Here is a 72089-nt window from a genome sequence, read left to right as displayed (position 1 = left end):
CCTTTTAACGTCTCATGTCTTCCAAGTTTGAACTCGACTCCAATTCTTTAAATTATGAATGTTTCCCACTCAATAAAATTAATATATAAATTCACCTTTCACGCGAAAGCCAGAAATATGTGAAAACAACGAACAAATTGAGTTTAAAATATATTTGCCTATTATGGGATTGAAGAAGAATTCAAGAAAAAAATATTTTTAGTCATTCAACACTTCTCCGTTATACAACCTGGTCTTGAAAGGAACGACAACCGTTGAGTTGTGTACTTGACAAACATATCAATATATTTTGTTAACGAACACACTCTAAGAAAACAACACCTCCATATAATTAATATTTGCAGTGTCCAAAGTACATATGTATACGTATTTGTATTCAAGTTTCCCAAGGCAAGCAGCAATATACACACTTTGCCTTTATAGTAGTCCCAGAGAGAGGTCGAGTATCTTCTGTCTTTGATTTTCATACAAGATGTGTGAGAAGGACTCTTCCTTGGATGACTGTGCATACAATATCAACCGAAGATATCAACATCATGTATATTATATTTTTATAGCAATATAATTAAGTTAGTGGTAAAACAATAACAAACGAGTCTAAACAATTATGTAGTTGGATTAATGGGAACTACTTTAAAAAAAAATAATTTAAACATCTAAAACAGAGAGCAATAACACAAATATGTAATAACAATTATGGCTCCATCATTGGCTACATATACATAGTAACAATAACTACATATTCAAAATATCAGACTTAAAATAATAACCAACATAAATACTATGTAAATTCATATAAAATATTTAAATATCATGTAACTACATAATTCTATGTATGTAAACATGAGTTATTGAGCGTTATGAAATAAATAATAATATAACAACAACCCAACAACAAAAATTCAACAATAATTGAAATTTTTATCTTGTTTTATGGAATAAAAATTATATGACTAAGTCCCTCCCTATTCCCTACACAACTAGAGAAGTTATTATTAACAAAGTTCTTGTGCATCAAAAATACCCATATCACCGTGAGCAAAAAACAAATATTGACCTATTATTTACTCTAGCCCAGCACTAAGATGACGTTAACAAAAGAATTAGCACACTCTTAATAAATCACATCACTAACAGCCAGCCAAGTGACAGTTTAACTTCATAATTGACGTAAATTTAAACCTGGTAATACCAAGATTACTCCCGCTACCTATACACAATACCCGATATGATGCAAATGGTCAAATCAACAATATTCTAATGATGTTAGTCGTCAGTTAGATGACAAGGTAACAAAAGGAGATTTTGGAGAATCCATGTGGCTTGATAATTATAAATTTGGCTACTGCAAGTTAAACAAAATCAGTCATGAACATTTAAAGTACGGTTGTTTAACTAGAGCATAAATTTGAATCTGGCTTCTGTCACTATCTGGTAGATGTAATACCACAGCAGCGTTGAGTACCTCTCGAGGCGGCTGGACAGGCGCTGCATGAAGGTGGTGGCGTGCTTGTATCGCTCCGTGTTGACGGACATGAGGCAGCACTTGGCCATGACAGTGAAGCCACACATGCGCTGGTGCGTGCCAAGCGCAAACTCGATGCTGCGAATCAGGTCATTGGTCTTCAGCACCAGCAGGGTCTGGCGGTCCATGTTCTCTAGGCACGAGGAGATGTCGTTGATCAGCTTGGGGACCTCGCTCTGGAACTGGTTTTTCTGAAAATATGTTTGTAACATAACAATTTGCATTTGCAATGAATGGTACATAACAAATATTTAAACGACACGGATGTATTTTACAATATTTCAACTTGGCAAACTTCAAATGCCAAATACCTAGTTTATAAATTATTGTGAACAATTTAATACATTGTATGTTACCTGTATTTAGTTAAAAGCCCTCTACACATATAAAATAGATTACCTCAGCCTGGTCGGGCTTGGAGCGGTCAATGCCGTGCAGGATGGTGGCCCACGGCCGGCCGGTGACCATGCAGGCGAACAGGCCGTACAGCTCCCCCGTGATACCCAGCTGCTCCGCGTGGCGCCGCATGGCCGTCTTGTCGCGCCGAATTATGGCGAGCCAGAACTGCGAGTAGTCATAGCGGAACTTGTCTGTCAAATTCTGCAAATTTCATTTTACTTATTGTTATTGTGTCCAAAACGTAAAAGCGTAAACAAGACAAAACGCAGTTTCTCAGTCTGGTTTTGTACAGACATCATCGAAGGCGTATGTGTTTTCTTTTAAAGTGTGTGTTTGAATTCATTCTTTAAAGCTATTAATTATATTATTAAGGGACCTTAGAGCTAGTACATATTAGGCTTATTAAAGAGCGCGCTATGGTAAAGAGGTCTTCAAACCTTTGATTTTGTTTAGAATGTGGATGCACGTTAGCCGAAATGGAGAAAGTCGTCGAAAACCATACTAAGCGCGCTGTATGTACACTAACAATGCGTGTTAAACGCAACGCCCGATGTGTACCTGCTCCTACATTTCCTGGTTTTTATAAAAGAATTTTGTTCCTAGGGATTTGTAGTTGTGTTGACCCAAAGATTTTTTTACTTATCAGAATCAGTAACATATATTTTTTCCTGACATTTGTTGTATTTCTGAATGGTGCAATATTTGAAATATCTTCTTTCAACTCTTATAAAGTTGAGTGGTATAGGAACAGAGTATTTAATTTTCTGACCGTAAATTCTTTAAATGTGAGTTCTGAAGATTATAAAAATGATATCTTTAAAATGATTAGTTTTTGCGCAGTGTCAAGAGATTGTGAACGAGTTTTATAAGTGCTACCCCATCCTATTATACCATATACAATTTCAGTTTTCAGCGGACGAGTAAAAACTTATTATGTGGGAACCTTATTTGTAATTTTGACTGATCATATACTATCAGATGGGGATATTTAAGGAGTAAGGAGTAAGGAGCGGGTACTGACAGCGTACAGGCCGTGATCCAGCAGGTAAACGGTGACCTCCTTGTCTGCGGGATCCTGTCGCACCAGGATGTTGCCGGGGTGTGGGTCGCTGTGCACAAAGCCGTTCACGAAGATCATGTGCGAGTACAGGTCGCCCAGCTTGCGCGAAAGGTCGTACGGGTCAATCTTGTGCTCCTGAAACATCATCATCCATTACTATAACCTCCACAGGGTTGGGAGACTTGCTTCATTAGGCTACTTAAAAGAATGGGTAATTAAAAAGTGTGAAACAACTAAAGAGTAGGTCCTTCAAACACACCTCTCTCTCAACTGTACATAAAAACTAACAGTGTAGGTACCTACAATAATTGAAATGCAGAACATGTTTGACCCGGTAACTACTGCAGATAAAACCGAATGAATTATAATACCTGGATGTAGCTGTAGTCATTGACTTGTCCGCCGTTGACATACTCCATGACGAGAACCCGCGGCGTGGTGTGTTCCCAGTAGATCCTGGGCACCTTGAGCCAGGAGTAGCCGGTGAACATGGAGGCGAGGCGCTCGGCGTTGCGGCCCTCCTGCGTAAAGTCCAGCTCGCGCACAATGTTGCGGCGCGTCTCGTCTACCAGCCACTGCATCTGGAAGTCGGGGAACAGCCAGGACATGAGGTGCACCAGGGCGGCCATGGTGCGCAGGTCAGACTTGACGTTGCCACGCACAAAGTGGTGTTGCACTTTGACGGCCACCACGGAGCCATCGTGCAGCACCGCGCGGTGCACCTGCGCCAGCGAGGCCGTGCCCAGCGGCTTCTCCGAGAATTCTGTAAACAAATCTTTAGGCTGAAAATAAAAAATAAACTTTTTAGCTCACTTGTACTGAATTGGACGGTTCTAGCCCATTTAGCATGCGCTCTCTCTTTCTTACACTGCTTACATGATAGTATATAACCTTTGCATTTGATTTGATTATTTCATAATGATTATGAAACGAATATCTAAATTTAAGGCCTGATCAAACAGAATTTCGGACCACAAAACACACAATTTTTTTGAGTTCTTTTTTGTTTATTCTATGGCATACGAACTTACTCGCTTAGGCAATAGAAAATATGTGGAAACACGCTAAATTCTTCTTCAGACCACAAATAAATGCTTGATAAACAGACAAATAAGTAGATTCAGTGAGCATTGACCGGCTGGAATGTTATGTAAAGCGAAGTCACCTCAGCCTTCAAGTCCTCTCGGATCACCTTGTAGATCATGTCCAGGCTGTTGGAAGGAGCATCCTTGTGCAGCACGCGCATGGTCTGCACGTACTCGGCGGGCAGCAGCAGGTCGAGCGCGCCGATGTGCTGCCCGACCTTGATGTACACCCCCTTGTTGGTCTTGCACAACTCCAGCAGTTGCTCCGCCGCCAGGAGGTGCGCGTGCTTCTTCACATTCTTATATTCGTCCGTGCTCTTGTCCCACTTCTGGGCGTACAGCTCCCTTTTGTAGGTCCGCGCTATGCTGTACGCCGTCAGGACCGATCTGGACAGCCTCACGATCCCGATGGAATCCAACTGATAATCATTATTGTGAAGGCTGGCGACCGTGCCGGCAGAAGCTCCGAGTAGCAAACCGTATTTTAAGTAGCGTCGAAACATATTTCAACTCGCGACACATCCAGTCAAATGGGACACCGCAGGGCACTATTCATTTTCCGTTATTCAATTGCGAAATCACGTTAAATCGACACTACGAACATTTGCGCGTATCAGCTTTGTCAAATCGTAAGTGGTTTATTTATGGTAAATTCGTAGAAATGTCGTTTTAATCCGGGATAACTGAATATAAATCACCGTCATTATAAGTAATATTCTGATTCATATTCATAACTTTCAAAATGTTTCAAAACTTTCACGAGTCTAAACACTCACAAGAAGTGATGCCATATCCTAAAAATAAATACCCACGTTTTCGTAAGTTTTTTATTACACTCTTATGCTTTATTAAAAACAATATTTTTTCTTTAAAAAATAGGTAACAATTTTTTTAACTTTTATCAAGTTTAATTTGTAGAACCCCATATTAAACTATGTAATAATATTCAAATATGAACTTTAAAAAAAGATCCATGATATGAAGAGGAATAAAATCTCCCACAACTCCAATGATTTATTTTTCTTCTCCTTATTCTAGTTAGGATAGGTTAACATTCATTTTCAGGTTTTGTGAAAGTTCTATTCAAGTTCTGTTATTATATCACTATGGGCCAGTTGATTCACAGAACTAAAATAAAATCAGAACGTGAAAATTAACTTTGAAATTCGACGAATTGTTCAAATGTTCACATGTAATTAAGTGCACAAATTTTTAATAATTTCATTTTATTAATGTATTCATATTATTTATTGACATTGACATGTCAATAATGAGGTGCAGAGACATTGTGAACCTGTGCTGAAGTTCAAGAAGTAGAGTTCTGGATTTCCTCCACGCGATCCATGCTAAAAAATCACATCTCATTCAAAAGTACGTATTTTTGGTGACCGGTAAAAAAACCATGCAAACAAGGTAAAAACCATACATCGGCAACACTGGTCTGAAGTATCAGTCAGTAATAATATACAAGAGACCGCACTAATATTTGTACAAATCGTTGACATACTCGCAAAATAAAGCTCTCCCTTTTAGCTCGGTTCCATTAACGTACAAAAAACAGAGACAAACAATTTCTGTTAAAAACATACTGTGTAAACGGTATGAAGCGACTTTTTGGAGCGGGCGAAGTTCACACCAGTGTGATCTGTCATCGTGCGGTAGCTCGAAAGTGCAAACATATTGATATTTTTACGTTAATTGAGCGAAATTTAAAAAAAAAACGCTATGGCTATATGTGCTATGTATGGGTGCTTCAACCGTAGCTCAAAAGGAACAAAAAAATCAGTTTTCACAGGTATTTATTAAAGAATTCATGTTTTTCACTGTATTCAATCTTTGATATCAAATATTTTATATGCTTAACTACAAAACCACAAGTAACTTCCAACATTATTTAAACAATCCTTGCACTATTTGTATCTATATAATAAACATCCGTTTTGTATGCGTTTTAATGCACTTTTAATATGTTTTACTAACAAGAAATCTTGGCTAAATTATAATAATGCAACTTACCTATTTCAGTCGGCATCTGAATGTATCTCTGTCTCTTTCTCTCTCATAATGTGAACGCTCATTAAAATTTGTTGGTAAATGGACAGAGACGGAATAATTTTTGTCTTTGTTTTTTTTTTCGTTATAAAAAAATCAGGGCTGTGCTGAAATTGGTTTAGTATTAAATATTTAACTATTTACAGTTTTCCAAAGGATGAAAAAAGGCTAATGAAATGGATTCGTGCAATAAATAGGGAAAATTGGACTCTCAAATACCACAGTGCAATCTGTTCCGCACATTTTTTAAGTGAGCACTTAGACACAACGAAAACAAAGGTCAGTCTAACGGATTTCGCGGTGCCTCAATCTAATTTAAGAGTACCCTTGGATACACAAAAGGTTTTTATGATTTTTTTTTTTCATCCGTTTTGACACCACCATAAAAAATATTTGGTAATGACTATTGACTAATAAACCACTAACTTACTATTAACTAATACAGAATAATATTTTCAGATTATACCAAACTCAAATGTGTCCTCCCCGCCTGTGTCAGAACAGGCGCTTACATTTAATGCAGGCATAGATGTTGTAAGTATGTTAACACCATACAAAATTTGGTGCAAAATTCACTTCTTACTATCATTTTTTTATGCAATGACTTATGACTAATAAACTACTTACTTACCACTAACTAAAAAATAAAAATATTTTCAGATAATACCAAACTCAAATGTGTCTTCCCCACCTGTGACAGAACAGGCGCTTACATTTAATGCAGGCATAGATGTTGTAAGTATATTGTGTGTAATACAAATAGAAATACAGCATGAAAATAAATAGAAAAAAATAATTATTGATTTCATGTTTACAGATCATGGAGAATTCAGATAGCCTTGAACCCGTAACTCGCGCCCCCATATCTGAAACCCCACGAAAAATAATTTTAAGAAGAATTTTAGATCGGCGTAATACGCGAATTGTCAAATGAACAAAAAAAATCTTGACATTACAACAGTCGAAACGGCGACAATTGCGGAAAATTGATGATTTAACAAAAATTATTCAGGACTTGGATAAAAAGGGCTTTGTTTTAAATGAAGGTATTGAGATTTTATCATCAATGGTCGGGCCCAACAATGATTTTTTAAAACGGCAAATTTCCAAGGCAAGTGGACTTCCTTTAACAAGAAAGTACTCTCCTGAACTAAGGATATTTGCAATTACTTTACATTTTTATTCTCCTAGGGCATACAATTACGTAAGGAAAACTTTCAACACGTGCTTGCCTCATCCCAAAACACTTGCTAATTGGTATAAACAAGTTGATTGTAACCCCGGTGTCACACAAGAATCGTTCGATGCAATCAAACTGAAAGTTCAGTTGAGTGATGAACCAATTCTTTGCTCGCTTCTTTTAGACGAGATGAGTATTCGTGAACATGTGGAAAGAGTTGGTGAAGTTCAATTGGGGCAAGTCAGTTTTGGTACCAATATGGAAGATGAACATATACCCATGGCTCGTCAGATACTTGCTTTTATGATAGTCTGTGTTAATGGATCATGGAAAATACCTGTTGGATATTTTCCGATCACAAGCTTGACAGGGGAACAAAAAAGTATGTTGGTTACCCAATGTTTAACATTGCTAAAGGAAAGCGGTATTCGGACAGTTTCTTTGACATTCGATGGTGCATCTTCAAACGTTCTCATGGCTAAACAGTTGGGTTGTTCTTTTGAAGAGCATAATTTAAAACCATATTTTTATTTTGAAAATCAGATAATTGTGGTGTTTTTTGATCCATGTCATATGCTTAAATTGATTAGAAATACATTAGGAGACAGAATGAAATTTGTAGACAGTAACGGGGGGATAATTGACTTTGGATTGATAGAGAAATTGAATCTTTTACAAGAAAATGAAGGGCTTCATTTAGGTAACAAGTTACGCAGAGCACATGTAGATTATGTGCGACAAAAAATGAAGGTTCGATTGGCAGCCCAGTTGTTAAGCGATTCTGTTGCCGATGCGATAGAATTTTGTGCTCAAGAATTAAAGTTACCACAATTTATCAATAGTGAACCAACAATACTTTTTATAAGATGTATTAACAAGCTGTTTGATATATTTAATTCACGAAGCATTGCTTCACCGAAGTGGAAAAGACCTATTTACCTCGGAAATCATTTAGAGTTTTCTGAGTACCTTCGAAATGTTAGTATATATTTGTCAAATTTAAAGTTTTTAGACGGGGTTAAAATAGTCAAATCTACCAAAAAATTGGGTTCCTGGGTTTTAAAATTTGTATTGAAAGTTTACAATTATTAATAAATAAATACCTAATTTCTGAGTTCCCAATGTTAAAATTTCTAACAATGTATAAATTTAATCAGGACCACATTGAGTTATTTTTTGGAGCGATTCGATCTCACGGTGGTTTTAATAATAACCCATCAGTCATTCAATTTAGATCCGCGTATAGAAAACTCCTTATCCACGCAGAAATCAAAGATGCTAGAACCGGGAACTGCTTACCTTTAGACCAAATAAGTATTTTGAACTGTAGTAGCTCTGGAAATTCCGTAAATATTATTAATGTCACCGCTCCCAAAAGCACAATAATTATAGAGGACAAATTAAACAATATGTATACTAATGATGATGATGATGATGATGATATTCCTGAATTTATGTGTCCTGAATATTTATGTAATAATTATGTTAAAAACTGTGTAATTTATATCGCTGGATTTGTAGTCAGATATTTAAATTTAAAAAATTAATGTGAGAAATGTCTTGCAGCTCTTACAGGATTTAAGTCGTCTTCAGAAAATTCTTTAATTGCACAAAAAAATCGGGGAGGATTAGTTTATCCATCAGATGACGTAATTTTAATTTGTACAAATAGTGAACGGGTTTTCAGAGAGGCGTTTAGCCGATCTGGCGGTAAAATAATGAACCCTCAATTTTCGTTAGATCATTTAGTTAGTAGAGTTTTAAAAATATTAGTTAATACAGATTGTTTTGATATGTTACTTTCTCACATGTTAGACCAGTCACCACTGGAGTCACCAGTCACACTGTCCACCTAATAAGGGCAGTTGCTTCTAAATATTAGTTAATACAGATTGTTTTGATATCTTACTTTCTCACATGTTAGACCAGTCACCACTGGAGTCACCAGTCACACTGTCCACCTAATAAGGGCAGTTGCTTCTAAATATTAGTTAATACAGATTGTTTTGATATCTTACTTTCTCACATGTTAGACCAGTCACCACTGGAGTCACCAGTCACACTGTCCACCTAATAAGGGCAGTTGCTTCTAAATATTAGTTAATACAGATTGTTTTGATATCTTACTTTCTCACATGTTAGACCAGTCACCACTGGAGTCACCAGTCACACTGTCCACCTAATAAGGGCAGTTGCTTCTAAATATTAGTTAATACAGATTGTTTTGATATCTTACTTTCTCACATGTTAGACCAGTCACCACTGGAGTCACCAGTCACACTGTCCACCTAATAAGGGCAGTTGCTTCTAAATATTAGTTAATACAGATTGTTTTGATATCTTACTTTCTCACATGTTAGACCAGTCACCACTGGAGTCACCAGTCACACTGTCCACCTAATAAGGGCAGTTGCTTCTAAATATTAGTTAATACAGATTGTTTTGATATCTTACTTTCTCACATGTTAGACCAGTCACCACTGGAGTCACCAGTCACACTGTCCACCTAATAAGGGCAGTTGCTTCTAAATATTAGTTAATACAGATTGTTTTGATATCTTACTTTCTCACATGTTAGACCAGTCACCACTGGAGTCACCAGTCACACTGTCCACCTAATAAGGGCAGTTGCTTCTAAATATTAGTTAATACAGATTGTTTTGATATCTTACTTTCTCACATGTTAGACCAGTCACCACTGGAGTCACCAGTCACACTGTCCACCTAATAAGGGCAGTTGCTTCTAAATATTAGTTAATACAGATTGTTTTGATATCTTACTTTCTCACATGTTAGACCAGTCACCACTGGAGTCACCAGTCACACTGTCCACCTAATAAGGGCAGTTGCTTCTAAATATTAGTTAATACAGATTGTTTTGATATCTTACTTTCTCACATGTTAGACCAGTCACCACTGGAGTCACCAGTCACACTGTCCACCTAATAAGGGCAGTTGCTTCTAAATATTAGTTAATACAGATTGTTTTGATATCTTACTTTCTCACATGTTAGACCAGTCACCACTGGAGTCACCAGTCACACTGTCCACCTAATAAGGGCAGTTGCTTCTAAATATTAGTTAATACAGATTGTTTTGATATCTTACTTTCTCACATGTTAGACCAGTCACCACTGGAGTCACCAGTCACACTGTCCACCTAATAAGGGCAGTTGCTTCTAAATATTAGTTAATACAGATTGTTTTGATATCTTACTTTCTCACATGTTAGACCAGTCACCACTGGAGTCACCAGTCACACTGTCCACCTAATAAGGGCAGTTGCTTCTAAATATTAGTTAATACAGATTGTTTTGATATCTTACTTTCTCACATGTTAGACCAGTCACCACTGGAGTCACCAGTCACACTGTCCACCTAATAAGGGCAGTTGCTTCTAAATATTAGTTAATACAGATTGTTTTGATATCTTACTTTCTCACATGTTAGACCAGTCACCACTGGAGTCACCAGTCACACTGTCCACCTAATAAGGGCAGTTGCTTCTAAATATTAGTTAATACAGATTGTTTTGATATCTTACTTTCTCACATGTTAGACCAGTCACCACTGGAGTCACCAGTCACACTGTCCACCTAATAAGGGCAGTTGCTTCTAAATATTAGTTAATACAGATTGTTTTGATATCTTACTTTCTCACATGTTAGACCAGTCACCACTGGAGTCACCAGTCACACTGTCCACCTAATAAGGGCAGTTGCTTCTAAATATTAGTTAATACAGATTGTTTTGATATCTTACTTTCTCACATGTTAGACCAGTCACCACTGGAGTCACCAGTCACACTGTCCACCTAATAAGGGCAGTTGCTTCTAAATATTAGTTAATACAGATTGTTTTGATATCTTACTTTCTCACATGTTAGACCAGTCACCACTGGAGTCACCAGTCACACTGTCCACCTAATAAGGGCAGTTGCTTCTAAATATTAGTTAATACAGATTGTTTTGATATCTTACTTTCTCACATGTTAGACCAGTCACCACTGGAGTCACCAGTCACACTGTCCACCTAATAAGGGCAGTTGCTTCTAAATATTAGTTAATACAGATTGTTTTGATATCTTACTTTCTCACATGTTAGACCAGTCACCACTGGAGTCACCAGTCACACTGTCCACCTAATAAGGGCAGTTGCTTCTAAATATTAGTTAATACAGATTGTTTTGATATCTTACTTTCTCACATGTTAGACCAGTCACCACTGGAGTCACCAGTCACACTGTCCACCTAATAAGGGCAGTTGCTTCTAAATATTAGTTAATACAGATTGTTTTGATATCTTACTTTCTCACATGTTAGACCAGTCACCACTGGAGTCACCAGTCACACTGTCCACCTAATAAGGGCAGTTGCTTCTAAATATTAGTTAATACAGATTGTTTTGATATCTTACTTTCTCACATGTTAGACCAGTCACCACTGGAGTCACCAGTCACACTGTCCACCTAATAAGGGCAGTTGCTTCTAAATATTAGTTAATACAGATTGTTTTGATATCTTACTTTCTCACATGTTAGACCAGTCACCACTGGAGTCACCAGTCACACTGTCCACCTAATAAGGGCAGTTGCTTCTAAATATTAGTTAATACAGATTGTTTTGATATCTTACTTTCTCACATGTTAGACCAGTCACCACTGGAGTCACCAGTCACACTGTCCACCTAATAAGGGCAGTTGCTTCTAAATATTAGTTAATACAGATTGTTTTGATATCTTACTTTCTCACATGTTAGACCAGTCACCACTGGAGTCACCAGTCACACTGTCCACCTAATAAGGGCAGTTGCTTCTAAATATTAGTTAATACAGATTGTTTTGATATCTTACTTTCTCACATGTTAGACCAGTCACCACTGGAGTCACCAGTCACACTGTCCACCTAATAAGGGCAGTTGCTTCTAAATATTAGTTAATACAGATTGTTTTGATATCTTACTTTCTCACATGTTAGACCAGTCACCACTGGAGTCACCAGTCACACTGTCCACCTAATAAGGGCAGTTGCTTCTAAATATTAGTTAATACAGATTGTTTTGATATCTTACTTTCTCACATGTTAGACCAGTCACCACTGGAGTCACCAGTCACACTGTCCACCTAATAAGGGCAGTTGCTTCTAAATATTAGTTAATACAGATTGTTTTGATATCTTACTTTCTCACATGTTAGACCAGTCACCACTGGAGTCACCAGTCACACTGTCCACCTAATAAGGGCAGTTGCTTCTAAATATTAGTTAATACAGATTGTTTTGATATCTTACTTTCTCACATGTTAGACCAGTCACCACTGGAGTCACCAGTCACACTGTCCACCTAATAAGGGCAGTTGCTTCTAAATATTAGTTAATACAGATTGTTTTGATATCTTACTTTCTCACATGTTAGACCAGTCACCACTGGAGTCACCAGTCACACTGTCCACCTAATAAGGGCAGTTGCTTCTAAATATTAGTTAATACAGATTGTTTTGATATCTTACTTTCTCACATGTTAGACCAGTCACCACTGGAGTCACCAGTCACACTGTCCACCTAATAAGGGCAGTTGCTTCTAAATATTAGTTAATACAGATTGTTTTGATATCTTACTTTCTCACATGTTAGACCAGTCACCACTGGAGTCACCAGTCACACTGTCCACCTAATAAGGGCAGTTGCTTCTAAATATTAGTTAATACAGATTGTTTTGATATCTTACTTTCTCACATGTTAGACCAGTCACCACTGGAGTCACCAGTCACACTGTCCACCTAATAAGGGCAGTTGCTTCTAAATATTAGTTAATACAGATTGTTTTGATATCTTACTTTCTCACATGTTAGACCAGTCACCACTGGAGTCACCAGTCACACTGTCCACCTAATAAGGGCAGTTGCTTCTAAATATTAGTTAATACAGATTGTTTTGATATCTTACTTTCTCACATGTTAGACCAGTCACCACTGGAGTCACCAGTCACACTGTCCACCTAATAAGGGCAGTTGCTTCTAAATATTAGTTAATACAGATTGTTTTGATATCTTACTTTCTCACATGTTAGACCAGTCACCACTGGAGTCACCAGTCACACTGTCCACCTAATAAGGGCAGTTGCTTCTAAATATTAGTTAATACAGATTGTTTTGATATCTTACTTTCTCACATGTTAGACCAGTCACCACTGGAGTCACCAGTCACACTGTCCACCTAATAAGGGCAGTTGCTTCTAAATATTAGTTAATACAGATTGTTTTGATATCTTACTTTCTCACATGTTAGACCAGTCACCACTGGAGTCACCAGTCACACTGTCCACCTAATAAGGGCAGTTGCTTCTAAATATTAGTTAATACAGATTGTTTTGATATCTTACTTTCTCACATGTTAGACCAGTCACCACTGGAGTCACCAGTCACACTGTCCACCTAATAAGGGTAGTTGCTTCTAAATATTTAAATATCAGACTCCACTTCCTGGCCAAATCGGCTGTGCGGCCGACTACTCTAGTGAGACAGTATTTCAATAAATTAACATTGATTCTCAACCAGTAGGTAAATACTGTTGAGAATAACTTATTACTTTTGTTTGTACATTACTTTTGTTTTTAACCCCTTAAGTCTATTTTTTCGCTTTAAGGAACAACTCATATGGGTCTCGTTCTTTTGATGTGTCTCCCTTACTATCATGGTTAGAAATATAATCTTAACTGTGTTAAGGAGGAAACATCATGCTATTTATTCAAATCTAAAAATTAGCGGCAAAATAAATAAAATGTACACTTTTATGAATCCAAAGTTCATGACAGCAAGTTGAAAAAAAATATTTTTTTTTGAGAATTTTTTACTAATTATTTTTACATGAAACGGTTCAAAATTGAGGTAATTATAACGTTTATAATACATTTGTCTAATAAAAAATGTATGTGTTTTTTTTTTTTTTTTTCATTATCAGTAATTTTAATTAGAAATACTGTGATGTCAGCCATTTTTAAAACTTTTTTATGTTAGCATGCAAAATTTTTATATTAAAAAAAAATTATGTTTATGACATTTGGAAGCGTATTTTATCATCTTTCCAAAACAGTTTTTAGTTTTCGGATACATCCAGAAATATTCTATTTATTTGGATTTTTTTGCTAAACGGAAATATTTTGACTCTCTGAAAAAATACTGTCGAGGCCTGAAGGGTTAAGTTAATTTTCGATGGAACTGAAATTTATTTTATAATTTTATGCACATGATAATTACTTTATAATTGTTCATATTTATAATGTAATATATTAAAATATACAGGGTGTCCGGAAACTCGTAGTACAAGCGGGAAACTGGTGAATCTACATCACATTTGGAGTCGATTTTGTAGTATATTTTTTTTTTATTTGAGCTTTCGTTATCGAGTAAATCGAGTTTGAAGTTGATTTTTTTTTTTTTTTTTTTTTTTAATCAAATTCTTATAAATTATTACTGAAGATCAAAGTACCCAACTAATTAAAACTATTTGAAAGTAAAACAAATGAAGAAACTCGGATTTGAAGCATTATTTTGAAATCACCCTTCATTTAACCCGGTGTAATCATAAAATATTTCTGCTCTGCAGGGTTAAAACATCTGTTATTCAACTCTAAACACCAGAAAAAACTTTAACCCTAAAATAGCCGAAAAATATTTTTTTTTTGGTTTTTTTTTTTTTGAAAATGCTCAAATCAAAAAACTTTATGTTTTTTTGGGTTCCCCATGTGGTGTAGATTCTCCAGTTTCCCGCTTGTACTACGAGTTTCCGGACACCGTGTATATACTAGAAATTGCATTTGATTATTTACGACCTCACGACAAAATACCTAATTGTTTTAACTTTTGACAACCCTGCATCAGTTTGTAGACCATATGCGCTTTGGTCATCTTTGGTCCAAAACCACTTACAACATTTCGCATAGCACGGTCTCTTGTATATTATTACTCGAAAGCGGCCGCTACACTACTCGCTTCGACGAAGTCCTCAACGAAGTTAGCCGAAGTTCGAAGTGCGTGCCCACACACTCGTGCAACTTCGCGAGTAACTCAGTCCAACCAGTCAGTGATTGGTTTATTTATGCCGTGACGCTTCGAGTCCTTTGACTCGGGCGCATTTACCGACAACAATCGGAAGTCGGGCGAAGCGAAGCGAAGTTGCCCGAAGCGAAGCGAAGTTCGTACCCACACTATCGTATTCGGTCAACTTCGATCAACTTCGCGAGTAGTGTAGCTGGGCTATAAGGTATCAGCTATGGCAAGCTATGGTATCAGCACTGCCGTCTCTATAGAGATGGCAGATTGAGATGCGTTAGAGATCCGAAAGAGGCCCCGGGTAGGTGTCAAAATGGTACACGTTGAAGACACAGGATTTGGAAAGAAATATTTCAACAAATTTCCTAGTACGAACATATTAATTTTTGAACATACTAGTTTCGAACATATTAATTTAAAATTTTGAAATAGTTCGTCTATGGTAAAATTTCATTTCAACACTAATGTATTATTAAAACCATTTCATGCGGGTGAAAACAAGGGTCCCTTCGAGAAAATGGAACTTGTTTGAAACAGCCTTCGAAAATAATACATATATTATAATTATAATGAAACTATAAAATTAATACTTTTGTAATACTACTTTATAAACTGAAGTTAAAGTCAGTGGTGGGCCATTTAGTGATTTGTTTGTAAAAAATGTGCGTATTTTTATCATATTACAAAAAAAAAATTAATCGTTTTCTATTCGTTTATTTTAATAAAATATTCTTCCACACAAAAGACAAGAATTAGAAGATGGAGAAGACTTGGTTCGCATTTTTAAATACATACACATATAGTTGGGACCCTTACAAAGAGATTGATATTAAATTATTGGACAGTAATGCCTTTTCCGCCATTCAAGTAGGACCCGCGTAAAAGGTAGAACTACCTTCCCGCCCGAAATAAGTGAAACAAAATTATACAGCTATTTTTTGGTAAATTATTCATCCAGGTACAGTAGATTCAGGGCCGGTCCTATGCGGGCGCAACCCTGATAATGCCTAACACCTAACAGTCCTAACATATCGCCCTTGAGATTATTTTTCGCAAACATGGCGCTACACAAACATACAAATTATCCAAATATTATTGATTACAGTAATCACCCACCTCTAGGCATCTACTGGTTTTTAAAAATAGTAGTTCAAAATGGTTTGTAATATAACATCTGCCACAATCCCTACCCCGCAGTAGTCCTACGATACGGTACAACTTGTACGCTTGTACTTACCTTGTTTCCGCCTGCCTAGTTATTAGGGTAGAGCAGTGTTTTTCAATCTGTGGGTCGCCGGCAAAAGGAAAAGGGCGAGGTTCTAACTACAATAAAAAACACTATTTCAGTGAGAAGGATGGGCTTGTTTATTTTTTAAAAATATTTCATAATCGTGGTGTTATTTTTGATATGTTAATAATCAAATCATTGAAGAGAATGTCAGTTCACATAAGTATGAAGTGGAAAATGGCACTAATAACTTTAGAGCTTCCCTTGCCAGCTCTGGATACTCTTCTTTCCCTTTCATCCAAAACACGTTAACACAACGAGAATGAAATGCCATTTAGCTAAATCTATAAGATTTTCTTTCTTATTTGTGGTGAGTTCAGCCAGTTCTATTGATTTATCCAAGAAAGGGTTTAAAATCCATTGTCAGCTTCAGAGTGCAAGTCTGGAAAGTATATTATGTAATAGTTTCTCTTGAAAATTATGCAAGCTCTGTATCATGCAAGGAATGTGAGCCCTTACCACAAGTGATTGGTCTGTTGCATTTTCTTCAACAGTCTTCTGAACACATGGAAAAGACTGAAATATATTATTTTGTTGAAAAGTTGACCAAAAATGAAGTTTCGCATAAAATGCTTTGATTTTATCTTTGGCTGTTAAAATATTTTCTTCTCTACCTTGGAGGTTCTTGTTTAAATTATTAAGGTGGCTAAAAAGATCTACCAGAAACGCTAATTTCAGTAGCCAAACAGGGTCAGAAAAATGATGAGCATATTCAGATTTGGAGTCTTCTAAGAACATCAACAATTCAGCGTTGAGTTCTAGAACTCTTGTCAATACCTTTTCTTTGGATACTCTGCGTGATGAAGGAGATTGTGATGAAGTGAACCCATGTTCACCGACGAGACGATTCTGAATAACCGGGTTTGCAAAGCTTCACATTTGATAGAATTCACAATTTTTATTACCACCATAAGCACGTCATTTAAATCAGAAGGTAAAACCTTAGCTGCTAGACCTTGTCGATGAAGAAAACAATATATCCTTGATACGTTTGGCATTATTGATTTTAATTTTGCAACAAATAGCTATTTTTTCTAGTCATAGCTTTAGCGCCATCGCTACAAATAACGATACATTTTTTCAAATCAATGTCGTAGTCGCAAGTGCTTTCTAAAAACATATTTTACAAACACTGGCCTGTAGTGTTTGCAGGAAGTGCTTTGCAAAATAAAATTTCTTCCATTATGCTGTCATCTGCTTCAAAGCGCACAAATACTACAAACTGACACTTGCACAATCGGAAACATCTGTAGATTCGTCAAACTGCAAAGCAAAATGTGGGCTCTTCTTTAATTTTTCGACTACTTGCTCTCGAATATCATTGGCCATATTGTGTATTCTGCGTGAAATAGTATTATCAAAAAGTGGTATGGTTTTTTACTTGTTTGCCTCTTCCTTGCTGACCATAATTTCAAACATATCTAGAGCTGCTGGCAAAATAAGATTTTCGGTTATTGTGTGCAACTTCCCTGCTTTAGCGATTCGATATGCGACTTTGTAGCTAGCTAATAATGCTGAATTGTTGACACTGAATACCTAAAAACAATTAAAAATGAACAAATGATTGACCGTTAAAAAATAAGCGCGCGGAAGCACACCAAAATTAATTTTAATTAAGTTATGTGGCAACCATCAACACTATATGGAGACTAGGACAACACTTTTTTAAAATTTAATATAAATCAAATTTTATAATTAAGTTCTGCAAGTATTTTTGGTTTTTGTTATTGTTACAGCTGTTTCGGCTTTCAGGGCCATTTTCAAACTGTGGTTGAAACCACTTTTAGACGACTTATTTATATGATTCTATTTTACCCCCTCCTAATTTAAAATGATTTATTACCCGTTAAATCGATTTACTAATAAAATAATTGCGACAATAGATTTCATATTTTGTTTTCCCCACATTAATGTTATTTTAATTTTTGTTATTTGTTTTTGGAGTGTTATGCTTTAATGATGTGGCTACTATTAAATTATAAATAATGATGTGGCTACTATTAAATTATTTAAATGTGTTATAGTGTTTAGGTTTTGTGAACATACTTAGAAGCGGGGAATAAATAACTTTTCTTACTTTATTAATTAATGTAATATTAAGGTCATTGGTTTTTTTGATTTCTAATTGTTCAAGTAAATTTAATCTAAGGCCCTTTCTTTCTATATGTAAGGGTTTAAGTTCATTGTTGTCAGGCAGAAAGTGATTATTTACTAAGAGATGTTATGGGAATTTTGAAAAAGTGCTTTTATTATTATAAGGTCTTATATGTTCTTTGAATCTATACTCGGTCCAACATTAGAACAACCCGTGGACGCGCATGTCTCCGCCCCTTCGCCCCACTCCTAAAAGGACGAGCGTTAACACATTTAGACCCACTTTTTTAACAAATTAATTATTTAATTTATTTTCCTACCGATAAATAAAATAAAAAATTAAAACATTTTAATACATTCAAATAATGATGATGATAGTATTACAATACATATTGTACTTTATTAGGCATCAGATTTATCAAATCGGCTAAGAAATCAATCCAAAGTTGAAAATATCATCATTGCCATTAAAAAAAAAAAAAAAATTTTCCTCAGATGATTCATTTGAAATTTCAAAAGCTAACGAATTATCATTATTGTCCTCTAGTTCATCAACAATGTGATCGATATTCCGAATTTTTTTTTCGATACATATTTATTATCATTGTCCGTTGAGGTTTGTGCACCACCTATAAACATAAAAAAAACCGATCAACACCAACATTCACAAATTTTATACATATATTACCTATCTATATCCTTGAATTATAAAAATGCATTGTTGTAAATCGAATAGTCATACAAATAACACATAAATAATGTTTACCTGTCCTTTTTTGTTTTTCGTAATTGGTGATAATGAATTCGGACATATCGGCTGAACATCCATTTTATAGCAGGGTCTGAATGGGTTAATTTCTCTAAGCGCGGGCACTAACGACTAACGAATTGTCAGCGAAGATTGCCGGAGATAGCCGAGCGATGGTGAAGGAAAGGAGCGGGGGGGTGGTATGCGCAGAACGAACCTAATTTGGTACTCCAACAGGTCGTTCTTATCGTGGACAGAGAATAGTTGATTTAGTCCTTCCCGTTTGTCTGATATAAGTAGCGTTGCAGTCGGCGTGCGAACCTTTTAATTCATATTTGCCACTATTATTAAGTTTAGATTTTCTACTTTTACAGTTTTTAAGGTTTGATTTTTGATTGATTTTGAAAGCTATGTTTAACAGCTGTGACAATAATAAAAACCAAAAAATTCTTGCAAAACTTAATAATAATAATATTATTAAATTTAATTTATATTAAATTTAAAAAAAAATTAAATGGAGTTCTACGAATTAAACACAAAAACAATAAATATATAGGACAACACTGTTTTATTACCCGAATCGTAGTATTTTGCTGCTGGCTAACAGCTTTCAACTTTCGTTCAAAGAAATCCAACGGCTTATCAGCTTCTTTTTGATGCTTGGTTGTGAAATGTCGCGTGAGCTTTGACGGTTTCATACTCTCACGTGATAGAACATCGCCGCAAATTACACATTGAGGTATGACTGTAAACCCGCGCAAGCTGGGGCGTCCAAATCAAAGTCGCACGCAGCCTTACCAACTTACCTCGTACTTACTTTCAAAGCTCTCGCGGCTTCCTTGCAGAGTGTAGGCCGTAATGATGGATATTGGTACCAAAATAGAGAAAATAATTAACGGATTTAAATGACTAACCTTTTATCTCTATCTATGGCCAAAGGGGGTCGCCAGAATTTTTCAACCTTTAAAGGGGTCGCGTATTCAAAAGATTGAAAAAACTGGGGTAGAGTATCTCCCCTGGAAACCAAGTTGTCAGAGACACATGACCGTATAAGATCACTCCATCACTTGGAGTCGATTTTACATTGTAACTTTTTTGTTTTGACTTTTCATTTTTGAATAACCTGAGTCTTTCAAAAAAATTGCTAGTGGGGTAATCCAGAGACGTGGTGAACAAAGCTTACATAAGTGACATTGTGGGCCCGGGAGACCGACATTTTTTAAAACTACTTAAAGTAAAAGTTGTAAATACGTTTTTTTTTTAATGTTAAATTATCAATCATAAATTTTTACAACAAATCAGAGTTTAAACAAAAACAGTAGTATTTTCATAGTTTAACTTAAGACAGCAAGATTCCTTCCACAAAAACTTTCCCATAAACAAAAATATAACATTTTCGTCTTCATCACTGAAAATTATGTTTCCTTATTGTTCATTCCAGAATGCGACAATACCAATTTTAAATAGACTTAAGATTAATTTTCCCACCATTTTTAATTTTAACATTAGCACAACTGAATATTTCTTTCCCACATCTGATACGTAAAATCCCATAAAACAGCCTGGTATTTTATAATCACAATGTCCTTCTAGGATTAAAAATTATTTCTATGTAATATGTTTTTATTGTCGGTTCGTTTTACTTTAAGTATCTTTCTGAAGCCCTTAAAATTTTTGTTTAAAATCTCTCAAAGCTTATTGCCCTCAGCTTCAAAACCCGACTTTATTGCCCTTTGAATGTAATAATTGCAAGGATGCCGCTGGCCTATAATAAAATAAGAGCTTGCGAATTGCAAAAAGGCAACCCTAAGATAATCTTAATACATTCCTTTAAAATTATTGTTTTAGGCTAAGAAAAAAATGTACCCCATACGAGAACCAAGACATGGGAAAAAAAGTCCTTAGCAAGGTCAAATTTTTATTGTGTTTATGTAATTTATTTAAAAGGCAGTTAGCCTGAGTATTGGGACTCAGTCATGTACAGGCAGTGATGTAGAGTCAGTCATCGAGAGGCAGTCTTGACGGTCAGTCTCGAAGAATATTGTACAGTTACTGATTAAGGGAACTTAATCTGAGAGTAGGCTGTGACAGTCGTCTTATCAGAAGTGGTAGGTAGTGGAATTCCACTACTGATTAAGGGAAATTAATCTGGTACCTACCAGTAAACTTCAGCTGTGGCTGATAGAGTTGGTAATATTTGTGTTTGTATTGTATAAAAATAAAACTGATGTGCTGAAAAGATGAAGAAGAAAGTGTTTTCCTGCCTACCATAGGGTGATAGTAGAAACACTTATAATAAATAAGAAACTTTTAAAATTTGTGTGTAAAATACAACAATAACTTTGAACATAAAAATAATGACAATTAATAGGTAAAGTTACGCGAATTTTTGCACTCAATGCAACACATCTTACACGATCTGTGATTGAATCTTCGATTTATACTTGGTTTGTGGTAGTCAAAGTACTCGGTCTGGGAGGCAGAAGAGGATAGAAGTAGACCTGGCTCCAGTTACGAAATGCTCTGATCAGTTTCTCGCTTGAACTTTGAGTTTGCCAACAACGCGTATAGAGTGAGGGAACCTTTTTATAGTATAGGTAGACGTGTAACTTGAGAAGGGCTGTTTAAATTAATCAGCGCTCGAACGTTCAAGAAGACGTCACCGGGCTGTCTGGAAATGGTTATGCTGCGTAGGTGTTTCCTAGTAGGTAACTGCGTCATCAGTGGCGTATCGCCACACTTTAATAAATTTGATACTCAATGACGATTATAGGACATCCTACATTTATTCTTTAAAAAACATTAGGTACATAACGTTATATAAAAATAGTATCACTTTATATAAAGCAGTCATATTTTTTTAATAGCTAAGCAATTTCGCTTTTCAAATTTAACTGCAATAAACAACGGTGTTATAGCAAATTTATTTACATAAAATATAATTCTACCTTCAACTACCTTCTTAAATATGGTATTCACAAGGGACACTAATGTTTCATACATAATACGCAACCTCGCACAATTGCATCTAACTGTCATTGGAAGTACACTCGAGGTTTGTATTTATACATTTGCACAGATAGACCACGGTACACTGACAGAATCTGTCGCTACGGACATTATAATGTTGAACTAAGAACAGGTGGTTTAAAGCTGTTTTTAGCATACAACACATTAAAACCGTAGACAAAGAACCGTGTAGGTTTGAGATTCGGCAATAGAGTTGTGTTACTAAAGAGAAGAGTGCTAGAAGCGCTGCTGGAAGGAGTTCTGCTGGTTGGAGTTGTTCTGCTGTGAGCCGTACATGATTTGCTGCTGGTGAAAGTCCTGCTGCGGGGGCGCCCCACCCGAGGAGCCCCCGGGCCCTGCAGTACGCGCGCGCTTGGCCGACCCCCCGCCCATCTCCATCTGCGCCTGCGCTTGTGCCTGTGCCTGCGCCTGCATGCTCGCCTGACACACACAAACAAACATGTCACATTCACATGTATATTATAGTACAAATGAATTGTGATAATGGATTCGCTCTCTATAAACATGGTTATGTGGTTAATATCCCAACAATAATTGTATTAAACGTGAACAAGAGATGCCGTGGGAAAGATTAATAAATAAAATTAAAAGACTACATTTTGCTGTTGCTGCTGCTGCCGCGCCTTGGACTCGGACTTGTCTTCCTGGTCATCATCAGTGAGGAACTCCCTCTTGGGATACGGGATGGGGCAGCCCGCAAACACGTCCTGCAACACGGGAACATTGGCATCGTATAATGGACAGTTGCATGAGAGACACTAGAGTTAGAGCACGTGTATTGGTTCCCTGCTGTCGGACCTACCTGTGTGGGGAGAGGATCCTCGGTGAAGTAGGGGTCGTGCATGGCCTGCTCCGAGGTGATGCGGTGCGCCGGGTCCATGAGCAGCAGCTTCTGCAGAAGGTGGAAGGCGCGGCTGTCGGGCTTTATCTTGTGGCGGTCCATGTACTTGCTCAGGGAACAGTTCTGGTAGCTGCAGGTGACATTGAGAAATGCATTATCACATGTTAAACCAGTGATTTCGAGAAGAGAGCATTAACGGGCAGGTGGATAACATTCTTACACTCATTACGATGGAATTCCACCAACTAAGTAATCGAGGCTTACATTTATAATACAAAACGCTGTTTACGAAATTCAAATGGGATGGAGATATACGGTGTCAAACGAATGCAAGTAAGACAGAGCGTTGGGCTATTGGGCTAAACGGAACATTTGTTTCCATTTGTATGGAAGGCACTTGTTGCAAAAAACCCAATTGTTGGCCATTCATCTCCCTTTTCGTTTTTTGGACATTTGAAAGGTCCCCGTTAAACAACGATTTTAGGTTCATTTCATCATATTGTAATAAGCTGACAAGCTAACAACATGATACATACTTGTCCTCTTCTGCTGATCACAATTTGTTCAAAAGCTGAAATCAAAATTTAACTTGATATATTACTTTTAGCATTTCCTCTGTAAATCAGCCATCTTTGGACTGTTAGATTGTGTGCAGAGGCGAGTGGAAGGTCATTCGAAAAAAAAATTAATATGAAGTGTTATTATATTGCTAAAGAGAAGTGAATTTTATAAAAACGCCAATGTATGTAATTAATTTGCCAGTACCTATCTACTCTGAAACCGATAGTACAATATTATTTAATTTAAGATTATTTATCACATTATTTACACATATAAGTAATTAATGTTTTTTTTTTTTTTTTTAAAGATCATTTTCTATTAATTTTTTTTTAATCAGTAACTCCAATCTCGGTTCATTGTTTTTCTTCATACTCATAGACTTAAAAAGTAAACAATGAGGGCAAAAGTACATATATGTTAATTTTATTGCACCCGCAAATCCACAACTTTTCGTTTCCAACCTCTTTATTTTTCTCTCTTGTAACATAAACTAATTGTCAGTTTATTTGAATACGTTTGTCATGATTCAATGAATTATTTGATAAATAACGAATATAAATACGATATCCACAGAATTTGACATTTTAAATTATCAAATCACGTCCACAAAGATAAACGTAATTTCGCAAACTAATATTCATGTTCAAGATGGCTATCGTTTATCACACAAAAAACTTTTGACTGACATTTTTTCACATCTCCCTCTAATACCTTAATAATCTTAGGTCGTAGATATCTCTATCTCACCGCTGTCATGTGCGAAAACCCCTTTAAAATAAATTTCGTATGATACTAAGCACAATAGCTTCTCATTTGAACGCTAGAATGCACGGGAACCCGCTATTACCGAATGACCTTCATAGAAGAGACGCCGCTGTTTGTGTGCAGGAGTGTAATTGTCAACCTTTGGAAAGAGTCGACAATATCAAATATCTTGGCTTAATAATTAATAGAAATCTAAAATGGGACAATCATATTACTATATTGACAAAGAAAACAAGAAAGCTGGCCTACATTTTCAAGACTCGGAAATATATCGGACATAGTTACATTAAAAACTGTATATTATGCGCTCGTTCAATCAACGCGTTCATATAATGTTGTCTGTTGGGGTTCTTGTTACAAGACTACCCTAGAGCCTTTAAATGTTGCACAAAAATTAATTTAAAAAATAATGTATAGGAAAGTTTTTTGTATTTGTCACAGTTATTAAAATGTGAAAGTAAAATGATGTCATTAAGGCAGTTGTTCATAATACTGGCTCTCTATAAATTTTTCAACAACATTGTTACTGCCAAAATTGTTCTTCTTTCATGTATCAGCCGGTGAATACCAGAACGTCCTTTGGACAAAGGAGTTTTTCTTATAAAGCTCCGTTGCTTTATAATATACTTAGTGAAAATATAAAAACCATAGGTTCGTCAAATCTATTCAAGAAAATAGTCAAAAATTCCATATTCCATACCATGAGAGTGGTGATATTGGATTACTCATCGTATAAACCCCATATTCGAAATCTATGTATATATTTGTATTATGTACTTCACTTATTATTTAATTGTGTTGGTGCTCATCTCGACAGAGGAATTCCCTCGTGTGATTGAGACGAGCGGGGAGATGATTTTATTGTTATGTACCATTATATGAATGCATAAATAAATGAAATGAAATGGACTTGAATCTGCATTTAACGGGAACCTTTCAACAATCAAAAAAACAAAATGGCACTCAGGGCTGGCCTCAAGCCAAACCCTCGGCGCTGAATGGCCATTTGATGACTTTGTCACAAGTGGTTTCTGACAAACAACTGGGCCTAATTATTTCAAAAGTACAAATTTTAAAAACTCACATTATCACGAGAATTGTATTATGTTGATATTTTGTTAAAGAAAGCCAAATATTCCCGGGTTACAAATAACCAGACAATATTTGAATTCCTCCGACTTCCATCATTAAAAATACTAGCAGAGGATGAAACTTGCGATGCCTGACCGGTTAGCCAGGTGGGAACCTGACGCTTCAGACCACTCGGCCACTAATGTAACTAACACCATACTTGGATCTCTTGAAGTCCTTGATGAGCGTGGGGTGCTCGGGCATCTTCCTGATGTCCTCCCAGTCCTTGTCCTGTGGGAAGCCCATGACATTGAAGATGCGGTCAAGTTGGTCATGGTGATACGGGTTGCTGGTCTTGATGTCTTCCTGGCGGCAGTGGAAGATGGGCTCTGACGTCAGCAGCTCTGCGAAGATGCAGCCGATGGCCCAGATGTCTGCAACAGGTTGTACGTGGTTATTAGACTGAAGGTGCACTGATGAGGCTAGCAGTAACAGAAGACTGCGGGCTGTTACCAATCGCCTTGGTGTAGTGGCGAGCACCCAGCAGCAGCTCGGGGGCGCGGTACCAAAAGGTGACCACCACGGGATCCAGGTCCGCCAAGGGCTTGAGGGGCGCGTTGAACAGCCGCGCAAAACCCATGTCCGCTATTTTCACACGCCCGCGCTCGATGCCCTCGCCCATCACCAGGATGTTGGCAGGTTTCTAAAATGGATGTAAGAATAAATCAGCAGTTGATTCAATGAGGAATGTATGTATTGATAAGTCACGAATGAGATCTCACCAAGTCCCGGTGCAGAACCCAGTTGGAGTGCAGGTAGTGGATGCCGTCCAGGATCTGGTACAGCAGACTCTTGACCATACCCTTGGGCACCATGACGGGCTTCTTGTTGGCCTTGGCGGCGCGATGGAACTTGATGATGTGCCACAGGTCGTGCTCCGCGTAGTCAAACAGCAGCCACACCTTGCGGTCCATGTGTGACAGGAACACGCGGATCAGGTTGATTACGTTGGAGTGCTTCAGCTCCCTCAGCAGCTGTACAGCACAGATAATGTGTCAAATCAGATTTAACAAAGATTTAATTAACCTAATATTTTATATAATAGTCTTACGGCTATTTCTCGGCAGGCGGACATGGACAGCCCCGTCCCTTCGATCTGCTTGAGGGCGTAGTCCCGGGTGTCCGAGCCGTCCTTCCTGCGCCCCTTGTACACATGCCCGTAAGTTCCCCGGCCAACTTTGCAGCCTTCGTAATCAAACAGGTCTTCTACTTTCGTTCTTTCATTTTGTGTTTTGATTTTGAACTCATAATCCATCATTACCGCTGCCATTTTTCAGTCGAATTTATTATGATCTAAATGTAAAATAAGATATTTCTTTTCTAGAAACCAGATCCCGGCAAATTTAAACCAAAATTTGATTGCTTGGTCTACAAATGTCTAAACAAAACGTCAAACGTCAAAATTTTATGGCGTTTTTTTATGCTATTTGCATTTCAATATTTTTGTGGGTAAGAACTTTTTAACGGGGTTCAAAGTAACCAAAAAAATGCTTGATAATATTTTTATCGTAACGTTTTGTGTTGCACTTTGGTACAATGCAATAACAATAGTGACGAGATGCTGACACTATTTCCAACTTTCCACGCCACAGGAGTGTTTTAGCCAATGTTCAAAGTTGTTTTGCCAATATTGTTTACCCCTATTACCATTTTATGTAGATGTTTATAAAAACATCTACATAAAATGGAACCTGTTTGTGTCCGATACTTTTTTCGATCATAAAGGTATCCACCAATATACATGGGAAAGAGGAAATGAGAGGTCAATTATTATCGATTTTGTAGTAATTGACTCTAGGTTGAGAGCCGTTATCGAGGACACGAGAGTTTTCAGAGGGGCTGAGGTTGAAACTTGAAACTGACCACTTTTTGGTGGTGTCGAGAGTAAACCTCTTTCGCGGTTGGCGCTCTAAAGTGAAAACGGTACTAACTCCAACAAGAGTCAAAATAGAAAAATTGCAAAACGATAATGTGAGAAGTAAGTATATGAATTATGCAGAGATGAGATTGAATGAGAAAAAAATGGACGGTCTAAGCATAGACGAAACATGGAGCCACATAAAGGTGAGTCTTTGTGAATCTGCTAGAGAGGTTTGTGGAATAAGTACGCAAGGTAGGAAGAAAGGTGATGCATGGTGGGATGGTGAGATTAAAGCACTGGTCTCAGAGAAGAAGACAGTATGGTTATGTCTGGTTGCGGCTGGCAGTGCTTCCATAAGGAATGTAAGAAAAAAGTAAGAGTTGGAGTGAAAGAACGAAAGAAATGCCTGGAAGAGGAAGAAGGAATGAAAATGACAAACCATTTCCAAGAAAACATTAAGTTGTTTTGGAAGGAAGTCAAAAGGTCCCGGTGTGACCCAGAAAACGGAAGCATGGAAGTAATAAAATCACGGAGGACGGAAGAGAGTAGAGCTGGCATTAGGGCAACCAGGCCCAGAGCATCAAACAAGATGAACCAAGCCCAAATGGGCGTGGCGTGGGCGCGGCTTACCGGGCTTACTAGGCCAGTACGCTCGGCGTGAGCAGACGTTTCCTTTATAATCTGTAAAGTGCTTTTGTTACTTTTCGCACGCTTCTGTCACAGGTAGCCGACTTGACGGAATAGATGATGGCAAAGTTATGCGATACTGGGCTTTGAAGAAACTTACTTTAGAGCTTACAATCGCACAGCATTGATTTGTGAGATGGGACGTTCTTATTCCAAAGAGTAGGTATGATTACCAGTTATGGCCATTTTTTACTGCAGGTATATTATTGATATTTTGTGTCTTAAATTATACAAAAAACATAATGAACTCTCGGAACAAATAAATTATAGAAACTACATAATGGGAAATCCCGCTTCTCCTGAATGACAACTTTGTCAAATTTGTCGTAGGTCAGTTATGAGAAATCAAAATTGACAAAAGACCGAATTCGTTAGTAAGTCGATGCTCTAAAAAATGTTTAGTGCCATGGATTATGGAATTTGTTGAAGACTTGGTTTTGATTTTTTTTTGTTTTGTAGGAACCACTTTCGTTAGAACAGCAAGATACCCCAAGAAAACAAAAACTGAGGAAAGAAATTTTGCGTTTAAAATTTAATGACAAAAAAAAGTCTTTGACAATAAGGAATTTACAGACTAAAGTAAGGTGTTTGAAACTGAAGGTATGGTATATTCTTTATTACAACCGTGTTTTGTATAGCATTCACGTTATAAACTTTTTTAGTTTTATGTTTTATCTGAGTGATGATCAAATAACACCAGAAACGTTTCTGATACACTTTATCTGTGACTTCGTGGTAGTTTAGAAACAATATTTAATACTTAATGATAATATTAATTGTGTTCTCAGCAGTAAAGAAGTAATCTGATTTAATCATTCTTTCCAGATATCCACCATTCAGTCACTACTGAATACTCTTTAAAATAAAAGTTTGTTTTTGGAATCGGATGGGGATACATTATCATCAGTGAATATTAAGGCTAAGGAACTCATTTTACGCCAGGTGGCTAAATCTCAGGGCAGAGCGATGGAAAAAAATACTCCCCCGAACTCCGTTCGTTTGCTTTGACGTTAAACTTTTACTCTTCGAAAGCATACGAGTACGTGAGAGACACATTCGATGGGGAAGCTGGGTTTACTTCTGAGGCGTTCCAAGCCCTGAAAATAAAATCCGAAATTGTTAACAATTATACCTACCGTGTGAAAAATCAATAAATAAAAAATGGGTATTATTAGGTACAGCATTGAATACCATTACGAATTGTTACTTTGACTGACTATTATTAGGTACAGCATTGAATACCATTAGGTACGAATTGTTACTTTGACTGACTATTTTTTTGTAATAATTTTTCATGTGGGTTTTGCTTATTTTTGTTGTTGTGTATTTTACCAATAAGATATCTAATAAAAGAAAGTTTATTAATATGTGATATTATATATATTTATATATATATATATATTGTCATTAAAAACCATTGTAATTTACAAAAATTAAATAATACAAGGAATAATAGTGTTAAGTGGTTAAAACTGGGTATTTTACCCCATTCTGGCTAGATGGATGGGTGTTTCCATTTTAAATCCAACCCATACTTCCGCGCGCACCTTACTTCTTACCGCAAACTGGCGACAAAATTGTCGTAGAAAATGTTTCTATGACCACCTCCTCTGTTCCTTCCTCCGTGGATAAAATCGAAAGATGGAAAAATGTTGACGAATGAGGAAAAAATAAAAGAGAGATGGATGAAGTATTTCGAAGAAGTCTTCGAAAACGAAGTGAGTGACAGTGATTCCAGCGGCGAATCAGATATGAATGATGATGGAGTGAATGTTACCGAGATTAGCATGGATGAGATAGAAAGATCAATTAAGTGTATGAAGAATGGTAAGGCTGTCGGTTTCGACAATATTGCTGCTGAATATTTTAAAGGAGGTAGCCGTATAACTCAGGCAATTGCGTCTCTGTATGAGGGAAGCGTTACATGTGTTAGGGTGAACGGTGGTTTTACAGGGTGGTTTGATATCACGAAAGGTGTTAAACAAGGCTGCGTAATGTCACCGTGGTTATTCAATCTATAAGAATTGAAAGAGGTGGGATTGGGCACGAATTTGAGTAATCTGAAAGTATGTTGCCTGTTGTATGCTGATGATGCGGTGCTGATTGCTAATAGTATGAATGATCTGCAGTCTCTCGTGTCTAGGATGAACGAAGTATGCGTGAAGAATGAGTTAATGATGAATGTAAGTAAGTCTAAAGTAATGGTGTTTGAAAGAGAGAGTACGAAAACAGTGTGCAATATAGCTGTGAATGAGGAATACTTGGAGCAGGTGGATGAGTTTGTGTATTTAGGAAGCATGTTCTAGAGAGATGGGAAGGCTGACAGAGATATTGAAAGAAGAGTAGGTAAATGCAGGTAACTCCATTAATGGAGGACTGAACGCAGTTGGCGCTAACAAAAAATTGTCCAAAGAAGCGAAATTAGCAGTCCACAATGGAGTGCTGGTATCTACCCTGATGTATGGAAGTGAGGCATGGAACTGGCAAAGAAAGGATGAAAGTAGATTGAATAATAATAATAATAATGATTTATTGTCTTCTTTTCTTATTAACACATAGATATAATGATATCCTCACTGGGATCTCCCGTGCTGAGGATGTCATTTACATATTATAATTTAATTATAAGAAATTAATATTACAACAAAGTATAATGTAGTATATATATATTTTTTAAGTAATTTTAAAATAAGTAAGGTACTGTTTTTTGGTATAGTTCAGTTGATTCTGTTTTAGTCTGTGTTTGATTTCAGTAAATTTTCTATTTCAGATCTTCCTATGTTAAGTATCCAGCTTTTTATTTCAGATTTAAATGTTAAAGTGTTGAGGTTTTTGAGTGAGAGTGGTATTTTGTTGTAGAGTTTAATACTGTGATATAAGAAGCTTTTTTGCCCAAAAGTTGTATTTGTAATTATTTGTTGGATAAGTTTTTGATCATGAGATCTAGTGTTTCTATTGTACGTGTTTGTTGTTATTTCTCGTGTTTTGTGTTTATGAATGTAAATGAGTATAGTTTTAGAATATAGTTGTTTAATAGACATGATGTTAAGATTGGTGAAGATTTCGTTAGTGCTAGTTCTTACAGGAACTTTCAGTATAATTTTCATTATGGCTTTTTGAGATTTAATAAGTGGATTTAGTATGTTTTTATTTGCACTGCCCCATCCGATAATACCGTATTCTAACAGTGATTGGCAGAGAGCCATGTAGATTTTGATTAAGTCTTTTTTAATGAGCACATTCCTGATAGTTTTGAAAAAATAACTAAGTTTTTTAATTTTATTATCTAAATAGCTAATGTGATTGGTCCATTTTAAATTTCCATCTATTTTTAGACCTAGATACGTTATATGGTCAACATTTTCTAATGAGGGACAATTACAATGCTCATTTAAGTGATGCGGGCTATGAATTTTCAAGTTATGGTTTTCTTCAGAGTTTTTTGTATTTTTTATTTTGAAAGTGATGAATTTGGTTTTATTAGCATTTAGTGTAAGTGAATAGTAGTCTAATGCTGTTGAAATGAGATCCCTGAGGCGTATGTGTAGTAAAACCATGTATGATCGTGTGAGGAATGTGGAGATCCGCAGAGAGTGCAAGGCTGATGTAAGCGTAATGAGATCAAGAAAGGGACGCTTAGATGGTTTGTGCATGTAGAGCGAATGAGCGAAGAAAGGAGTGTAAGGAGAATATACGATTCCAATGTGAATAGTAGCAGAAGTCGGGGACGCCCGAGGAAGACATCGCACGACCAAGTGAATCAGATACTTGAGTCGGGCCATGTCAAGAGTCAGAACAATAGAAGAGTACCTATGTATGAGACGATGTATGAATGTGAATGAGGCAAGGAGTGTGTGCCAATACTGAGTTGTTTGGCGGTCCGTCCTCTCTGCCTACCTCTGCGGGAAAACGGCGTGATGGTTAGTTAGTTACATAAAATGAATAAGGATTAAAATATTTAGTTGAAAACTTCCCTCTTCCCGACAGGAAAAAAGATTTTTATAGAAATGAAATAGAAAGTAGACGGAACGCCGAGCTCGTTATATTATTTCATCAAAAGACATAATTATTTTATTGAAATAAAAGTAGGTAACTGGAAGTACCTGACTATTCAGATCTGACCACCAAACACGGCCAAAGCCATTGGTGGTCCTACACCAGTGGAACGTGCCTGCATGGAGTCATTTTACTCACTAGCTTTGTAAATGTCATTTTGCAAATACAATATTGAGGCACTTTTATATTTTATATTATATTTTAGACAGAGGTTATTTCGGATTTTATTATTGACAGTTTAATCAGCTATATGAATATCGATGGATTTTGCTTAATTTGTAAAAGAAATAAACTTTCAAAGAGTGAATGTTTAGAAAATTGCATAATAAAATAATTACCGGCTCTTGGAAACAACACGCATCCTGTCATTCCAGGCTGTGATCTCATCTGCGTCATCATTAGAGACATGGAAATTTCACGTTTTTGTGATAATACCACAGACATATGTCTATGATGGTAGGCCTTTTTAGGATATGCAATTCTGTAGTACATTATTTTGATGCTCATAAGGTTTAGACCGCGCTAGCAATGTAAGCGGCCAAAAATAATCCTTTTGTCGACTTTTCTCTGCTTTCTACCAACATAATATGCATGTATTATATATCTAAACCTTCCGGAAGAAATTCTCTAAATGATTGTGAAAACCCTATCAAAATCCGTCACATAGTTTAGAAGAACTAAGCGCACAAACAGACAGACGCGGATGTCACTATATTTTATACTATTTAGAGATGGAATTCCACCACGAATTGTCAGTATCAAAAATAGAAATATTAAATACGTGTTCTTAACTTTCATTTTATAATATCCTTTGTTGTTTTACAAACTATATTTCTTTTCAAGCTTTAATTACATACACGATTTTTATTTCTTATATTATGGTTTATGTCTTAAATTATACCATGTAAAAGTCCAAAGGTGTTACTATTGTTGTTCGTCAGGTGCGGGCCCTGGGCCACATGGCGCAAGTAAAATTTTAGCGCTTCTTGTCAAAACCAGTAGACGTCTAGGCCCGAGGTAGTAGATAGGTGATCACTGTTTAGGTATTATCGGCCCGGAGCGGACTGCTCCAATTGCACCCGCATAGGGCCGGCTCTGCATTTTATTATTTTTTTTATTACATTACAACATACTATATTATTATTATTATATATGGCATGAACCTGAAATACCATTGAAGAAAGAGACGCATCGATATGACATATATATAAAAAGAGAATTACTATAATGTATCTGGAACTGAAAGGTTGTAATTCCATCAGAATTCAGCCCACAGCCTCCAATACTGTTACGTAAGTCTACACGCGAGCCCTCCCCTCGAGCCTGTCTAGGAAATAAACCAGAGCTCTACTTAATTTATCTTCTCTTTGATAAATTAAAATAATTGATCGAGATCATTATGGGAACATTGAAGGTGGGAAAATTGGAATAAATTAAGTATTATTTACGGTGAGGTGCAGTTTATTTGGGTTTTAAATAACTTAATGGACACAAAACAATAGAAGTTATTTAGATTTGTTACAAACATCTTGTCACTTGGCTTCGTCTACAATTCACACATTTACAGGTTTAATCTGCAATATCCACCCAGTGACAACTTCTCTATATAATAGATCTTATTTTGGATAAACCTCATTTGGAAAACATTGGGTTTTGATGCCCGTAACATACACAGTACATATTGGTGACGGAGCAACTTTACTGCTACAACTACTAGGAATTTGATTATCAAACAGATTACAGCGCACCAATCAGGTACTTGATAGTAGGACAATGTAAATCCCCAGTAACAATAGAGTGTCGAGCACTTACGGAGATATAAGGCCATCACGCAATCGCAGAGATGCCTCGTTTGACACAAACAATACTCATCATGCATGAGAAAAGTTTAAAATACATATTATTAAGAAATCACTGTGAAAGTGCTAATTATCCCGGGCATAATGTCTTAACGTAACTTAACGAGCAGTCACAGTCCCATTCTGCGTTTGGCAACAGTGCAACAGCTTTTCTTTGGAATCATTGATCTGTTTGTTGACACGAGTTACAAGTTGCCGTTGCCAAACAGTTGCTGATGTGTTGTACATCATCATCAGGCATGTAGTAGGAACGGGCACGACCGTATACAGGTGTTTCAGTTAGAGTTTGTTGGTACTAACTTCCGCATAACTGATATGCAGCAGGTTTGGGTTTACTCCGTGATTCATTTCATAATTTTAGTGCAGCCGACAGAGCGGCCGTTTGCCCAGGAAAGGACAGAACATTAAATCATAATGAAAATTATTGTCGTGAAAACTTGTGTTATCATTTATAAATGAGAATATTTTATATAACAGTAATTGAAACAGCCTGTATAATATGTATTATTATTTAAAAATAAATAGAATAATCTAGATACAATGGTAATTAGGAAATATCTACAATAAACATGTTGTACTTCATGCAATGTACATAATTATAATGAAGGCAATATTTACACGTTGAGAGACCCCCACAATTATTATAACATTGGCTATTGACTCCTTTCTCCGTACCATCACCCTATTATGGTGTTCCTTTGTGTGTGCCAGTCACCCCATCAATAGCTGGAGAGCTTGGCTGGTGACTGCAGTACGGAGCGTCACATCATTGTGTCGGAAACAGCGCAGACGGAACACTTTACATAAACGGACACACCACACCTCTGAACAACTCGGCTTTGGACATTTGGATAATTTTGGAATTTGACACAGTATTCATGATCTCATGATGTGAACATTTTACAAGGAAAAAGAATTGCATAAATACTACAGAGATATGACTTGACAATATCAACTTTATAGTGTACTTTTCCAGTTAATCGCAACACAGCTAAAGTCCACAATAATCTTTGTTGCTTCTAGCTACTAGCTACAGCGATGAATAAACCGAGTGATAAGGACAGGATAACAACCACAAAAGCCACAAAAATAATAGACAGAAATAAAGAAAGATAATAAATGCCTCCACAGTGGTGTACAAAAATAGCAATTAGTAATATTAAACATGATGCAGCGCGCCTCGTCTCAGGGAACATCCTGGTACTTGTTGCAACGGACACACGGTGGCTGAAGGTCCACCACTCGGGATTATCATCATGCTACTCTATTCTATTCTAGTCTAGTAGCACAGATCAGAAATGCATTTTTCTAGACTGGTAGTCCACACATTAAATTTATGACATCGATATATAGAAATGCATATTACAAAAGAATAAATAAGAATACGACGCATTTGATACCCCCTCCTAGTGTTTCAGTCCATCCCGTCTCCGTCTCCTGAGAGTTTAATCAATGTTGAGCAATCCATTCTGCTGAGGGTGTCATCACCATATTCCATTGGGCAGACCGCCACACTTGAGTAAGTGTGTACTGCACCTGCAAAAGCAAGTTCTTTGTATCAGCTGTTCAAAGTCTAGGTTACAGATACCACATTAAGTCGTTCAGGTCGGCAGTCCACACAATTATTCATCCTCTTCATTTGCAAACCCTTATACATGACCAGGAAGTGCTTTCACACCGTCCAGCCGTTTTACGTCTCCCAACAATCATTCAACGAGTTTCAAATCATTATACGAGTTTAGGATGAAATGGTGGATTCCTTCTCAATCCTGAGATTCTCACGTTATTTGCTCGACATGATACTGTCACCATCGAATGCACAATACATTGGTCTAATCACTGTACCTTTGGGAACTCCCATCCCTCCATAGATGGAGGTTCCTCGGCTTCCACATTGTCTCTCTTTGACAGATGTTCTCTCTCCTGTTCTTAATCGTCTTCTCGTCTCGTGTTGGAACATCTACTTCCAATCTTGCGGCTGTTTCGTTCAGCCTCTCGGAGCAAAGTGCAGTCTCATTCGAGGCATCAGCTCGGATCCAAGATTTCATCAAGATCGGCAGTAAGTGTGTTTGACTGGTTATTTTAATTTTTTACATTTAATGATGTGAGAGATACATACATCCCTCCATATTTAGATGAGTTTTTAATTATGTGAATAATTCCAGATCTCCTGATCGGTACCAGAGTTTATGTTAAATGTACATAGCGGGAAAAAATATTATTATCTGCACAATATATTATATTTATAGGTATTTTTCACGTCTTCAGAAATATATTCACTTTTTGAGTCAGACACTTGGATCCCGTGGTGGAATTTCAATTTCACTCGGGGTATTGTTCACAGGAGTTACGAATAGAAGAGCTTGACCAGACTGCTGTAGGGCTGGCGGCACATGGGACACGAGGTGACGGACATGGCGCACTTCATGCAAGCCACCACATGGCCGCACGGCACGAAGCACACGTTGTAGTCGTTGCTGTAGCAGATTTTGCACAGTTTGTCCGCGTCGGGCTTGCTGGCATCCTGCTGAGCGGGCAGGGCGGGCGCGGGGGCGGGCACGGCAGGAGCCAGGGCCAGAGGCTCCGAGGCCGAGGACTCGCCGGCGTTCACCTTGTCGATGAAGGCCTGCCCCTTGATGGCGCGCAGGTACGGGCAGCGGTTGAACCACAGCGCGTGCTGCTCCCAAGGGTCGTCCTCGTCCTCCCAGTCCTTGAGGCCGCCCCCACACTGGTAGCACAGCGTCTGGTCACCCTGGCCCGTATAGTAGAAGCCGGCGTCCGCCAGCTGCGCGGGGGTCTGGCGCATGCGCAGCGGCCAGCCCGCAAACGAGTCGAGCCGCGCCGCCTCCACCATGTAGGAGGGGTGTGCGGGGCGCGCTGCGAGCGCCAAGGAGCCGCACTCGTCGCGACCCAGGGGCACGTTGCCCACGGCCTTGCGCAGCAGGAAGGGGCACTGCGCGGACCAGCGGCCGTGGTCGGCCTCCACGTCATCTCCCTCGGTCCACTGCGACAGCTCCACTTTGCAGAAGTGGCAGACCAGCGTGTCGCCCACTCCGTTGTAGTAGAGGCCGTTGCGTGCGGCCCGCTCGGCGCTGAGGAACTTGGCTGGCCAGGCGCGCAACGTGTGCAGGCGGTGTTCCTCGCGGCGCAGGTCCTGGGACCCCTGGCCGTGCGGAGGCAGGGCGGGCGGAGAGTCCTGGCGCCCATCGGGGCTGTCTACCAGGGGTTCCTCGCTTTTCACCGCCACCTTGGGCGAAGACTTGGGCAATGACAGCTCATGGGAGAGCCTCAAGATGCAGTCAAGCTGGGTGGCCATCAGTTAGCAGCGGGCAGCGAGGAGTACTGCAATCAACATGAAATACTGATAATTTATATCGCCATACGCCATAATGTATTTCTTATCACATTTCTAATTTTTTTCAATTCTACGAAATTCATATTATTATTTTAACATGTAAAACATTTAGTCATATTACTGAAAGAACATTCTTCGGCATCCCTCTCATCCACAATTCAACCGTGTTCTCTGTCACAGTGCCAATATATACATAATATTATATTGTCGACTAAATTATTGAGAAAACACAATAAACTAGATGACGTCATATCTGGCACCGGTACGAAAGCATCGCGAGTGCACCAGCGTAAGAAGAAGAAGAAGAAGAATAATAATATTGTTATTGTATTAAATAAATTGTACATCCGCGTGAGTGCGTCGGATGACGGCATTCCCGAACATGGCGGCTGACGTCAGCCGGGCGGGCTGCGCGGGCGGGCTGCGCGGGCGGCGGGCGACAAGGGCAGGACCGGCTGGAGTTTATTATTATCACAAGGGGCCGGCTGGTAATCCAGTTCAAGAACTTAATCCACTACCACAATACTAATATTACACTACCAATATTACGCAAAACCAAACGCCGCTTGGGTTTAATTTAAGTCCCCCACATCAATCAGCATGGTGCCATATTGGTGTCATAATATATTATATATAAGCGGTTTTTGTTTTGCTGGAGGGCTTTATTAAGAAATTATGATGAACTATACAGTCCAGAATCCAAAATTACAATGTTCTCTCATTCAATATTTTCAAATTTCACACTCTAATTGTGCAAATTAGAGTGTTTGCAAGTAAGATTGAGCGTGTAGACCGGGGAGAAATTTCACCACATTTCAGAAGGGATTTCTCTAGAACTATTCCATATGAAACTGAAAATGTGGCCTAAAATTGACCTAAATGTGATCCACTCTTGTGAACCTCCATTTAGGGAATTATTATTAAAAGATCGAACCGTATTTACAAAAGAGGGAATCGTGATAATATTATGTACCAGAAAAAAGAAATGTCATTCGTTATAAAACGTGAATGGAAAATACTATTAGTTATTTGTCAATTAAAAGTGTGTCACAATAAAATTCTAGAAAATAAATACATACGTAGTTATATAATAATATTCATGAAAAGTTGCACAACATCGGCTTGTAAACAAAATAACACGCAGAATATTCGAATGCAAGCAAGTTTCTATCGGCTTCACGTGGCATTGGAGTACCTGCAAGACGTAATGTCGGACTGTGGCTGTCTGCACTCAACAACAGATACCCACGGTCATCTTTGTTTGCTGCCTGCTTATCGAAAACTAGTGGTTAAAGTCTCGGGCGTCTCCGACTTCTTCCTCCATTCACATTGCAACTACATTACATCGACTTTACTCCCCGATTTGTTTCATTCATCATTCAAACAACTCTCTAATGTTTAGAGTCTAAACACTCCTGGCACTCTACGATATCGGACCACCACTATTCGAGTTTTGCAAGCACAAACCAGTGAGGTCAAGTTCTTTTTAACAACTATTGTAAACAAATAGATCAAGGGGTTGGCATGGAATGTGAAGACAAGATATTCAATAAATCTTATTGCATAGGAAAAGAAGCACAAAGTGAAGGAATGTGAAGACAAGATATTCAATAAATTCAACAATTTATTCTCATTACATTATACATGTTGTATTGCATTGGAAAAGAAGCACAAAGTGAAGGGGTTGGCATGGGATGTGAAGACGAGATATTCAATAAATTCAACAATTCTCATAGCATACATATTGATTTAATGTAACGGAAATGAGAACAGATACTGATCTACTTTATAATATCCATCTTATTATATTATTTAGTGTGATTACGTACAAGGCAGTGTTTACTGCCCCCAAATAATTCTATCGAAGACAAACACGGGGGAGGGAGGAGGCAAAAGCGAACGCCCTACATTTCCCGTGACGCGCGAGATATTTGACATTCTAAAGCCCCAAGCCCACGTTGGCACCTATACTGCTCTTGGCCTATCGCCTATCGTATATTTTCACAAACTATGAATAGCGTTAAAAATGTGTGGAAGATTTAATTTTTTTTTTTCTGAATACGTACCTACTAATTAACTAAAAATGAAAATAATAAAAATACGTAATTTTCATTTTTAATTATTGATTTCAAAAATAATCTGTAACCACTGGCTGGCAGTGGCGGCTTCTACTCACAAAAATGGGTGGTGCGCTAAAAAGATTGCCAGTCCCTCCCTACATTCCCTACGTCAGGTCAGGTAAAGGGTAGCAACAGTGCTGGTATGCCCGAATTTCCCTAGATTTCGGAATGAGTTTGTATTCTCCATTGCTCAGTACTGGATTCCCCACCATATTTTCAAATCCATATGGGAGAAGGGGGTGGCTAGAGAATTTTAAGGAAATGTAATTCCCTACAATATTTTCAATACATTGGGGGAGGGCCGTGGCTAGGGATTTGGAGAATAATTAAAAATAATTATCCACATTATTTTGGTACTAAAACTTGATTTTTTGAAATTTGTAGTAAATTCTCACAATTAATGTGAATATATTTCTTCAAAATGGTAGGATAACCAAGAAACATCCAGAATCCCGCATTTTCCCCACAAAATACCCAACTCTTAAAATCTTATAAATTCCACGCAATTTTTACCCTGATGACTAGAAAACTAGCAAATTTTAAGCTTATACCAACTTAATTATTATTTTGTTGGTAAACTAATGTTTAAGACAAGATTTTTTTTGCATAGCACAAAGGGTAACAATTATTTTACAAGCAATAATTATTCGCCTGAAACACTCATCCACATTGAAAAATCTCCTGATAAAAGATACATTCAGCTGAAAACAACCAACTCTATTTTATAAAAAAAAATGTAACAAGCAGTAATTGTTGAATGAAACACTAGTATATATATAGAATTATTTCGCGGATAAGAGATAAGCCGCCATAGCTCAGTGGTCAGAGCTGTCGACCGGAAATCGAAGGGACACGGGTTCGAGTCCCGTTGGCGTCATGTATCTTTTATCAGGAGATTTTTCAATGGGGATGAGTGTTTCAGGCGAATAATTATTGCTTGTAAAATAATTGTTATACCGACTTGTTGGAATTATCGGTAAGCGAATTGAGAACTAAAGTGGTGCCATCTCGCTGAAGAGGCTTTGGTGAGCGCCGTTTATGTTTCGGAGAAATTTCAATACTACGATCAACATCCACACTTTGCGCGTTTAGATTATTGATGCTCCCAGATGACGTTTCTCGATGAGCAAAATATAGACTTTGCTTGCACCATGCGATTTTGAAATTAACTTAATACTTTTACGGTATTACATTTATTACTGCTGTTTGCTTTGATTTTTGGTGTTATTATTATCGGTTGATAATTATTATTTTTAGATTGATTGAAATTTTTGGAATGCGTTGCTCCTACACTCTTCAGCGCTAGCCGCCAGCAGTGGCTGGTAAGACGGCTGTCACCAACGTCGACCGGCTACGTCAACGCCGCCGAATTCACGATTAAAAACGATCATGTCGTTTAAGCCGCAAATCGAAAATGCCACATTTAAAATCATTATAAAAATTTATTCGTCAACATATAAAAATAACAACACCGTCGTATTATTGAACAAAAAAAAATTAAAACACCCTATTCTGCGTTGGCCATTTGATCTAGATGGACGTGGAAAACTATCGCAGCCGCGGCAATTTATTTCTACAGCCCGTTTATTTACTAATCATCGAATCTCGTAAACGTACATAATCATTCACGCCATAATCAACCCTATTGCCTCCACTGAACGCGTACTACCGACTGAAGACGGGGCCAACGTGTGAACGCTCTTGGCTGATTGGTGCCAAGATCATTTGATGTGTGCACGAAAACCGACAATAATCGGGTTGGCAGGCCAGCGTTGGCGGCCAAAGCGTGCATACGCCAAATGGTCGTGTCCACGTTGGGCCAACGTGTACTGGGCGCATTACAGTTAGGCTCTAAGATAACCTTCCGGCTGTATTTTCCTACTTCCCACTTGATGACTCCCACAAGACCAGGAATGAAATTGACTGTAGACTGGAAATCTCTAGCTTAGGTGACACTCCAGCAAACTGTACTTGTCTTTACTCTGCGTTAATCGAATACGCTCCGGGTTATTCTATCCGGTTTTCTACATTCTGTATGAAAATCCCAGATTTAAAACATATACACATTATCAGACTATTATCAATTCATATAATTTGCATGCTTATCTTCCAAGATAATATACGAGGACGCAAAGTTTGTTTACAGTTAGCTTGTTTCTTTCGAGACAAGTATATATAATTATTTGTATTGGTTTCAGTCACATTACCTTAGTTGTTGTTCACGAATTAGCTTTGGTTGTATTGGATTGTTTGTTTTTAAAGTATCGTTAATCAGTCAACCGTACGTCTGCGGTACATCAACCGTACGACTGCGGTACAAACGGGAAACGGGGCCCGCACTCGTCCTGGGAGAGATAACAGGCCATCTGTCAGCCCTACTAACGCCCCACACCACACATCTAGCACAAAGCACAACACACAACACTTCAACACAAGACAGGAAATTATTTAAAAACGCGCATTTCATTTCTTTTAACTTTCGTTATATTTATGTTATTGTTTTCGTAAGCGTCAAATAATATCAATCAAATGTTGGAAATTTAGTCTGGAACACAGATTCTATTCATACTAATACAATATGCTGGTACTTACTGATAGATATGGAATGGAAATATAAATCTGCGTACAATTTCCTGGAATCAACTACGCCTCTGACGCGTCACTATCACATTCCATTCCCGCGCGCCTACCGCCCCTCGTCTCCCCTTGCACTCAGTTGATCAACATTCCTAACTAATCGTACCAAGAAAGGCCTTCGAAACGCTTTGGCAAATAGCGTGATTTATTGTTTACACAGAACATAAAATATCCAAGTACACCAAATTTTCACGACTTCGACCCGAACTATAGCGTAATATCAGGGACTTTGCTGAAATTATTGAATGAAAATAACAAAGACGCCATTATGAACATTGAACAGCATTCCGTCAACAGCTGCTATTTGGGCACAATGGATATGAAGCGTTTCAGGGAAATAAATCGATAAAATTTAAAGTCAAACTCACGTGAAGGGTTATGGTGATGTTTAGATATATAAAGAACTGCTAGAAACATGTGTTAAACAATAAATAAATACTTATATTTAAAACTTAGCATTACACTACTTGCTCTTTGAGATGGCCTGTTCCATAGACAATCTGACAAGCTGAAAACAGTGAAAACGTGACAACCATAAATGAACCTACACCGTGACAACTAAACGCTCGCTAGTCTATGAATGATGATATTCCAAGAAAAAATATTACGAGAATTCGGGGTCAGTTTGAATATAATGAATACAAATTATTAGAAAAGTATCCACTTTTGCGAATAATAGTTATTAGATTTGAACTAAGTTATCATATTTTATACATAAATAAAGAAAAACGGATCGGTGTAACCAAAATATAAAATAATTTAATTCGTATTTTCTTTGCTTGCAGAGAAAAGGGTACACTGTTGTACTTTTGGTTTAAAAACCCTCTCAAACCTTATATCAATAAACAGCTTCTAAATGTAGTCCTATTGTCAACACTTTAGATAGATATATCGCCGTTTCACCAATAATAAAATTGATTATGTGAAAATAGTGAATATTTTTAATTTATAGTCACTAGTCGTTAGATGTACACAAATTCACTTATTATACTGCAAAGGTTCCCAAGTTAACAAGGTAGCACCCACATAAATGATCTAATCTTCAATAATTTTATATATGTTTCTGAAGTAGCGTTATCTACAATATTGGTAACATCATCTAAAAATATGTTTTGTTATCGATACCTATAAAAAAATAATAGTGATTTGATGTCTAAAAATATGTTTTGTTATCGATACCTACAAAAAAATAAAAGTGAGATGATGTCTAAAAATATGTTTTGTTATAGACACCTACCAAAAAAAATCCTAATCAGCATATGTAAAAGCCCAGCCGTGCGTGAATTTATAAATAAATACCATAAGTCACATAATTTTTTTTTACGACTTATCAAAGAAAAAATTAACTACACCTTTTTGTAAACTACCTTAAAGATACACCAAGATACACACACTTGAGGATCGGCGTAGGATAACGAACCTATGCTTCTTTTTCAAAATTGTAAATTCAGAGCTCTACTGTTGCGAACTTTTGAGTCTGGTCAATTTAAGAGTACTTACTCGATTCATTATGTAGCAAATTCGAAGTAAAAAAAAAAAAACAATTTTTTATGTAAAAATATTATTTCTGATAATGAATGTCAGCTTAAAATAATATTTTTATTTTATGCAATTGTAAACCACTAAAATGTAAGAAAAATAATTTTTATAAACATTGCCCTCGTGGTCGAAGGGTAAGGCTTTTGACCAGCAATATTCCAACGGTGGCGGGTTGGAATTTCAGCATGCGCAAGTAAATTTTATTTGATTAATTTGTGTAATGTCACAAATTACTCATTAAAAAATTATATTTAGTATATGTGCAGCACGTTCCAGAGTGGAATATACTCTCAGTATCGCCCTGCTGTAAGACGACCATTCAGAATTGATACGTTGCTTGAAATGCTTTGACCGAATAATGACCAGATCTGAATAGCCAAGTACATCCCAACCATCCGCTTCCCCATCTGCTTTTGCACAAAATTTTAAACATTTCAATGTACAAAATGTAAAATATAGGCAGCAAAGTTATACACCGTTATAGAAGTAATTGGAAGAAAGAGTAACTGAACCATCATGAAGAATAGGAGGTACCATTCTATGGAGTCTGGACTGCTGCGCGTGTTGTCAGATTTGATGCTTTCAAATGAGTCAGGTAAGCTAGCTTTGCTATCATTATTAGATTTGAGTGCAGCATTTGACACCATTGATCACGATTTACTGATGGACAGACTGGAAAAAACTTTTGACCCCGACTTCTGGAGTCCCCCAGGGTTCAGTGCTGGGGCCCCTACTTTTTATTTTGATCATCAACGATATTGACAAAATAATAGAATCATTCAGACTTCTTTTCCATTGCTATGCTGACGATCAGCAAATCTATTTCTACTGTGCGCCGAATGAGAAAGACAAATTGAAAGATGTCACAATGCAATAACAGAGTGGATATCTTCGAACAAGCCAAGACCAAATCCATCTAAAACAGAATTTCTCTGGACAGCAACAAAAAAGCGCACGTCAATATTAGACAAATCTCCTCTCATTACTTCTGGCTGCAACATCAACCCTAAAAATGGCATTAAACTCCTAGTTGTTCATCTATATGAAGATCTTTCACTCAAATCCCAAATTAACGCGCAATTAAGCGCAGGTTTCTTTCACTCTCTCACTAGATGGTGTCGAGACAAATTGTCTATATTTTTGGTGAAAAATATTAGCTAAAAAAAGTTAGTACTTACAATGCCTTTCCAATATAAAATAAAGTTGGTTGTTTCAGGTGAAAAAAATGTAACAAGCAGTAATTGTTAAATGAAACACTGGTATATATTGAATTATTTCGCGGATAAGAGATAAGCCGCCATAGCTCAGTGGTCAGAGCTGTCGACCGGAAATCGAAAGGACACGGGTTCAAGTCCCGTTGGCGTCATGTATCTTTTATCAGGAGATTTTTCAATCTGGATGAGTGTTTCAGGCGAATAATTATTGCTTATAAAAATATAGTACTTACTCGCATGCACGCAGTACATGGCAAGAGCCAACATCATTTTAAGATCACAAGCAAAGCATTAATGTAAACTGAATTAAGAATATTGTGTTTACACTAGAATTAATTCATACTGACATAATAAAACACCAACTCTTTACCACAATGTTTTCATCCGTGTAAACGGGTTTGAAAAATTGGACATTTTTAAAAGAAAGACAAAAATTCCCGGGTTACGAATAATCTGAAAATAATTTTAAAATGTCATAATGGAGGACTTCGCCAGCCGAGGAATCGAACTCACAATGTTTGAGTGGTACCCAGACCAGATGCCTTCTCAGCCGCTATTGTGTGAGTAGAAATATTTATTCTAAACAGTCAAAGAGTATGTTTGCATAATCACAATCACACACACTCTGGCTAAATAACAACAAAACAATGGAGGAAGACTGAAGAATGGAAGAACTTAAATATGTATTATGGAATATTATTACATATTATGTATAGAGCCTATATCTATGCCTTGTTCCCAACAGAGCGGGAATTGGAGTCTCTTCACATTTCCTGCATCCGTGACTAACTTCACACTCAAACAGACTACAGCTTGAAACATTAAGGACGGGTTATTTAGGAGAATTTGAACAATTCATCAAATTTCAACGTTCATTTCTGGGTAATGTGAAAGTCTTATTCAAGTTCTGTTATTATATCATCATAGGCTAGTTTCATGACAGAACTGAAATAATAACAGGACTTGAAAAAATCTTTCACAGAACTGGAACTTTAACTTTGAAATTTGAAGAATTGTTCAACTTTTCCGAAACAACCCGTCCTTAACTTTGCCAGGAAGTGAAGGGGGAAAAACTGTTCTATTTCCATACATTTGTTTGTATGCAAAATAACCAAAGTGACGCAATCCAATGCAAAGTTTCCATGTAAAGCAGCGCATCATCCATGTACATTGACAGTTTTAAAACAATAATGCAGAATTATATATATAGAAACAGTCAATTATACAAAAGTGATTTCAGGATGGACTCAAAGAAAGAAATAAGTGTTGAGACACTATTATGTGGAAAAACCAAAATGAAAAGTGTCAGTGTTTTCACACATACATTTGATTCCGGCCATTGAATTCCCCACGGACGCAATGCGTACATACATTTTTTATGAAAATAGATACACTCTTGTCCCACGCAATGCCGATCTGCGCTGCCCAGATCAGCCTAGGATGTGTATGTGTAAAAGTGGAGGGTACAGCCGTCACGCCTTCCAACGCACGTGACCAGTGTGTTTTTAAATATTACATAATAATATTTGTCTAATTTATATAGCGCCGTTTTCGTGAGAAATCACCTCAAGGGCGCTGAAAATAATATGCAAGATGTCAGTTTATTTGACATTTCATGATTTGATAGTGTATTTACGAAAAAATTCATTTAAAAACAATAATCTTAGTAAGTCGTCCTCAAATTCACTTTCGGAATCATAAGACGTGACAAAATATGTGCATTGGTCACATGCGTTGGAAGGTGCATACCTAATTTGCGTTCCATATTTAGGGCAAGTGTGCACGTCGGCCTGCGAATGTGCCAAGTGTGTCCTTACCTAAATCCAAACTGACAAGCTTGTGTATGTTGACCACAATCACAGAATTTAATACCAAGTTTAACTAAATATTAAAATTGCAAGGATAATCCCATGACCAACTATCATTATGTATTAGTTATATATTTATTTATCAATAATAAAAAATATATTACACTTTATTAACATTCAACTATTATTTGTCGTGTATGAGCAATCAAAGTTGAATTTGAAATTGTCGCAAATAAATAAAAAAATTCTCACAAACACAAAAAGATGAAATTCATGAAAATATTCAATACTATAACGAAGGTCAGTAGACAGAAGAGAAAATTTCAATAACCGCAAGTACTAAGTCTATGGTTTTGTAATTTTATTCAACCGATTTTCCAAAAAGAATAAGTTCTTGATGGAATTCTAAAATATTATGCTTCTGCGTTCGTCCCTTTCTCCCACACCCCTAAAAACAAAAGAGATTCATTAAGAAAGTCACTTGTTTTTCACTTGTCAACAGCTTTCTTTGCATATTCAATTTTCTATTATGAACTGCATTCTGATTTCCTTATTGTTGGGGTGAGCCATTTGCGTGCGAGGTTTGCCCTCAGTGTGTGTGGAGGCTAGGAGAGGTAGGTGCGCACAATGCCCTTGACCTTGGAGCGACAGAGCGGGCAGGCGGAGAGGCAGGGCGCGCACTGCACGCAGCTCAGCAGGTGGCCACACGGCAGGAACACTACACCCACCTGGAATCATTTCATAAACATAAGCTTTGTAAAGAATTTGGAAGTCTAAATTCATGCAGAAGATTCAGTCTACTAAACTGGCGCACAATAAGGAATTTGAGTCCATTTAGTAAAATATATATTATCAATGTCCACATTCAAACATAAATACCAGTATTTTTTTTAAGTTCTTTTTCATAGTTAAATTAATTCTCCAAGAATTTTTGATATCTTTTAAGCCCGCCAAAATGACGATAACCCGAGCGGTAAGAGGTAAATGGGTGCGTGATGTCATCTGTGCTCTGCACGTCTACTGTGGATAGTACTGGGTAGGCATTTTGTATGGAGATTTTCTTTATTTTTCATTAAGGAATTCCAGCAATTTTTTTATCAATGTTAACCGTCTAAATAAATTTAGGGTATTTTTTTTTTTAATATCAAAATTTCATACTAAAATTCATTTTTAATGTTAGAATTTGATATCCTCGTCGAAAAATCGCAGGATATTGGGGCTCACACGGTATTATCCTTATATCTACGTAGCTCACAGGCTAAAACGTTGCTGCAGTTTGAGGTGTACTTGCCAGCGGGGTTAAACCATCGCTCTTATGTTAATTTGAAATGAGTTTTTACTTATTAATTTAAAATTAATTATATTTCCTTTTTATCTTGTACATCTGATATAAAGGAAAGTCTGGCAGTAAAAGAAAAGGACATATACCGCACCGCCGACACACTGCGGCCGGATTTTTCATTTCACAATAGCTACTACGATGATTTCTCCAAAAACATCACAATTATATTTCCTTTATATCTTGTACATCTCCCCCTTTATATAATTAAAATAAAAACTATTTGGGATACATGCCAATGGGGAGGTTTTAAACTCTTATAATTTTTTACAAATTTTCTAATTTTCTCTTATTTTTTTGACAACAAAAAATTTAGTGGACAAATGTAATGTAATCAAACACTGTATATATTATAGAGGTGAGCCCATAGACTAATATTAGACTAGACAAGGCTAATCTAGTATAATACATCAATGGGTGAGCCTGTATAATTATTCTTGTAAAACCATTTTAAGCGACTGCCTTCATCGAGTACACTGACAAAATGACAAAGCATCATTCGGCCAACATAAAGGCCGATATGCAAATGTGGTTCTCGCGTCAGCCAGATCACATAATAAGCAGCACATTTTTACAAAATAAATCAGTTGAACTTTACCACTCAACAAAGTCTTTTACTTTCCTACAAAGTAACTCCTGACCATCAGCTGCCTCACCTCGCCCCGTGTCTGCTTGGAACCATCTGGTGCTTACCTCATCAAGACCAGAAGCAAGCAGAGGCAAAGCAGAGACAGATGCAATGAGCATGGACTGACTTGATAACTGAGTGGGTTGCTGCTTGCACTAAAGCCTTTAGTTGCGGGTAAATGGGTGTGTTACCTCAGCATCCATGCACACCTTGCACAGGCGGGCCTCCTTCAGTCTCCTGTTCTCCTCCTCCACGGACACCTCCTGCTCTGTCCCCTGTGCTCCCCCGACGTCCCCTGCCCTGTGTGCACGGGGGGCGCTCTCAGCGGGTAGCGTGGGAGGACTTGTCGTGGCAGTGGCTGATCTGAGTACGTTACAAAGGGGATATTATAATGATGAAGTAATATAGAATGTATGCATTACATCATGTATATAACTCACTGAGAGTGGGGCGATGCCGTGGGAGAAACAGTGCCCTCCTCGTTCAGCGCCGCATTGATCAGTGCCTCACTGCTCTGGAATGGGGTTCCTATAACACATATACTTAATAATATCTACATTCAATATTCACTTCTGTGAGACGTCATAGGAGCCGCACAATATTAAAGAAACCAAAATAAAATATGATTATAATATTATTACGTCTTCATAAAAAGAATTTGGCATTCTCAGACTGTAAAATATTACCATTTGTTATTTCGGCTAATGGCATTATACCTAGCTCTCTCATTAAAAATTTAGGCATATTAGATCTATCTAAAAATTTATATATAAAAATGCAAAAATCAGTCATTTTAAATACATGTAGGATAATGAAAGATTTTTTAAATATTTATGCTGAGGGATCAGTAGGATAAATAAGCCTTGTTAGGAGTTCTACCGAGCCGAACCCTCTGATATGAAAATATCTGGAGTCGGTGAATTATTTTCCCATTTGATCTCTGGTGAGTTGACGTGTTGTTCTTGTATTGTTTTGTATTTATTTTGCTTATATAATGCACTTGCATAATGTTGATTGACTAGATGATAATTTGTGGAAAAGTGTGTGGAAGGGTTTAGTTTTTCCTATGGGGAAGATTTAACCCGGACATAAAGTCGGAAATTAAAAAAAATATGGTTGCTTTTTCAGAGCCAGCCAAAAAGATCTAAATCTGGCAGGGTACCCGTGACATCATACGTAAGACCAATCCCACTCGGGTTAGTATGAAATCAACAAATCCTAATTTAAATATTTAACAAGATATCTATTTATAATTAACGGCACAAGCGCCATTTACATACATGATAGTTATTGACAGTCATAGTACAAATTATATAAGTAAACAAAACAAAGTGAATGAAAGAAATGAAGAAGAAACAACACAAAAAACTTGTTACGCAGTGACCTCTTAAAACATGCACTGCTAAAATTCTATACTTTAACAGAGGCATATTAAAAACATTAGCTAACTAGCATAAGAGTTACCAATTGGTGTGTAATCTATTTATAACAGAATTGTAGCCTGAAACCGTATACGAGTGTCCGCATTCTTAATTCCTGGCCAACCGACCCGTGATGTAGCGATGTAAGTTCTGTCAGAACCCGCCGACCAATCACAGGGCGTTTAAGTCTCCTACGGTTTTAATCGTTCCCACAATACACTACAGGTCACATTTGATGTATTATATACCTGTGTCCCGGAGACGTTTGCGGTAGGCCTTCTTGAGGGTGTCGGGCAGCAGCCCACAACTCAGCGCCACGGCGGCCACAGAGCCCCGCATGCAGCGCTCCACCGCTTCCCCCACCTCCTCACTCGCTTCCACCTCCTTGTGGGCGTTGATGAAGGCCTGGCCCTTGGCGAGGAGCAGGAAGCCGCAGTGGGGGAACCAGCGGGCGTGCTCTATCCAAGGCTCGTCCTCTTTCTGCCAACCACGCAGGGATCCGCAGCAGTGGAAGCAGCGAACCTGGTCGTCCCCGCCCACGTAGTAGAATCCGGCGGCAGCCAGGGCTGGCGGCTGTTGCGGTCGCTCGGGGGGCCACGTGGGGGGGAAGGAGCGCATCCGGGCCTCTTGCGAGTGCAGTCCCGCCTCCCCTGCTCCCGCCCCGCCCGCCACTATGCCCAGCTCTTTTGAGATCTCGCTGTCCACCAGCGCAGAGTTGCTATCTGGTGACGATAAACTGGAACAAAAAGTTAGAACTGCGTAAGTAATAAAGAACTCAGAGCGTGTAAAACAGCAAAGTATAGTAAATAGAATATGTGTAAATAACAAAGCAAAATGAGATCCTGTAATTAATACAATATATAATATATGTAACTAAATCAATATAAAGATGAGGTACATAGGAAATGCTTAATGGGTAGGATATTACAAAACAATTATGAATAACATTACCGATGACGATCAGAATACTATTTCCCCCTGACAGATTACTAGCGAGAGGAACACTTGCCAAAATTAATATACATATATTAATCATCCAAGCAAATGACAAATCAAACTTATTTATAATTATGTATTACCAATGGTAATTAACAAAGTTGATTGACTCTAAACTTTTATTTGCACTTGACTTTTTATGTAAACCGATTGAGTTATAAATTGCGCCTGCTCTCTATACAGTATACTCTCTATAATAGCGGGACAGGCACTTCATAATGGGTACATAACCCATTTAATAGTATTATTTATAATTTCATATAATCCAATGTGTGAAAATGGTCTCACATTTGCCTATTTTGAGCGTAGGTACAGTGGGGGAAGTGACGCAAGTGCTCGGAGAGGGGCCGGTCCTCGGGCAGCCAGTTCTGCAGCTCTCCGGTGCACCACGCACAGCGCACACGGTCACCACCGCCCCCGCCCCCCACGTAATAGAACCCCGCCAACGCCAGAGATTCGGCAGAGATGAAGCTCACCTGCAACATGGCCAAATGGAGGCAGATTGTTACTTTGCTGTAGGTACAATAATACTTTAAGGAGAGTTTATTCCAAACCTACTATACTGTAGTTATTCAGTGGGTAAAATGTTTCTCACGGGCCAGTTGCTGAAAGACAGGAGTCTCAACATATCTGATTTAAAGATTGTGTCTTTGGTGAGGTCCTCCTCCGGCTCCTGCGCCCCTGAGGTCGGAGGTGGCTCGCTGGACAGACTGCTGGACTGATCGCTGGTCTGATTGCTGGGCTGATTGCTGGGCTGATTGCTGGACTGATTACTGGGCTGATTGCTGAGCTGATTGCCGGGCTGATTGCTGGTCTGATTGCTGGGCTGATTGCTGGACTGATCGCTGGTCTGATTACTGGGCTGATTGCTGGTCTGATTGCTTGGCTGATTGCTGGGTAGACTACGACTGCCGGTTTGATCTTGCGGTCTTTCCTGAACCTGCTGTCCCGCTGGTATGTTCCCGGAGCCCAGCGGGTCTAGCACAAAGGGGCAGAGGGGGTTCAGCAGGCGGTGGCGCGCCATGACCTGATCCCCGAAGGCCCAGCTGCTGATGCGGCCCGCGCAGGAGAAGCACTCCACCTCCTGGCCGCGCCCCGTGCAGAAGAAGCCCCCCCGCGCCACTCGCAATGAGTCCACGGGAGCCCCCACCGGCCAGTCACTGAACGTGGACAGCCTACTCTTTTCATCATTCATTCTGAACAATAAATTCGACTGTGTCACCGCCCTGCAATTATCACTTCACTAACTACAGGTTCTTTACTCATTCATTTCTGTAACGAGTTCATGTCTATGTCTGTTATTTGGTTGGTGACTAGTACAACGAAATAATTTTCAAAATAATATCAAGCTCCGTCAGAAAAGTTATCGCAAATTGATATAACAATCTAATCCATTTGATTTGTAATGTTCAATGCCAATCACGACGTTCAAAATTATTTTTTTATTTATAAACACGGGAAGATCTGTCAAAGTCATAAATAAACCACTCACGTCAAACGTCAAAGTAAAAGGTAGGTACATAAATTGATAAATATGTTGGGTAGGTAGTTCTTGGTAGCAGTGATGGTATTCCGAAAAAATAAATCTCCCCAGCTTTTTCGCCAAAATCCCCAGATTCGAAAAATTCGGTACCATGCTAATAAAATATGGGGCTAAAACAGGCGCAACAGGTATCGAAGAGTGGGGGGAGGGGGTTAATATTTTTTTCTGTTATAAATAATGTTTAATTTTCTCATATTTTGGCAAATAGACACTAATTACCCACGCACACGCTGCGCCTTAGTGGGTTCCCATTATTCGTATTGATTTATATAATATTGTATGTAGTTGATGTAAAAATTGGGAAAAAATAAAGGAAAATTAAAATACTTCTCACAAAAATTTTGATTGTGTAATACCTTTGTCGTGATAAATTAAAACTTTTATACACAAAAATTCAATGCAACAGGAGCAAAGAAAAATAATGACCTGAACTCATTAAAGTAAGAGCCGGTTTGCTCTGATGGTTTCACTAGACTTTTCTATCTTGCCATGGCCCCTATCAGAAAAACTTGACATACGTAAATATCTCCCAAGCCAAGCTTAAAAAGAAACTGACCTACCGGTTCATTTCGTGTTCGCTATGAGAGAGATTCAAGCCTTTGATAGACCACGCTGTATTTTTATGGTTTGGCTTATTTCAGCATATTGCTCGCCATACATTCTCATTGGGATTGTGACATATAATTTATTTATTGCATCTCACCACACATAAATCACGTTTTTTCTCATAAAAATCAATCTCACTAGGACTAAGCCTGTATCGAGGTTAAAAATAGTAATAGTAAAATAGAGTAACCACAAATATAAAGTAATGCTACATACAAACACAAAATATTTCAAAATGAAAAAAAGTTATAGTAAGTTACTAGACGGGTAACTTGACGGTATATTGTAACAATATTTGAACAATAACTATTTATAAATCATTATTCCCCAGAAGAAACAACTAGATAATAAAGACAGCTAGGGTGACATCCAGTTTTCAGCAAATGGGACTGTAAAATCTTATTATTTAAGAACGGATAAGGATGAACAAGACAAGACAATATTTCATAAACACAAACCATTCCAGACAAACTATGTTCCTTAACATTAGCCTTTAACACATCGCTCAGAGATGGCCACTGTAAAAAATGCATGATTACACAAAATCCTCATACTCAAAATCCCCCAGATTTCTTACTTTTTCCAAAAAAACTCTCTTTCTCTCTTTGAAATTCAAAATCCCCCAGATATGGGGACTTCTCCCCGGAGATACCATCACTGCTTGGTTTACTCATGTAGTACCTAAATAAACCACTCTCTAGATCGATATCTTCGGGCTTTTTGTATGGCCCCATTTTGTCACCCCCTTAAACGACCACAGATAAAACGGTCGTTTGGTCCAGACAGGTAAATATATCGTGGACCATAAAGAAATCTCAAGGCCATTTAAAAAAGTGCATACATAGATAATATAACTGCACCCAGCTAACGTCGTACATTCACTAGCCGAAAAAAAAATATTTTAACAATAAAAATATTGGAATGCAGGAAAAGGAAAATAAAAAAAACCCACAGCTATGCACACATAAAAATACTTTTTATTTTCAAAAAGACAATGGACAGTAATACAAAACAGGGTCAGTACAACCGATGTATTGAGCATTGATTTATCATTGAAGTAGAAGATTTATTTATTTATTGTTTGAAACATTTACAGAGTGTTAACAATTATTACATTTATATTATTTCGGTGGGAATGTGCACAGATATTAACACCCCAATTAAAAATGTTCACAGCATGCGTAAACAAAGTTTAGTTGATATTAGGCGGAGATGCTAGTAGTGAAAGAAAAAAAATACAAATATAATAATAATTAAAAAGAAATATAAAACATGAATAACAAGTATGAAATATAAAATATAGTAAATGTACAGAGAAAGGATAAGGAAGAAAAGTAAAGAAAATAATAAAGCAATTATATCTCTTAACTGTTCTCCATAACATATGGTAGAAGATGGTTGATTTGTTTTTTAAAATATGCGAGACTATGATTTAAGATTTTCACGGCCAGAAGTATTTTTGTTATTTGTTTTTGGGGTATTATGCCGTGTTGCGCTAACTCCTTCTTTAGCCAACGTTTCGGACAGCATTGCAGTGTCCATCATCAGGGCAGATGTATTATTGGAAACGTTGGCTAAAGAAGGAGTTAGCGCAACACGGCATAATACCCCAAAAACTAATAACAAAAAAAAAAAAAAAATATGCGAGACTGTTTGCGAATATATCTATAAGGTCGCATTCAACTGTATTGTACAGACGACACATTCTAGATAGTGGATTGAAATATGCAATATTGTTATTAAATATATCAATATGGAATATATTTTGGCTCCTTAAATTATGTCTATTAGGGACTTTAATATGAATATTGCTCAGACAATTAGTGGTAAGAAGTTTATCGTGAATAATTTTATATAAACATATTAAGTCTGCAAATTGTCTTCTTTTTTCCAATGTCGTAAATTTGAAGTTTAGTAGACGTTCTTCATAAGATTTGAGTGAGGCATTTAATCCAAGTTTATATGATAACAGTCTTAGGAATTTTTTTTGCACAGATTCAATACTTTTAGAATATTTTATATAATGTGGGTTCCAGATAACACTCCCATATTCCATTTTGCTTCTGACCAACGAGTTGTATAATGTTATAATGGATTGGGGGTATTTAAATGGTTTCGATATTCTATGAATGAATCCAATCATTTTCATTGATTTACTTATAATATCATTTATGTGTACATCAAACATAAACTTTGAATCAAGAGTGATTCCTAGATCTCTTATAGTTATGACTGCATTTAATCGTACATTATTAATGGAATATGCAAAATCCTTTCGTTTTCTGTTACGAGTAAAAGTAATAATGTAACATTTTTCAATATTTAAAAGCATATCGTTTTGAATGCACCAGCTATTTAGTGTGCAAAGGTCTTCTTGAAGCTTAACATGATCAGAATCAGTGGAAATTTTGCGGTAAATCTTGAGATCATCGGCAAATAGAACAAAATCACAGCGTAACATGGGGCCAAGGTCGTTAATAAAGATTAATAAAAGCAGTGGGCCAAGATTGGACCCCTGGGGTACGCCTGATTTTACAATTATGATTCGTACCCATTAATAAGTACTAATTGTGTTCTATTTTCTAAGTAAGACTTAAGCCATCTAAAAAGATCACCGTGAATACCTATTCGATCAAGCTTCTGTAGTAGAATAGAATGGTTAACTTTATCAAATGCCTTTTGAAAATCTGTGTAAATGGCATCTACTTGAGTTCTTTCATTGAAAGCATTACAAACATAATCACAAAAGTCAAGAAGATTTGAATTTGTAGATCTGTTGGGAACAAACCCATGTTGATTGATGCATAATTGCGGTTTAAAGTGTGAAAATACAGAAACATATATTATAGATTCAAAGACTTTCGCAAAACAAGATAAAATGCTAATTGGTCGGTAATTTTTCACAAAAGATTTATCACCAGATTTATGTATTGGAACAATATGTGCATTTTTCCACAAGTCTGGGAAAGTTCCTGAAGATAATGATTCATTATATATTAAAAGAAGTGGGTTAATCAACGCGCTGGAACAACATCTTACAAACAAGGGAGGTATTTTATCAGGTCCTGGGCCTTTGGATGTATCGATTTTTTCTAAACAAGATTTAATGGTTTCCATGCTAACATTGATTTTTCCAAGATTAAAATGGTTGTTTTGTGAAACTTTTGGCATGGCAGTATATAACAAGGGATTAGATTGAGTATAAACGGATGCGAAATAATTAGAGAAAAGATTGGCAATGTGTTGTCCATTATCTGCAGATATAGAATCCAGGTGCATTAATTTAGGAATGCAATTGGTAGTACGCAACGATTTTGAGTATGCCCAGAAAGTTTTTACATTTACTTTTATGCCTTGTTCAACAGAATTTATATATGATAAATAGCATTCTTTTTGCATTTTTTCGATCTTTTTCTTAGAATACCAAACTCAGCATAATTTAGTGGGTTTTTTATATTTATTGGCCCGCAGTCTTACTTTATTTTTCTCTTTGAGGAGCTTAATAAGAGACTGACTAAACCATTTGGGGTAGTGATTTCTTATTTGTGTTTTTTTTTTCGGGATATGTTTATCAATAATATCCCACAAAGTATCGTAGAATAATTGTACCTTATTGTTGACATTCGAGTTACTGAAAAGTGAGATCCAATTAACATTTGACAGATCTAGACGACAAGCTTCATAATTTCCTTTCTTAAAATTGTATTTAATGGGGCAATGATTATCTTTTAAGTATTTCAGTTTTTCAAATTTTAAAATCATTTCGAAAGGGGGATGATGACTGTCAACTTTTGATAACCCTGTTGTTCTAGACAGATTAATATTAGTTTCATCACAAAAAAGTAGGTCAAGAATATTAGAATTTCCATTAAGAATATAATTGAATTGGTGAAGGTTACACATTGAGGCCAAGTTGACAACACAGTGAGCTTTATGACTAGTGTAGTTGGACGGAGCTAGTGTTTTGTTGTTATATGCTATGTCAGGTGTCCATTTAATCTCAGGTAAATTAAAGTCGCCGATAATTATAAATTTAGATTTCGGATTACTATGTTGTAGATAAATATCCTGAATATTCTTGATTCTATTACAGTAATCATCAACAGATAAATTGGGAGGAATATATAATACACAAATGTAGATAAGTGAGTTAGAATATTCGTGTGGTTTTATGGATAGCCATAAATCTTCTACATCACTTTCCCAAGATGATTTGCGTGTTGTTATTAATTTTTTATCGACTGCTGCTAAAACTCCACCGCCTTCTCTGGATGCTGAACTAGTGGATTCGCGATCTCTTCGAAAAACTAGGTAACGCTCGTCAAACAATTCATTACTAAATATTGATGAATTTAACCATGTTTCAGTGAAGCAGATTATATCGTAATTGTTGATTGAAATTTCATTTTTTATGTCATTTGTTTTAGTTTTGACTCCTCTAACGTTTCGATAAAAAAAATTCAGTTCCATTTTGTTTTGTTAAGATTTTGACAGATTATACATTCTACAGATAAATTAAATTGGGAAATTTAGGTGAGAGAAACCAAGGAGTCATGATTGCGGATCAACAGTACGTGAGCAGAGTTTTCATTTTTTCGTACAAAGATCCGTCCATTTCGGATCCATACGAATTTATGATGTATTTCTTTGGCTTTCATCCTAGTAGCTGCATACAGGGCCTTATTTGCGGGAGAGAGATGTTCACTGACGTAAATTGGTGATTTCGTGCCATCGATGCCTAAGTGTGTAGAATTTAGTTTGTTCGTCTTGTTTTTTTTTTATTGAAGTTGGCAACTGCAGCCAGTACTTAATTCTTTACCCTCACGCTTGGAAGCTTCACTATTATTGACTTGGGTCGGCTGGATTCAGGATGGACCTTGGGGACCCGATGTAAGTGAAGTATTTCAGATTCAGCAATGGGACGGGAAATTACGCTTCCAAGTTGTTTGATGATGGATACTAAGTTCTCAGATCTATTTTCAGGAACACACTGAATCTCTACATTGTGTAACGTCAAAGAATTGTGCAAGTTTGGATTGCCACGGTAGTGCCTGATTATTGTTTTGTTGAGAGTTTTTCGGGTGGCTGCCCTGCGATCGGTTTGAGGGGCGAGCAAAAATTACGCGGGTAGGTAGATTGGGAACAATACGCGGGAGACGATTCCGCGGTGCGCGTGGCGTTAGGCGAGAAAAAATGGCGATTGAAATTTTGAGAAAAAGATCGCGCGGATACCTTGAACTTATCCTTTGGAGACTTTCCGTTTAAATTTACAAAACACATAACCAACGTTTCGACTCCTGTGTGAGATCGGCCTGTGCTTGTTCGAGTGTTGTGGCTTAAAGAGATGAAAATATACAATCGGTTATTTGGATTAAAAAATGGTTTTATTTGTGAAGCGTAATTCCTTGGAGACTACACTGGATTACCAAGCATGCTGTCGAGGTGACACAAAGATGAATCATCATTGTTCCGTTAAACGTTCAATGGATGCTGTTTAATTGAGGATGGCCTCGCGCACTCCATCCGACGAATCTCTACCCGGCGCAACCTGCTCACCGCTGGCGGACTCTCAAAACACCTTCAGACGTGACAACATGATCAAGGTTCTTCAATGCTTTTACACATTATGTCTTCTTGCCTTAGCCCCATAATAGCCCTGGTGATTGACAAGAGTCCATGCTCATCAGACGCTCATCAGACGCTCATCAGACGCTCATCAGACGCTCATCAGACGCTCATCAGACGTGACATCAGACGTGACAATTGGTTTCTCTGGCCATCTGTTCAATTTGGGATACGCGCGTGTTAAGATTACGCATTTCTGGGTGAAGACTCGTATTTTCGGCCTGTAAGCTTTTGATGGTGGCTAGTGATTCCGAGAACATTTTTTTTAGGTCCTCGTATTCAGCGGAGATGAAGTTTACGGACTTTTTTAACTCCGGTAGAATGTTGAGTTTGTCGTGAAAAGATTCGAACTCTGATGCAATACATCGTCGAACTATAAGCATTATCTGCTCGACATCCGGGTTCTGAGGCGACTTCATACCGCACGCAGGAGAAGCAGTAGACACTCTGTTCCCGCTCGAAGATTGGTTGACTTTAAGATCATCTTTGCAGTCAATACAGGTCCAGGTATCACGCTTAACACCCATCTTCCTAAAGTTAGTTTCTTTCATGTTCACATAGAAGAAATGGTAGTTAAGCAGACATGTAGAGCATTTAATGCCATCACCGGAGAGTATTTAGCTCTTACAGTGTTGACAAGACATATTTATATAAAATAATTTATTGACACGGGATGTTTGATTTTTTAGCGCCTGTTGGTTGGCAAACTCCGCAGCACCTTTGATAACTGATACCGACGCCTGTTGGCGGGCAAGCTGATGGCAAGTTTATTAAAAAAAAAAATTCGCCGGTGTAAGGATCGAACCCCGAGCGCTGGGGAGTACAGTATCGGCAATGGTGCATTAACCCTCGTTGCTATGGGCCTCTTATACGGAGTGGCGAATTTTGCTCTTATATTCTTCGGTGTTGGTTTTAGCGAACTTGTAATTATTACGCTATTTCAAATTAATTATTGTGGCATTTGTAAATATATATTTTTATAACACAATATTGCACTTAAATAATGTTATTTATACACCGTTAAACGGATAGGATGGTTTAGTTCTTTTACACTGCACAAAATAGTGTTTTTTTTTTTTAAATATAATAGTGTACAAGATATCGTTTGACGTTTGACGTGCGTGTTTCACTTGTGAGACTTTTTAAATTGTTTTTTTTTTATAGCTTGTCGGTAGAGAACCGGAAAAATATTATGGGGCGGAAACCCTCGCAAAACACTATCCGCGAACTTAACTCTTCGTACTTAACTTGTAATAAAAATGTATAAACAAACTGAAATATGCAGAGTGAGAAATAACGCAGCCTATGTATCAACTGACGAACTATCTATGACTGACGAACTGAAACTGACGAACTATCTATAATACTAATATATCTAAACAAAACATGAAACAGAACAAGACACAGAAAAATAAAAAGTAACGGTCTCAACTAGGAATCGAACCCAGGATTTTTGTCTTACTGCAACAACTCAATAGGATTTAATTTGACCTTGCACAAAAATACAAGAATATATACACAAAATACATATTCAACGTGTTGAAAGATATTCACTATGTCAAGTAATAGTAACGCCTTTTGACTTTTACATGGTATAATTTAAATCATAATACATAAACCATATTATAAGAAATAAAAATCGTGTACATAATAAAAGGTTTAAACGACCTTGTTTGATGTAATCGTGGCTTTGTTTAGCAGTTTTAGCATCCTAATACGTGGTATAGTATCGCGTCAGAATACGGATAGGTCTGAAAAGGAAAATTAATTAAATTATTAGCCAATGAAGTACATTCAGGAATCAGGAACATTGTAACAAAGAACGAAAGGTTAGTACCTGTATTTAACAACGGGTTCGGGTCCTTCTTTCAATTGGTGAAGATAGACCGGATAACACACTTTAACACAACATAGCATTAATTTATCACCTTGAAGAATTCTAGCAAGCAACATTATTTTTAAATGGTTGAAAGAAAATTCTAAATATTTACGCTAAAAACTTCAACTGACTTCATGCTTCAACTTTCGAAATGACGTCTTGGAAATTACCGTTAATTTTTATCGCAGCATAACCCATGCTTAGCTTCTCTTTCTGTTACATAAGTCGCTATGGTAGAGAGCGAGAGATCAAACTACAATTTTTGCTCTGAGCCAATGAGATCTGTGCTTTCAGCCACAACAGCTTTGTCTATAAGAATTTGAGTTAGGAATAACTCCTCCCATCAGGGTTACAAGGTCAGACGGGAGTTGTACGCCCCTGGATACTATCATACTATCCTAGTTCCATGTGTAGTACTCATAGATGTGACGATGTGAGTGGTTTATTTATGTCATAGATATTATGGATGTTAGATAAGAGAGACGTGAAATTTAGGCTAGTGCAGGCTAGTGATAGGCACAATCGATGAATCCTCGATGATTTACTCGATCTTTTTAATCATCGAAATATTTCGATCATAATTTAAGGAATCGATTCTGTCAAAAATCATCAGACAGTCCGAGACAATCGTTTCGAAACGTCATCGAACAAGGAATCGATTCGATCAAAATAATCACACAGTCCGAGACAATCGTTTTGAAAATCATTCGAAACCACACTCGTCACGTCATTGATCAGAATTCACTCCGAGAAACGTCAAAAATATCTCGGATTGCTTGACTAACGAGATCATAGAACGAGATATTATTTCCGTGGTACATTGTGTTACGTACTACCATGGTACTACCTATAGTATTACCTAATCCCAAACTGGGATTACGCTATTATTATTTGCTAATTGTCAAATGTTTAATTAGGATATTATCTACCAACCGAAGAAGCTATGAGTATGTGGCACATATGTGGCAGAAGAACAATTCATTCATATTTTAACATGGGATTCACGTCGCCCATGAATTTAGTGCGTGTTATTCTGACTTACAATAAGTGGCAGCTTTTTTTTGCTCGCGAGGGGGGTGGAAATTTTTTAATGTGGCCCAATCTATTGATATGCCCGTATTCTATGCCTACGAAATTGAATGCTTTTATTTATTTATTATTATCGGGCTTTTACAAGGAGATTGTAAATTTATTTATGTAAGTGTAACAGGATATATAGGTGTATTTAAGTATAATAGCATAACTATGTAAAACAAATACTTCAAATACTAATACATAACACTATGGTTAATATCAAATCCACATAATAACACCTGATACTATAAATAAAGCAAAGCTTGATATAAGATGTTTATTGTTGATCAGTTTTTAAAGTCTGTGCCATTGCGGAGAACGACGGAGTATTTTTAATCCTTTATTTGTCTGTATTTTGAAGAAATCAGCAATGAAGTTAACAATGTCACTAGGGTGACTACTACTTTTCCCTTCGAAATACATTAATGTGTTTAAATATAAAGATTTGTGACATTGAAAGAATATATTTTTCCGTCTTAAGTACGGGTGTTTGATACAAATTATTACAGTTGTATATTTGTAAAATATTTTGTAGTCTGAGATAGAGTTGCTGACCTAGAAATTTTTGTGCCAGATTTTTTTTCGTTTTTATTAGTGTAAGTGTAAGTTTTTAAATCATTATTAAACCATTTGAAAAACTTTAGTGGTTGATTTGAGTTTAGGGTACTTATTTATCGATAGCCATTCAGATGATGGGGTAAAAAGATTCAAGATTATGGTAAACATTTTTATTCTTGTCTAAAAAGACCAATCTGCACTTGAAAAGTGTTTTATTATCGGTGTATATTCTGCTTTGGCCAATTTATATGTGTAGTTAGGAACAGCTTTAGAGTGTGTGTTAAGGTAATTGTTCATAATTGTGTGTTTAAGGGAGGATGGAATCTACGGAGAGAAGGTGGTCTATTGATTGACATAATTTTACTGAAGGATCGCAACTAAATGTTCATGGTGTCAATAAATAAATAAATAAAATATTTCGATCACGTAAATGTTTCGATCCTTCCAACACAATTTGAAAGTAGGTTGCGCCCAGCGATGGGCACAATCGATGAATCGTCGATGATTTACTCTATTCTTAGACCATCGAAATATTTCTATTCAGTGTCATGGACAAATAGGTTCTGTAAAAAATCATCACACAGCCCGAGACAATGAAACGTCATCGAACAAGGAATCGATTCTGTCAAAAATCATTCGAAACCATAGCCGTCACGTCATTGGTCAGAATTAATTGTTATAAAAGCAGTCATGTCATTGGTCAGAATTCATCGATTCCCAAATCCGAGATACGCCGAAAATATCTCGGATTGCTTGACAAACAAGATATTCCCGTGGGTACATTCTGTTACATACTACTTGATATGATTTATTTATACAATGCATTTAGGATTACGCAATTATTATTTGGTATTTTTCAAATGTTGTAATGTAAAGTATTAGATAATAGCTGTTTAATTACGATATTATCTACCAACCGAAAAAGCTACGAGTATACGAAAAATCCATTCATTTTTTAATTTACGATTTACGACGCCAGTACATTGTGTGCAAAAAATGGCGGTAAATTTTGGATAGGGCCTGACACGCTTATTACGAATAATTTTTAGAAAAAAACTTTATATTCGCCTTAATTACAATAAAAGAAAACTTTTTGCATTTCGGGCGGCGGAAAATTATGCATTTTGATTTTCAATTGCGTAAAACCAAAATTCACTCCGCGAATCGATGTGGCGACATTAGGAACGCACTGTTATGTTGGTATCACTGATGCATTAACAAGAGCTAAATACGACCGTTGCTATCTTCGTGGGATACCTAGGTTTGTGTAACATGGTTTGTGATACAAAGGAAAGTGCCCCTTAATAACGCCTGCTCGCGTCAAGGCAAGAAAAACATCCCAGTTTTCAACTAGTTTACCGGCTACGCTAGGTTTGTGTAACATGGTTTGTGATACAAATCCATTTGTCTTCCACGAAGTTAGCCATAGTCGTATCTACGCAATGTATCAGGGATACCAACATAACAGTGACGTACCTAATGGCAGCTGATTGCCGCCGCATCGATTCGCGAAGTGAATTTTGGTTAACGCAATTGAAAATTTAAATTCATAATTTTCCGCCTCCCGAAATGCAAAAAGTTTTCTTTTATAGTAATTAAGGCGAATATAAAGTTTTTTTCTAAAAAATATTCGTAATAAGCGTGTCAGGCCCTATCCAAAAATTACCAAAATGGCATTTTGACTTATAATAAGTTGGGAACATTATAAATGATAATAAATTTGTTCCGCTGTTTTTGCAAAAAAAGTACCCCGAGGGTTAATATTCTAATGTTGATATGTATTTTAACTAACTAACCATCATGCCGTTTTTTTTCTGATGGGATAGGCAGAGAGGATGGACAGCCAAACAACTCGGTCTTGGCACACACTTCTTTCCACTTTCACATTCATACATTGTCTCATACATACTTTTATCTTATTATGGCTCTTGACGTGGCCCGACTCAAGTATCTGATTCACTTGGTCATGCCATGTCTTCCGTCCCCGATGGTGATTTGTATTTTAAGGTTATGTATATGTTGGTTGTGAATAATTGCCAGAGTGAAAACATTGGTTTGGTCTATGTGCCGCCAACCCCCGCCGTAATTTTTGGAACTTATAATATATTATTTGTCTTTGTATTTACATCTATAGTTAAATCAACTTACCCCCGCCCCCAAACCCCCGAACGATTAATTTGATTGATCATTCGATTCTTTTGATGTTTTGATAAAAATATTTCGATCGTATAAATGTTTCGATCCTGCCCATCACTAGTTGCGCCGTAAGTGGTATATCTATGGTTGCGCCACTGCGATTGTTTGTTTGAGAAACTTTGTGACGTTTTCCACATCAATTATAATTCATTTAGGTTAAAGTTCGTTGGATAGAATTGTTCAACTTCAACGTTTTATCAGTTGCGAGTGGCAGTGGCTTATCATTCGCTTCGGCCCTCATACGACTGGTGGCTTTTCACATGTTGAGTTGTCAGCTAATTTGATTTATTTATAATTATTTTTATTGTGATACGAGCTGCCGATGAACTTTCGCAAGAATAATTTTAAGGATACAGCGAAACATTTATAATGGCTTCTGCAAGAAGATTTTCACAGGTAAATAAAATGGTTTATGTAATATTTTCACGTTGACATAATAGTAGAGAGGAAAGCGAGCTAACGCGCCCACTTTTCCCTTCAGGTGATGCACACGCGCTGCCTCAGCAGTCTAGCAGAGGTGGTGATCGTATCGGCCGTGCGCACGCCCATAGGCTCGTTCGGGGGCTCGCTGGCCCCACTGTCGTGCACCGAGCTGGGCGCCGTAGTGGTGCGCGCCGCCGTGGAGCGTGCCGGGCTCCCCGCGCCCGCCGTGCAGGAGGTGTTCCTGGGCAACGTGTGTTCCGCGGGGGCGGGGCAGGCGCCCGCTCGCCAGGCCACGCTGTGGGGCGGCCTCCCCCCCGCCACGATATGCACCACCGTCAACAAGGTGTGTGCTTCGGGCCTTAAAGCCGTCATGCTGGCCACGCAGACGCTGCAGGTGGGCGCGCAGGGCGTCGTGCTGGCCGGGGGCATGGAGTCCATGTCCAACGTGCCCTACTACCTGAAGCGCGGCACCACTCCCTACGGGGGGGTGCGTCTCGATGATGGTATTGTTGCCGACGGGCTGACCGACGTCTACAACAAGTTCCACATGGGCAACTGCGCCGAGAACACGGCCAGAAAGTTGGAGATCTCTCGTGATGCGCAAGACGAGTACGCCATCACTAGCTACAAACGAAGCGCCCAGTCGTACCAGGATAAGGTGTTTGCCTCGCAGATAGTTCCCGTGAGCGTCCCTCGCAAGAAGGGGCTGCAGCCGTTGATCTTCTCCGAGGACGAGGAGTACAAGAAGGTGGACTTTGCCAAGTTCTCCAAGTTGGGCACGGTGTTCCAGAGGGAGGGAGGCACGGTGACGGCGGGCAACGCGTCCACCCTGAACGACGGCGCGGCGGCCCTGTTGCTGATGACGGCGGAGGCGGCCAAGGAGCACGGCTGCACGCCGCTGGCGCGCGTGGTGGCAATGCAGGACGGGGCATGCCTGCCCATCGACTTCCCACTGGCGCCCGCCGTGGCCATCCCGCCGCTGCTCAAGAAGGCGGGGGTCAGCGTGGGGGATATAGCGCTGTGGGAGATCAACGAAGCCTTCAGCGTGGTGGTGCTGGCCCTGCAGCGCGTGCTGGAGCTGGACCCCGCGCGGGTCAACGTGCACGGGGGCGCCGTAAGCTTGGGCCACCCCATCGGCATGTCGGGGGCGCGCCTGGTGGTGCACCTGGTGCACGCGCTGCAGCCCTCGCAGCTGGGGGTAGCCGCTATCTGCAACGGGGGTGGGGGCGCTTCCACACTCCTTATACAGAAGCTGTAAGTGTTTTGAGACTAGTCAGTAGTCAGTCCCGGCTGGTACCAGGTACTAGGCACCAGGCACCTATTATCTGATCTTTTATCTTGAATGTTATGTAAATATGATCACTGTATAAACACTTGTCTACGGAATAATGTAAACAAGATATGTAAGAGAACTCATCACATATTGTTATCTTTATTTTTTTAAAGTTTACACTAATGTTATACGCATTGTTAATATTGTTTTTGACCTTTTTATATGAAGGAATATAATATTATATAGTTTTACGACTTTTTTGCATACCGAATAATATTAAATTGAATTTCTCACAATATAACTGTCTTATTCAGTACAACTCCTTTTAGCTACCTACTAACAATACTGTGTTTACGTAGGTACCTAACCACAGTGTTGTTCTTATTCAGTGCAACTCCTTTTAGCTACCTACTAACAATACTGTGTTTACGTAGGTACCTAACCACAGTGTTGTTCTTATTCAGTACAACTCCTTTTAGCTACCTACTAACAACACTTGTAGGTACCTAACCACAGTGGTGTTCTTATTCAGTGCAACTCCTTTTAGCTACCTACTAACAACACTGTGTTTAGGTAGGTACCTAACCACAGTGTTGTTCTTATTTAGTGCAACTCCTTTTAGCTACCTACTAACAACACTGTGTTTAGGTAGGCACCTAACCACAGTGTTGTTCTTATTCAGTGCAACTCCTTTTAGCTACCTACTAACAACACTGTGTTTAGGTAGGTACCTAACCACAGTGTTGTTCTTATTCAGTACAACTCCTTTTAGCTACCTACTAACAACACTGTGTTTAGGTAGGTACCTAACCACAGTGTTGTTCTTATTCAGTGCAACTCCTTTTAGCTACCTACTAACAACACTGTGTTTATGTAGGTACCTAACCACAGTGTTGTTCTTATTCAGTACAACTCCTTTTAGCTACCTACGAATAACACTGTGTTTAGGTAGGTGCCTAACTGAAACTTGTGCATACTTACATTAATTAGAAAGTGATACGTATTAATGATTAGCAGTGAATAGAGTAATTGTGTGCTTATCGGAAGACCAAAGTGAGCGAATTTAGTTAATAACTTGAGATTGAGCTTACCCGTACGTAAAGCCCTGCCCAGCGTGGACATGTAGTCCAGTACATGCAGTAGCTCATGCGCCCCTATCGCTTGCAGGTGTGACTCCGGGGCGGGGGCCGCATTGGCGGTGCCCCGGCTGACCCTGTACACGCGGCCGCAGTGCCCGCTGTGCGACGAACTCCGGGAGCAGCTAGCCCCCTTCTTGCCGCAGCTGGACCTCTCCCTGGTGGACATCACGCGGCCCGGCGGCACTCACCTCTTCGATCTCTACAAGTACGAAGTGCCCGTGCTGTTCTTCAATGGGAGATATTTGTGCAAACACAGACTGGACACGGATCTCCTGAAGATTGTGCTGAAGGAATTCCAGGAAGCGAACAGATAGCTCGTCCGTGGAAGACAATGCATTGAAATAATAGGTCCGACTTTTGTAAATATAGTTATAATAATTACGTAAATACCTACATGCGCTTGAAATTCGCACCCATACATATCCCGAAGGAAGTGTTTACATGGGCTTTCGTTCATCGTCAGATAAGATTGTTAGAGATATTAACCGATCCGGGGAGCAATTGTAGAGGGAGACGGAATGGACACCATCGATGATTGGTGGAAATTTGCAAGCCCATTTGTCGGTAATTAATGAAATTATTAATTTACTCTCTTAAAACAAATCTAGTCAACCAGATGCCCATTTTTAAGGTAATAATTTTACAATTAAGTGCGTTTTTCCAAATATATATTTTTTAATTATTGGGTTTTGTGTTTTTACACCTACCTGGGTTGTGTGTTTTTTACAAGTTCATATTTTCTCATTTATTACGGACGAATAAAAAAAATAATCTCCCCAAAAAAGTATTTGAACTTTAGTTAAATGAATTATTTCTGCTTTCAGACTTTGCTATTTTTCGATACTCTGGAGACACGCTCACTTCATACTAATCCCAAGTCATAAGTCTTCTCTCTAAATTCAACTCTCCATCAACTTCCCACAGCTTATCCACGGAGGTTTTGAAAAGGGCAATATCGCTTGATATTGCAAAAGCCTTCGGTAAAATCTTGACTAATGGCCTCGTGTTAAAACTCCCCGAAACCGGCATAGAATCGCAGCTCCTCTGCATACTAAATTCATTTATTCACCGCCGTACTTTGCAAGTTCGAATCAATGGCGTACTTTCCTCCACTAGATTTATGACAGCGGGTGTGCCACAGGACTCCTTGGTATCCGCAACTTTGTTTAATATCTACACACATGACATACCTTTGACCGATATCAACCCATACCACAAGGCGCCGACGACAAAGCCGTTTTGACCCTCAGACTTCAACAAAACAGAGCCCTCATCCAAAAATGGTATGACAAGTGGCGCATTGACGCGAACCCTACAAAGAGCGCAGCGGTTTTGTTCTCAATACTCATTTATTTATTTTATTTTACGCCCAGGGGGCTTTTACATATATACATAAAGGCAGTACAATTTAACACGAGAAAGAAATATACATACATTCATGAACTAATGAACTATAACATGAACATGAAAATAAAAGCAACAAACATTTAAAGTACAGTGAAGAATAAGAACAAGTTATGATAAAAAAATACATACAAGATATAAAATTACAGCAACAAAAATTTAAAGTACCGTGATCCGAGAATCACAACATTATTGCGACGGTATTGGTTCGGTATTGTTATTTGTTATTGGGGTGTTATGCCGTGTTGCGCCACCTCCTTCTTTAGCCAACGTTTCGGACAGAACACCCCAATAACAAATAACAAAAATACTTTTGGCCGTGAAAGTCTTAAATCATATTTGGTTCAGTATTGGTTTAGCATAGCACGAAACCGCTCTACCGGGAAATTAGCTAGTTGAAGGAGTTCGGAACTGTCCGATTTGGATTTAGTTAATTTGTAAAGATGATATTTTTTATAACTAAATAATACCACAGACTAGCTTTTTGCCCGTTGCAGGCAACTAATGGGTAAAAATGTGGTGCGTGGTGTAGTATTTGAATGTAGATGAGGCGAGGGTGTGGGACTACAAAATTAAAGAAAAAATGGATATTTTAAGAAAAAAAAGTGCAAGGAGCTTACTGTTCATTTTTTCACCGAGCCGTTCGGGTTGTGTAGGTCAAGACGCGTAATTTGATACCCATATCGTATGTACGGTTTTTGTCAGCGACACTCTTGAAAAGTCCCAGGCAGTTTTATTTTGGAAAAAGCATTGCTCAATTAACACGCAAAATTTAAAAACTTTTAAATAAAAAAAATGTGGTAAAGGTTACGAATTCCGCTTCACGGTAAAACGCAATATTTCACTTTCAAATAAATGGATTTAGCTTTATTCATTCAAAACATGATTTATTATGTCGGGGGAGACGGAAAAATACGCACTTTTATACTACAGATTATGATGGTTTATAATGCTTCTACGAATCATACATTTAATTTCTAGGATTTAGGTAGAGATACGTTCAGTAAATTTGCCGATGTAGTTTGATAAATTTAACAAAGAACTTCTTTAGTGAGAACTTGTATCATGGATTTGATTATTTCATGTTTATATTGTATCAGTGACATATATTCCATACATCTATGTGCGAATACATAGTTTTGAATTCTGTGTAGTGGTATATTGAACTGCACCCTGGTCGTAGTATTACCACTATTATCCATACTCTTTGATTACTACAATAGAACGGTAGTACCTACTGACCTTGTGTTTCTGGCTGGCACATTCAAATTTACATATGAGCGCCAATAATTCAGGTCTGACAATTGTGTTATGCAAGATTTTAAATATAAATACTAGATCGAAAACAGTTCTTCTGTCACTCAAATTTAATAGATTAGATAACCGTAGTAGATAAGTGTAGTTTATTTGTTCTTTCGGTATTTTTAGTATATAATTTAAAAAGCTTAGTACTCTTTCTATTTTTTGAGAATGCACTTTATAGTCGGGAGACCATATATTTGAATTATATTCAACCTGACTCATCACTAGTGATGTGTAAAGAAGTTTTAATGTTGGTAAAATCTTTAGCCACTCTCATTTCCTTCTTTGAAATATTTTTAATGTGAGGTATGGAGCTAAGTTTGGTGTCGAAAGTAACACCTAAGTCATTAATTTCGGAAACAGATTCGAGAATAATGAACACCACTGGATGCAAAAAAATCATATTTATGATGATTCCCCATTTAGTTTAACACTAAGTTTTCTGTTTGAAAGATAGGTTATAAACCAATGCAACATATTTTCACGAACTCGAGATTAGCGTGACAAACATTGTCGAACGCTTTGCTGAAGTCAGTGTAAATTGAGTCAACTTGAAGCTTCTTCGCCATTGCATCGGGAATGAAATTTTAATATAGAATGTGGTTAGTTAGTGTTGATTTTCCGGTTATAAAATCATGCTGTTCAGGACATATATTATCTTTAAATGAACTAATTATTTTATCCAGGATAAGCAGAGTTTTAGAATTGTTGATAGTATGCATATCGGTCTATAATTAGTTACTTCGTTTTTATCCCCTTTCTTGAAGATAGGTGTTATATATCTATGTTTCCATAGATCGGGAAATATACCTTTCGATAAAGAATGACTAAAGAGTGTGTACAGGGGATAAGCAAGAACGGTGACACACTTCTGTAAGAGTAGTGGTGGAATGTTGTCAGGACCAGCATTTTTATTGGGATCAAGAAGTTTAATTTGTTTAATAATTTCGTTTAGTTCGATGTGCACATGTGACAGGTTTATATTGAAATTAGGAGAATAGTTAGGTAAGGAGAACTGTTTGGGTTGACTTTTATCATAAACATTCTTGAAGAAGTCGGCAAAAAGATCGTTTTACCATCAGCCTTTCTGTCTTCAAGATACCTATATAGTATTTGGTAAATCAGAATCTCCACTCCTTAATGTTTTACTGAATCGCCAAAAGCGTTTTATATTGCTAAAAATATCTTTCTCTGTCTGCTTTATATAGTCGTTATAACATGCCCTAGAAAGTTTATTACAATCATTCCTAATTTTAGAGAATTCTATGTATAACTTTGATGTTCCGTGATCCTTATACAGTTTGTGAGCTGTTTTTTTACGTATAATTAAAGTAATCAAATCTTTATTAAACCAGACTGGATATTTAGATTCCTTATATTGAGTGTAAGGGACAAAGCGTCAGCCAATGTAAGCGAGTCACAAATACCTGAATAATCTGCATTTCTGAAATTAAAGCATGAACTCGTAGGTTTCAGAATTTTTTCGCCAGTCTTATTTATTTATTGTTTAGGAACATTTACAGACTATTAACATGAAAAAAAAATCATTAGATAAGCGCTGAAAAAAAACGTATATGTCAACAGTCCACTTAAAAATGTTCACATCGTGCACAGTTTAAGTGTCATTATACACTTTGTATTAACAAAAAAAATATAAACAGCAAAACGTGAGCAAAGGCAAAAAAGAGATATCAAAAACAAAACATACAGATAAATATATGATCCAAAAAACAAAAGAAAC

The 72089-nt window shown here is 37.7% G+C and overlaps 4 protein-coding genes and 1 pseudogene across 12 annotated transcripts in view; 1 reads left to right on the top strand and 4 right to left on the bottom strand.

Moving 5' to 3' along the window:
- Positions 1-4832, bottom strand: part of LOC149419599 (aarF domain-containing kinase 1-like) — a 5593-nt gene extending 761 nt beyond the window's left edge. The window contains exons 1-5 of the mRNA XM_089636960.1: positions 4150-4832; positions 3356-3766; positions 2946-3119; positions 1925-2125; positions 1-1716 (exon numbers count right to left, since the gene is read on the bottom strand). The exon at positions 1-1716 is cut by the window's left edge and continues 761 nt beyond it. Of these exons, the coding sequence (XP_089493086.1) occupies positions 1396-1716; positions 1925-2125; positions 2946-3119; positions 3356-3766; positions 4150-4572 (1530 nt within the window). The 5' untranslated portion in view covers positions 4573-4832 and the 3' untranslated portion in view covers positions 1-1395. The remainder of the gene's footprint in view (positions 1717-1924; positions 2126-2945; positions 3120-3355; positions 3767-4149) is intronic.
- A 17285-nt stretch (positions 4833-22117) lies between these two features.
- LOC149419598 (cyclin-dependent kinase 8-like) lies at positions 22118-27917 on the bottom strand. Its single transcript, XM_089636959.1, has 7 exons — positions 26858-27917; positions 26529-26780; positions 26260-26449; positions 25967-26180; positions 23311-23479; positions 23105-23215; positions 22118-22928 (listed from the first exon to the last, which is right to left on the bottom strand). The coding sequence occupies exons 1-7, from the start codon at positions 27074-27076 to the stop codon at positions 22725-22727; spliced, it is 1359 nt and encodes a 452-aa protein (XP_089493085.1). The 5' UTR covers positions 27077-27917; the 3' UTR covers positions 22118-22724.
- A 5933-nt stretch (positions 27918-33850) lies between these two features.
- On the bottom strand, positions 33851-42890 carry LOC149419597 (death-associated inhibitor of apoptosis 1 pseudogene; annotated as a pseudogene). 8 transcript variants are annotated; one of them, XR_016302792.1, is made up of 3 exons: positions 42750-42890; positions 36115-37611; positions 33851-35805 (listed from the first exon to the last, which is right to left on the bottom strand). The product of XR_016302792.1 is annotated as a death-associated inhibitor of apoptosis 1 pseudogene, transcript variant X8 (transcript). The 8 variants fall into 8 exon arrangements; XR_016302785.1 differs by having other exon boundaries at positions 33851-37611; XR_016302786.1 differs by lacking the exon at positions 42750-42890 and adding an exon at positions 42337-42717 and having other exon boundaries at positions 33851-37611.
- Positions 42891-47001: 4111 nt separating this feature from the next.
- LOC149419596 (putative inhibitor of apoptosis) lies at positions 47002-52820 on the bottom strand. The gene is made up of 6 exons (XM_089636958.1): positions 51922-52820; positions 51615-51802; positions 50579-51066; positions 49350-49437; positions 49101-49272; positions 47002-47670 (listed from the first exon to the last, which is right to left on the bottom strand). Exons 1-6 carry the CDS (start codon positions 52519-52521, stop codon positions 47548-47550), a joined length of 1659 nt encoding a protein of 552 aa, XP_089493084.1. The 5' UTR covers positions 52522-52820; the 3' UTR covers positions 47002-47547.
- Positions 52821-64910: 12090 nt separating this feature from the next.
- Positions 64911-69285, top strand: LOC149419595 (acetyl-CoA acetyltransferase B, mitochondrial-like). The gene is made up of 3 exons (XM_089637181.1): positions 64911-65203; positions 65289-66484; positions 67671-69285. Exons 1-3 carry the CDS (start codon positions 65177-65179, stop codon positions 67954-67956), a joined length of 1509 nt encoding a protein of 502 aa, XP_089493307.1. The 5' UTR covers positions 64911-65176; the 3' UTR covers positions 67957-69285.
- The last annotated feature ends 2804 nt before the right edge of the window (positions 69286-72089 follow it).

Source organism: Hesperophylax consimilis, chromosome 11 (assembly GCF_061612785.1).
Source record: "Hesperophylax consimilis isolate HC1 chromosome 11, BYU_Hcon_1.0, whole genome shotgun sequence".
NCBI classification, from domain to species: Eukaryota; Metazoa; Arthropoda; class Insecta; order Trichoptera; family Limnephilidae; genus Hesperophylax; species Hesperophylax consimilis.
Note: the sequence above shows the minus strand (reverse complement) of the source record. Positions and strands in the feature narration are given on the sequence as shown.

What these genes read in the sequence shown, in the direction of transcription:
- LOC149419596 (XM_089636958.1), bottom strand. Translation starts at nt 52,521, where the DNA reads ATGAATGATGAAAAGAGTAGGCTGTCCACGTTCAGTGACTGGCCGGTG. An exon ending in TACGCTCAAAATAGGCAAAT is followed by an intron (nt 51,067 to 51,614) that starts GTGAGACCATTT and finishes TTTTTGTTCCAG; the next exon opens with TTTATCGTCACCAGATAGCA. An exon ending in CAAACGTCTCCGGGACACAG is followed by an intron (nt 49,438 to 50,578) that starts GTATATAATACA and finishes TATGTGTTATAG; the next exon opens with GAACCCCATTCCAGAGCAGT.
- LOC149419598 (XM_089636959.1), bottom strand. Translation starts at nt 27,076, where the DNA reads ATGGCAGCGGTAATGATGGATTATGAGTTCAAAATCAAAACACAAAAT. An exon ending in AAGGACTTCAAGAGATCCAA is followed by an intron (nt 23,480 to 25,966) that starts GTATGGTGTTAG and finishes TGTCACCTGCAG; the next exon opens with CTACCAGAACTGTTCCCTGA. An exon ending in AGGATCCTCTCCCCACACAG is followed by an intron (nt 23,216 to 23,310) that starts GTAGGTCCGACA and finishes CCCGTGTTGCAG; the next exon opens with GACGTGTTTGCGGGCTGCCC.
- LOC149419595 (XM_089637181.1), top strand. Translation starts at nt 65,177, where the DNA reads ATGGCTTCTGCAAGAAGATTTTCACAG. An exon ending in CTGCAAGAAGATTTTCACAG is followed by an intron (nt 65,204 to 65,288) that starts GTAAATAAAATG and finishes TTTTCCCTTCAG; the next exon opens with GTGATGCACACGCGCTGCCT. An exon ending in ACACTCCTTATACAGAAGCT is followed by an intron (nt 66,485 to 67,670) that starts GTAAGTGTTTTG and finishes TATCGCTTGCAG; the next exon opens with GTGTGACTCCGGGGCGGGGG.